Source organism: Numida meleagris, chromosome 1 (genome assembly GCF_002078875.1).
Source record: "Numida meleagris isolate 19003 breed g44 Domestic line chromosome 1, NumMel1.0, whole genome shotgun sequence".
Lineage (NCBI taxonomy): Eukaryota > Metazoa > Chordata > Aves > Galliformes > Numididae > Numida > Numida meleagris.
Genome location: NC_034409.1, coordinates 38,216,771 through 38,286,645, shown reverse-complemented (window position 1 = coordinate 38,286,645; position 69,875 = coordinate 38,216,771). Strand labels below are relative to the sequence as shown.

At 42.5% G+C, this 69,875-nt stretch overlaps 5 protein-coding genes and 1 long non-coding RNA gene across 7 annotated transcripts in view; 3 read left to right on the top strand and 3 right to left on the bottom strand.

Moving 5' to 3' along the window:
• Positions 1–12,374, top strand: part of LOC110392844 — a 66,250-nt gene extending 53,876 nt beyond the window's left edge. For both annotated transcript variants that reach the window (XR_002434647.1, XR_002434646.1), the window contains one exon: positions 12,360–12,374. This is a non-coding gene — a long non-coding RNA (uncharacterized LOC110392844). The remainder of the gene's footprint in view (positions 1–12,359) is intronic.
• KRR1 (KRR1, small subunit processome component homolog) lies at positions 25,740–31,447 on the top strand. The gene is made up of 10 exons (XM_021385209.1): positions 25,740–25,894; positions 26,196–26,374; positions 26,736–26,870; positions 27,233–27,358; positions 27,457–27,540; positions 28,266–28,322; positions 28,747–28,917; positions 29,087–29,164; positions 29,270–29,363; positions 30,806–31,447. Exons 1-10 carry the CDS (start codon positions 25,831–25,833, stop codon positions 30,946–30,948), a joined length of 1,131 nt encoding a protein of 376 aa, XP_021240884.1. The 5' UTR covers positions 25,740–25,830; the 3' UTR covers positions 30,949–31,447.
• Positions 34,804–43,449, bottom strand: LOC110392843 (glioma pathogenesis-related protein 1-like). The gene is made up of 6 exons (XM_021385210.1): positions 43,159–43,449; positions 39,779–40,024; positions 37,232–37,341; positions 36,264–36,346; positions 35,717–35,743; positions 34,804–35,634 (listed from the first exon to the last, which is right to left on the bottom strand). Exons 1-6 carry the CDS (start codon positions 43,336–43,338, stop codon positions 35,483–35,485), a joined length of 798 nt encoding a protein of 265 aa, XP_021240885.1. The 5' UTR covers positions 43,339–43,449; the 3' UTR covers positions 34,804–35,482.
• LOC110392841 (glioma pathogenesis-related protein 1-like) lies at positions 45,593–51,687 on the bottom strand. The gene is made up of 6 exons (XM_021385207.1): positions 50,886–51,687; positions 49,077–49,322; positions 48,525–48,637; positions 47,467–47,549; positions 46,552–46,578; positions 45,593–46,464 (listed from the first exon to the last, which is right to left on the bottom strand). The coding sequence occupies exons 1-6, from the start codon at positions 51,063–51,065 to the stop codon at positions 46,184–46,186; spliced, it is 930 nt and encodes a 309-aa protein (XP_021240882.1). The 5' UTR covers positions 51,066–51,687; the 3' UTR covers positions 45,593–46,183.
• On the bottom strand, positions 53,894–62,964 carry LOC110392840 (GLIPR1-like protein 2). The gene is made up of 6 exons (XM_021385206.1): positions 62,733–62,964; positions 60,635–60,880; positions 59,258–59,361; positions 56,001–56,086; positions 54,906–54,932; positions 53,894–54,810 (listed from the first exon to the last, which is right to left on the bottom strand). The coding sequence occupies exons 1-6, from the start codon at positions 62,898–62,900 to the stop codon at positions 54,656–54,658; spliced, it is 786 nt and encodes a 261-aa protein (XP_021240881.1). The 5' UTR covers positions 62,901–62,964; the 3' UTR covers positions 53,894–54,655.
• Positions 62,971–69,268, top strand: CCDC107 (coiled-coil domain containing 107). Its single transcript, XM_021385205.1, has 6 exons — positions 62,971–63,380; positions 64,636–64,841; positions 66,060–66,126; positions 67,393–67,483; positions 67,906–68,015; positions 68,610–69,268. Exons 1-6 carry the CDS (start codon positions 63,218–63,220, stop codon positions 68,879–68,881), a joined length of 909 nt encoding a protein of 302 aa, XP_021240880.1. The 5' UTR covers positions 62,971–63,217; the 3' UTR covers positions 68,882–69,268.

Here is a 69,875-nt window from a genome sequence, read left to right as displayed (position 1 = left end):
TTCAAGGCCAGGTTGGATGGGGTCCTGGGCAGCCTGATCCAGTGGGTGGCAACCCTACCCATGGTATGGGGTTGAGACTGGATAGGCTTTACGCTCCCTCCCAACCCAAACCATTCTATGATTCTATGAAGTCAAGTCTCCTTTTCACAGGTGGGAGGATGAGCCTTGACCATTTTAAACAGAAAGTCTGTGCTAGACATGGGGACAAAGCAGACCACTCAAATCTTACTGCCCTAAACATCCCTCACTTCCACAGTTCTTCTAGACAATACATTGTGAATATTTGGAAATTAACATACATGTGAAATTTTTACTTTGCCTTAACAGTGACTCGTCCTGATATGTTTGCTGTTGTTGTCATTCTTGAGTGCCTGAAAAGAGAATGTGTTGGTTATAAAATACTGCTGTTGACCCACTGGAGCAGCTTTAATTTCATGTCACGTAGAACGTGCTTGTTCTGGCCAGGAGAAGGGAATGCACAGTCTCCCAGCTGCAGAGGAGTGATTTTAAAGATTATCTTTGTGGTTACTTCAAACTGTAAGGCAAGAAGGACTGATACTGAAGTAAATTTAGTTCAAATGGACTGAGGTCTGAAGGGAAATAGTTGGGCCCTATAAAAGCAACAACTGCAAAAATGTTGTTGATTTCTCTGCAGATTTTATCAAATCTCCACAGTTAGTTCTCTTTAAAAGAGTGACCTCGAGGATGCTCTCTGCAGTGACAGTGCTTCAGCACCAAACTGCAGCAGCAAGGAGATATCAACAAGATCTCCATGTGCAGGAGCAATACCTGCATGAAAGCATCTCCACTTAATGCTTAAGTGAAGTCCTTAGAAAAATAACAAAAATACCTTATTTGACCATGGTGCTCAAATGTTAGCATCCCCATGATGTTCTTTGTGCCTTAAGTTTTACTGACAGGCATAAAAGCAGCAAACCCTTAAGTAAGCCCATCAGTGGGAGGGTCAAGTGCAGAAACAGACACTTGGTGGCCCTACACAAGGAAAATATCTTGCTGACCTGAGCAGGTTAAAGTAGTTGTGGTTTTCTCTTCCTTTCTCTCTCCTTTTACTGACTTGACTCTTACTTGTTATTAAATTGTTTCTTTTTCTAGGATGAACAGCTAAGTGAATCCACAACTACTTGCAGTGTAATTCATGTTTGTCAATCCTGGCCAAGACCGAAATTGTGAGATCATCCAAAATACCCCTGTGTTTCTTTACAGCCATATTAGGTTAGATCCTTACTGAATTACTTTCTGTTTCTTTAGGAAAGCATCTCAAGTCTGAAAATCATAAATCAACACAAAGTTCTGTGGGACAATTCCTGCACAGTTTTGAGGAGTGAACACTTAAAGTTCATTTCTTTTCTGCAGGAGTGGGAGGCACAGAAGGTGGTGTGGATTACTGCTAGTTCAAAGGCAAGGTGCTTGCTGTAGTTGCATGTTTGCAGTAAAAGAGAAGATTCTCTGCCCAGAGCACAATTTTGCCTGGGGAATTTCCCTTCCAAGCACATCCACGTGGCATTTCACCACTGCAGCAAAGGATTTTGTCATTTCGGAAAGGTGACAATGTGTAGTAACAGCTGTGTAATCAACGGACCTGATGAGCAGAGCACAAAATCCCCAAATGCTGTTTGCTGCTAATTTTGTTTCCAGTAGCAGTTCCAGGTCGGCAACCTGCAGGGAGAGCCCTTCAGTTTCCTCAGCTTGGTTCATGTAGTCGTTCACCTTCTCACTCCTCCCTGACTTCGGTGATCACAGTGGACCAGGTGCTGCTCTGGAGGCTGGATTTTCGGATGGGCAGACAGCAGGAAGGAGGCAGGAGAAATATGGCAATCAAACTGACTCTAAAAAACAAAGTAAGGCAGGACTTACCTGTCAGAACCCTGTATTATAGTTAGCAATATACATTCAGCCTCAGTTGGCCATCAGAAGCAGGACAGGAAGACTGGAAAAGAGCATGACTTTTGTTTGCACACTGAGTGAGTATTCACCAAATGTCACTGTGAGACAAGCACTGACTCCAACACTGTCCTGTTTCAACGCCTCCTTGGAGGAGCCAGAGGCTGAAATCAGCACTGAGCAGTCCCAGCACCACACCTCAGCTCTGCTCTCCCTTTGCTGGGACTTCGTCATTGTACAGTGGCAGCAGTAAGGGGATTAAATACTTCCGACATCACTTCCCAACCCACAGCAGCACAGCACTCTTAGAGAACAGCACAATGGAGAAAATACCTGCATGTCACATGCTGGTGGACCAGGTTGGTGACTGCACTGTGCCAGTGATGGGGAGGGAAGATTTGGAAAGAGGAAGAGAGGAGAGAGAAGACATGATGCTATTTTTATTTATTTGTTTATTTTAGGACCCAAGAGAAGAGTTGAAATTTGCAGTAGCAAATGGACCAGATAAATAAGATGCTGTGGAAATATACGATGAGTACAGAGAAAAAGGGAATTGGTCTTGCACGTTGCAGATAAACTTGAATAATGGGGTCACATACTGCAGGCTTTGTAGTCCAATTTAATTTCCTTCACACATCATTCCGTTGTGTAAAAGCCATCCAGTTATCTCCACCTAAATTTCCTTCTACTTGGCTGCAGCCATTGATGGCTCTTACCTCATTACCATATGCTGCCCTTGGTCAGGAGCTGTTCTTTGTGGGCAATATTACCCTGGTAACAAAACAAAACAACTGAAAAAGGAGGAGGACGTCTCGTTCAGTGGGACAGTGTCAAAGATAATGCTTGATTATTATTTTCTTGAGAACAATTTTCATTCTCTATAGTAACGAATGAGAAGGTACCCTGCAGTGGGACTTGTTACACTGCATGATTTCCAAACAAACGTTCACAGAAAAAGCTATTTTTTTTTTTAAGTACAGGAAACAAAAGCTTGACGTTCTTGATAGTTTTTACTTTCTCCCCATGCGTCTTGGTATCAAAGGAATAAAAAACCAGGACTGACAACAGTTCCTGTCACTACATAAAACAGCAATTTAAAGCCACCATTTTTTTTATTTGTTTTTAGCTCCAGAAGACCTGGTTTTATTGTGTTACAGTCTGAGGAATGTTTATATTGGTAGCAGTTTTACACTGAAGGAAAAATATTAGTTCAGTTATAGCCCAGGTAGTAAGTGAAAGCTGAGTCTGGCCCATGCTTGGCTAAGCATCAAATATCTTCCAATATGAAATAACATGTCTTCCAGTTTTAAGACAGCAAGCTTTCTAAAATATAAACGGAGGCAGTGAGTTGGCAATGTCCTTTTAAGCAACCTTCAGAACAGAGCTCAGTGTTTGTGAAAGTCCATTTAAACTGGAAGGATGTGAGAGAGAGGGAACGCAGGCAGAGGGACAGATAATAAAAATCAGTACCTGCTTTTAATAAAGGACACTAACAAAGGATGTGGGAGGAAAAAAAAAAGAAAGAAAAAAGAAAAAATGGAGAATTGTTGCAGCTCTAGCAGGATACCCATCACTTCGTTTGTCTTGTCCTGCTGCTCTCTCCGCTAATTGAGCCAAGGAGGTGTTACAGCTCTCTCCAAGGAGGGTAACTGGGCAAGAGGAAAAGAGAGGATGGAAGAAAGCAGTCTGATTTCTGTGTGTGTGTGAATTTTGTATTTTTTTTTTTAAACTGAAAAGAAATAAAACACTTCGGAGCATTTTCAGGTCGTGAGCAGAGATTTTTCAGGAGTGTCCAATACCCTCTAGCAAGTGCAGGCCAGCAGTTAAAAGTGGCCTTCTGCTCAGAGTGACACACTCATCCTGGGGGCATGAAGTGAGCAGTGTCTCCATGCGTCCCTCCCCCTGACCCTAACCAGGCAGCCCTTCTCCGGGTGCTGAGCTCAGAGCTTGTAGAGAAGGAGATGTGAACAACTGAAAAACTATATCACGAATAAAGACAAATCTGCATCATAATGCAGCTTTACAGGTATTTGAGAATAGGAGTCACTTTTAAATATTGGCCACTCTGTTGTTGGATTTGCATGGACGGCAGCAAAAAGGAATCAGAGAAGTGGAATTACACAGGCGTTAGGCATGGCTGGCAAAAAGAAGGGGAAGGCATGTGTATTTACTAGCTCAGCTCTGCAGGGAACAGGGAGTGTAAGAAGTGGTGCTTGAAAGTGAGAGACGGGCTCAGTGTGTGCGCTTGTCTCCTCTGCCCTCAGCCAGGGCTGCTCCCCACAGTGGGTGCTCAGGTGTTGTGCCCAGCCCCACCATACCTCAGGGATTGCAGCCTGCTGCATCCTGCTGAGCTCATCCTTTCTCTTTGTGTTTTGTTACAGGGTCTGAGGTGTGCTGTTGCAAATCCTGATTTAAATGCTCTCACTGCAGGCTGGCCCAGAGCAGGCAGGGCCACCAACATGAAGAAGGTGCAGGAGCTTTGGCCTCTGGTGGCCATCAGACAGAAACTGTGGTGCTGCTGGGTGTAGGCCGCTGCTTGCAGCTGAGCTCTGCTTGGATTCTGTCACTGGAAGAGGAGAGGACTGGAAGTTGTATTTATGTCACTCCAGCCTACTCCTCACCTTGAGATCAGCTGGAGTTGGCCTTAACCTGTGTGCTTCACTAGGGAAGACCTTCAGACAGCCCTGTGGATGCTATGCCACAAAGAGCAGACAGTTCTGGCCATGTAACTTGTCCCTCCATGCTGGGGCAGGACAAGGATGAGCTTTTCACTGAAGCTTGAGACCAAATATGTTATTTTTATTTTTATTTTTTCCTCCTAACAATCCATACTTTAAAATACAGAGCAAAATGGGGGGGGGGAGGGGAGGGGGAGGCAGGAAGGGTGGTCTGTGAGGACGTGGGTTGTCTGCCTGCACAGAGAAGAAAAGCCTTTGCTCCATTAGTCATCCCCTAATGAAGCACATGGCCTCCAGAGGCTTCCAGGATGCTGTGATCTCATTGGAGCAGCAAGGTGGGCTTCTCAAAAGACAACGGGATCAGCTAAAGCTTTTAAAACAGCAGCAGATGGAAAGGTCTGGCCCTAAAGCAGCTTGCCCAGCAATGCCAGTGCCATTCACACGTACCACTCAGAGGTAGGTAGGAGAGAACCAAGAGCACAGCAGCTCACCAGATCACGGTGCACCACTGCTGCCTCAGTAGTATGCTCATTGCCCCTAACACCAACCAGCCTTTCTGCTCACTGTCAGTCAGCCAAGCAGAGAAGGAAATGTCTGAACATCAGCACAGCTGCTTGGTGGGCTGATAGAGCAGCTGCAACACATGAGGCTTGCTCACTCCATGCCACAAGACTCCACTGCCTCCAGGTGGTGGGGCATCAGGCTGCAAGTCTCCAGGCATCCCCATTTTGGGGATGGGGGCTCTGGTGGCTGCTGGCATGCTGTGGAATAGAGAGGGAGGACATCGGGCTTACTGGGGCACCTCACGTGGGATTGGGCATGTCGCTGCATTTTGGCTTCAACAAGGAGATGCTGTGCAAGTCTGCAGTGAGCTGAGTTCACTCAGATGTGCACAAGTACAATCACAGCATCCAGAAGAAAATTACAGGTTTAAAACTGCTCTTCACAGTTTGGAAAGCTCAAATTATAGGGCCAGGAGAAGAGTGCCGTAAGGGTAAGAAGTAACTAGAAGAAAGTAATTATTATTAAGCTTATACATTCTCATTTGCTGCATTCACACTGTAACAATTTGTTTCTGTGAAAACTAAGTAAGCAGTAACTTCCATTGAGGAGCAAAGCAATGCAGTGATATTATGCTTTAACCTCCTGGCCAGTGATTGCTAGAAACTTCTCTGTGATTAAGCATTCTCATTAACTGGAATTGATGCTCTGCAGAACTAAACCTAATCTGGACGTAACTTGATGGGATTGCTTAATACCATTTGGTAATAGGATATAGTTCAGTGACAAGTCTGCAGTTAAACAGTAGAGAAACAAGGATAGAAAAGATCCCTGAACAAAGAGCCTGTGCTTGTGCCTGCAACAGAAAGATGATTCTTTCTTTCAGTGGAACAGGTCTTAAAGCTTTGTCATCTTCCAGAAGGTTGCCAGTGATGTACAGATTGGAGAAAAGGCAGATGAGGCATGAACAGTGCAGTGGCACACACGAGCCTGCGTTGCCTGGCGGTCTGGTTGCTGTTAAACAGTATGGGTGTACTGCAGCCAAGTTCAAATCCAGACATCCAAGGAGATGGGGCTCTGAGCCTCCTTTGGGACAAAGGCAGTCCTTCCTCCCAGGAAACTGCGGCAGATGGGAAAAGAGGTGGAGGCCCCACTGAACATGAGCAGTTAGCCCAGCCCTTCTGCCAAGTGACTAAAGGCAGGGGAATACTGAGTGGGAGTGAGCAGGATGCGTTACCTCCGCGTCTGGCCAAGTGACTCCATTTCTGGTGTCAGCAATTCAGAAAGGATATTGAGGAACTGGAGGGGATTCAAGGGAGAACTACCAGGATGAGAAAAAGATGGAAACTGTGGGGAAGACCCAAGGAGGGGAATCTGTTTATCTTATCAAAATCAGGTTAATGGAGCTTGTGGCTGCCTACAGATGAAACATAAATTTATTAGCATATAATTCTTCAGCCTAACAGAAAGACATATAGCACTATCCATCAAGGAGAGTAGGTGACACTAATACCTTAGAATAAAAATAAGGCACAAATATCTAACAATAATGTTAATCAACAATTAACCTAATTAGTGATCAGAGTAAACTGTTGTTTTTTTTTCCTGCTGAAAGAGGTGTTCTGACTCTGTCAGGAGTTTACATGGAAATCTCAGCTCCGTGCTCTGCAAAACATCAAATCAAATTATCTCGGTGATCTCTTACAGATCTGTCTTTGAATCTGGTAATTCCTTTTTACAGCCCTTCCTTCTTATAGCTCTTCCCTGGAATCTTGTAATTCCTAATTCAGTACGGGGAAAAAAAAATCATTTCAGTATCTTTCATGTCTACCAAATGCTTTTTGCATTCATCTTAGAGTGTTTTTGATTTCCTGAAATATAATTTTGGCTGATCTCTAGCTCTGTTTGCTAGCACACAGATAATGTGTGAGGAGATGTCTCGCAGTCAGGCTGCAATATGTGAAGTTTCATGGGAGCACTCCATAACATCACAGGCAACTATGGCAATAAATGATAAAGTCATGAATCGGCTTCTGCATCCTGGGGGAGTTTTAGCTGAAATCCCACCCTTTAGAAATAATAATAATAATAAAAAAGAAACCAAAATGGCCAGACCTTTTACCAAGGACTAGCAAAGCAGGGGCTGAAAAAACAAACTGTTGGGCCCTGTATATCACCCATAACCACATTTTATTTTATGCAGGACTACATCATTTAAGAAGAAAAAAAAAGTCTTTCATTGCTAGTTTGTGTGATATTTCTACTTGTTAAATCCTTTGACTCCCCCTTCTCTCAGCAACCACCTTGTTACAACACTGGAAGTGCAAGACAGACTTCAAAATCTGTGCACGATGTTGCAAGGAGCCGAAGGAAAAGGCAGCAGTAGGCTGGAATAAGGAGGGGGAGGAGCCAAAAAGAGCAAGTGGGGATGCTGTGTTGGATGCTGGTTTGCTCACTGCAGCACCAGTCCTTTTTGGAGGGATTTCCAGGTTAGACCATCCACTAGTGCTGGTATATCATTGCTACTGTTTAATTGCAGTGACATTTTATGAATATTGTTGTTGCTCCTACCCAAAGATTTTGCAATGCCATGGCACGTGGATACATCATGAATAGCATTTACATCACCGTTATTTTACAATTTGATAATATGAACATATTACAGCAATAATATAAAAGCAGCTGTCTGAGTCCATGTTTAAATAGATAGTTTCCAAATGCTGCATGCAAAATTTCTGGAAAGAACATTTTCATTAAGGTTAGTTGAAGATGCTCTCTTGGTGTGGGATGTCTGTTTGGATGTCTGATACAACTCAGTTTTTTACTCCTGACGCAGAGCAGGCAGAAGCTCTCCCAGTTTCCATTTTTAAATAGTCTGCTATGCACAGCACTCATGGCTAACCCAGGTCAGGCTGGTGAACTGGGGAGCTAAACTCAGATGAACATATTTTCTCTGTGAATTTGGCCTGTACAGGCACACTTGTTAGATCAGGCAACACTGTAATTTTGCAGCAAAAGTAGAGGAAGCAGAGAGGAGAATCCAATGCAAACAGTGAGGATTGCAGTCTGGATTTTGAGGGCACACACAAAAGGATTTGGTATTTGCAGTGTTTAGTCTCACTGTTTCAGTTCTGTCGCCTCCGCTATTAAAGTCAAACTTTGTTTTTGGATTTATCATGTACAAACACGTGGATAACACAAGCCCTCTGGGTTAAATAAGAACAGTTTTAGGCACCAGTAAACAACAGATGAATTCTACTGAAAAACCTTCAGACACATTTTCCATGCTTGCTTTAGAAATTGCCCCAAAGCCTTGGCTCAGAATGACATTTCTGTTCGTCTAAGAAGTCCAGAGCCTCATCTGATCAAAGCACGTGCTCCTCAAAATCAGGATGTGAGGAAAACTATTTCTCTTTGGTGTAGAGACACTTGGGGTCTGAATTTAAGTCTTCTGGAAAAAGACAAACCAGATCATCATTCTTAGGCCAGCAACAGGTCTATGCTTTTTGCTTCAGGTGCATACAGGTATATTTCATTTTGTTTTTTTGCTTGCACTTTTCTTATTTTCTTTATTATTGTTGTTCCTTTTTTTTTTTTTTTTTTGTAAAAGGTGTCTCATGTCTGAACGAAAGAAAAACCAAAACCATTACTGTCTTGCGAGGAAGAAAGCAATTTGGAGATCAGCCAAACTCATCTTCAGATGACTGGCCTGCTGTGAATTTTGAACACAACAGCTAAAACAAACAATTCTGTGCTCTTAGAAATTCACAAGCAAGCCAGCTCTCTAGCAAACTTTTTCTACTTCTAATTACTTAAACATTTTTTGAGTTTTTAAGACTAAATTAAGGCTAGGCTTTGGATAGGCAAGGGTACCGCACAGAATTAACTTTGCTCTTAACTACCTTTCCCTTGGAGACACTGCCACTTATTGAGAAGGTAGCCAGGGGAGGTAAGTGTTTCAGTTGCATTTATTGACCCGTTGCCTCCAAAGACTTTTAAATACTTTTAATATTTAATTTATTTGGAGCTAGATACATGATAAAGGTAGGATTATTTCATCAAGACTCCCACTCATTAAAACTTCCTCTACAATGATGTGGAAAGGGTGTTTGATGCTCCTTGGTGCTCCAGGATAATGAGAACCAAAGGAAAGACCTGGCTGAGCATCTGTGACTGCAAAGGCACAGCTAAGCTGTTACTAAGAGGGTTATGTGTGTTAAGAATGGACAGAGTTCGGAAGCACAGCTTTGCTCTGTTTTAGTGCTCATGTTGAAGGAGGCTGAGGTCATTCACAAGGAGGCTTTATTTTTCCGGTAGTGACTCAAGACAAGAAAAGATCTTTTAATTACACCCCAGTGACAGAAAAGCATGAAAGCGCAATTCATGATACCCTGGAGACTGCATGATATCTTGGTGGCAGTTGTTTGGTCCAAACAAATTTATATACGGAAAACTACTCTTTTTTCTCATCTAAATGTTTCTCTGAAGATTAACATTTACAGGGAGGATTTATATCCATGCAGATATTTACCCAAAAAACTGGACTTTAGAGTAAGAGATACAGGATCCCCCCTCAAAAACATACGCTGAGTACCTCTGTTTGCTTGGACAAACAAATATAGGTGTTGGCAGTCAGCCCTGAAATATGATTCTTAGGGATCAGGTTTTAACCAGTCCTGGCCCTGGAAAGGATGCAGGTGTGCCATAGGGGAAGGAGCCTGGAATGCCTGGGGATGTGGCTGTGCTCATTGTAGGAGGACAGCACTGGTCTTCTTTTTTTTTTTTGCAGTTGTGAGTTAGGTGGAGTTGCCTCATTCCTTTGTTTGATGGAAATTAAGATACTGTGAATGCACATAGCCAGAATGCCAGTGCTCAGAATCTCCCTGGCTGGCAAGGTGATTCAGCAGCTTACAGAGACGGGCACTTTGTCATGGGCAGTTTCAGTCAAATGCAAGGCAGGTTTTCACGTGAAAGAAAGAGTCTACAAATGCCGTGTGCCATCTGTTCTGGTCCTCACTTGGTTTCTGCCCTGCCCCTGGGGTCCTGCATCCTCAGGGATTCCGACCCCTGTTGCAGGCACAGCGCCGTGCTTCAGGGAATAGGGGCTGAGCTGTTTTGGTCATCTTCCACGCTCCAAATTTTTAGCTTTGCCAACGTGATTTGTTTCCAGAGCTGGGGGAATGGAGAGAGAAACAACTGCAGCCTTTCAAGGAAGGAAGTACAGTGGGAATTTTGGTACGTCCCCAGGTCATTCATTAATATCGGCTGATGAGTCAGAAAAATGTGGCTGTCTGCTGACATGTAGCATGCCTTAGTAAAAAAACAGGTTCCTGTTGCAGCAGTTCACCATTGCTAATGCAGAGCTAAGCCCTCCGTCAGCTTCAGATGATTCCCACATCCAAATAAAGGGCTGCATTTGCTTCCTGTTTGCTTGTCCGTTCTCTTGGTCCTCCTGCTGATACCTGCATGCGGGCTTACAGAAATAATGCTTCTACTGAGTTCTGCAGAGTGCTGTATATAAACGTGTGTGTCCATTGGGATACTAGATTGTATCGTGTTCAATATATTTAATAAAACATTGTTCTCTATTATATGGCCTTTTATCTCTCAAAGTCTCAGTTCATGCCTGCAAAGCCATGGAGGCACTTGCTGAAGGCAGTCCCTACCCCTGCGCACACCGTGCCCACAGCGACCCAGCGGCACAGGGACAGCCCACTGCAGGGCCTGGCAGCTCTGCTGCGAGGCAATCTGCTCCTTGGGGTGAGCTGTGCACGAGCAGATGGTGAAAGGGCTGACCCTGCTCTGAACAGGAGCCTGATGGCCACAGGGACCTGCCGAGGCCTCTTCCTACCTCAGTTACCTAAAATCCCCTGATCCCAGCCCCAGGTCTTTGCACCTGCTCACCTGATTCAAATATTTTTCTCCTTGGCCCTCTTCCAGCCTTGGTTTTGCATCTGTATCGACACTCAGTGATGTAAGAACTGCCCCTCTCCCATACATCTTCTGAATATGCCCAAAAAAGAAAGTGTGTTTTAAGATCACTGTAAATCCGTTCCCTTCTTCACATGGGGTGGTGATTGCCCACGGGTTATCTGGATTACTAAACAGTTCTGATCAAGCACATTTATCTGCAGATATAGGAAAAAATTGCTGGACCACCAGACTGTCTGACTAATCACTGATCAACAGTAGCTAGATAGGCTCCAGGTACCCACTAAAAGATTTTCCAGGCCTAACAGGCGTGCGAATTGTAGGTTTATGTAATGTGAAATCTTTATTCTGCTTGTCTGATCAGTCTTATTTTCCCTCTGGTGAAGTGCTTGCTAGGTGAAAACCATTAAAAAATCAGTTTAGAGGCTGTTCTGGTTATCTGTGTGAGCTCCTATCTTGCCTTTTCCCAGCTAGCTGTGTATTGTTAACCACTCCTGTCTGAGGAGCTCCGAGCTGACGCCCTAACTGACTTTTACTCTCATCCAGCGGAAACTCAAACACAGTCATTGAATCTGCTTTTGAGGAAGAAAGCTGCTCAGAATACACAGTGTCACGGTGTGTGCGCTGTTTTCCATAAATACAAGGCACATTCAGGGAGAGTGTGGGAGGGACACAAATGTTTTGAGACAAAGAGGCAAAAAAAAAAAAAAAGCATTTTTCTAACAGTTGATTTTCAAAACAGAAATCCTATGGGATTTCAAAATAGAAATCGCTTCTACATAATTAAATCTTTTGAGAGGTTCATCTGCATGCTTGTCCCTGCCTTGGGGCTGGTGTTTTGCTGCCCATAATGAGCCACAGTTGGCTGCCCCTGAAGCCCCGCAATAGGCAGGCGGTATGGTCGGAAGTTCCCATGTGTATGTAGGGGATTCGGCTGCAGCTTGAGGCAGTGATGTGCCTGGAGGTGGGGGGGATGTTGGAGAGGAATAGCTGGAATAATGAGAGAAGTTATCACATACCCCAGGGGACGGATTTTCAGGGATAAGTTCCATTTCCAGCAGTGTTGCATGTGTAGCCAGTATTGTCTGCTGAGTCCTCCAACCTGAAAACACATTATCTGAACGCAGAGAAAACGGAAATGAGGAGCTATTTTGGAGATCTGTTCCATCCTCTGCATTGAATCAGGGTGGGAAAAAAAAGCCTCCAAACATGAGTAGTCCTACACACTTAAGGATAACAGCATAGTTTCTGGGTAGACTGCTTTTGTACATGGGTGACTCCTCTTCCCTTCCGCTTCTGTTGTTAAGACACTGGCTTCACAGAGAACTGCATCCTTTTGTCTTTCAGGGTTCCTCCATGCTCAGCTGCAGGTATCTCGGCTCTGCATTCTCCCCGGCGCACCATGCTCATGTGGAAGACATCGAGCCCTGGAGCCTCCAAAACGGCCAAGGGCAAGCAGGAAGCACAGGGCGAGGAAGGAAGCCTCAAACACCAGGCGGGAGCTGCTCGAGCACCTTGTGCCAGAGCATGGCTGCCGTTCCCCGCTGCCTCCTGTGCTCTGAGAGCCTCAGAGTGACAGATGGCAGCATTTGTGGCATCACTGCAGCGCACCCTGCCAGCCCTGCATTGATCCCAGCCCGGCAGTGCCGGACAATCCCTCTCATTCATAAAACCCTGGGATTTTTATTGTTCCCTTGGCTGCCCTGAGACATTTTTTTTCCAAAGATACTGATTTAGGCTCATAAACATCGTAACGATTTTGTGAAAAATAGCAGGTGGCATAGGGTCAGGGGCAATGAGGTAAATGCATTTTTCTTTTCGCTCTGGTTCTTTCGTAAGCTGTGCACAAACTGTGTTTTGCAGTTAATGATGAAATGCTAAGACTCTCAGAACATTCTGCTTATCCAACAAGAGGAACAAAGCACATCTTTTAGCAGAAAGCAATATTTTTTGTGTCTGAAAGACCAATGGCAGTCACAAAACACGGAGGCTTTGGGGCTGGTGCTCAGGGGAAGTTAAATGCATGCGGCAGTAAAGCTCACTGACAGCTTTACAAGCAGGGACACCAAAAAGCCTTCTCAAATAGATCCACAATCTGTTCAAACTGTCCTGCATGGAGCTTTCATCTTTTCAGACACTATTTGAAAGAACAGCTCTACTAATGAGATTTGTGCCATCATGAGATAGGATTGCACTCTTGCATTTGGATGTGGAGCTTAGGAGTAGAATGACTTCAGCTGCCGTTGCTTTTTAAGCAGAAATTAAAGATGATATTAGCCACTTGTACAAAGTGTATACAAACTGTGGAAAAACATTTCAAATGTTTTTTCAGAGACTATGTGAAAGAAAAACCTCTTCCACAGTGCATTCGTCTAAGCCCTGCTTGCAGTCATGGATGTGGTTACAGCTGAGAGTAGCTGTCAGAATGAAATGTTCTTACAGCACCATCATTACACAACCCCTTATGCAGCATCACCGCAGTTGTATCCTAATGTCTGCGAGAAAAGGGACTGTAAATGTTATGACCAGAAGGGTCTGTTCAGAGAACATTGTACAATTTCTCACTGCTAAAGTTACAAATCTGCCCTGGATTTCTTAAACATATGTATTGGGACTGCCTGGCTGGGTAGTTCAGAAAGACCTGAGTCAGTTGCACTTCTCAGTGGGTACCTTGGCCTCGGATGCACCCCACAGGGATGGGGCTTGTTGCCCACTGCGGGAGGCAGGAGCCTCCCCGCCCCACCAGATGTGCATGACTCCAGATGTGGGACATCCAGGGAGGCTGCTGCCCACCACAATGGGATAAACACCTGCACTGTACTCAGGCAGCATCCTGCATGTGGGCCCTGCCCCCACAGTAACTGTGAGCCAAGCCCCGTCCTCCTCTACCCCTGAGCATGCCGGGTGCTGGATTTGGGCACCTGGCCTCAGGCAGGCATGGCAGGTGTTTTGCCCTGTAGTGCCTGCCACATAGGGGTAATTAGAATCGTTAAGTACAATGTATGATTTAAACAAATACGGCATTTAGCTGATCAAGAATTATTAAATAAATGTGATTTAGGGTTTACATATTGACAGATTCAGGTACAATTTTTACTTCATTTTTTTTTTCTTAAAATAAATAGAGAATTGAAAGTTAATTCAAAATCATAATGGCCTGCTTTCGGATTACCATAGGACAATATAGCAGCCCAAACCGGATAAACACTGATAGACAATATTCAAACAATACTTGTTTTTAAAGTCTCAAAGATATCTGTCACCACAGAACAAGGAGCAGTGAAGGTGGAGTACATCTGAAGACCAAACTTGAAGCATGAGCCACTGGCTGGGCAGGGAGGCAAAACTGGTCTTCATGAGAAGAAACGTTCTTGCTGTAGCAGAGGGCGTGCATGGCCATGGTCTTTTTTCCCAGACTGTGAGCCTGGTATGTAGGTTGCTGCATCAAGATGTTGTCCCATTGTACTGTATGCCCTGACATCACCTGTCTGAGGCAGAGATGAGAGCTGTGGTGCCCCAGGAAGGACAGGTTGAAGGGTTCTGTGAAACATCCCTGCTGCTCCTTCCTGTGCCATGGGAATTAACCTCTAAGGTTCCTCATTCCTAGCAGAGAGGTCTCAGCCCGTTTGTTACCAAACACAGCATCATAAATTATGAGAGAATTTTCCTCCTGGATGAAAGGAACATGTGTTGCACTGCGGTACTCAAAACAATGTAGGAGTTTCCCTAACACATCCATGCTGTGTTGAATGGACAGATGTTACCTCACTGAGATTTCATAAAATCCCTTTAGCAACTTGGGATCCCGTCTCCAGCTTGCATTGCTGAGCGCAGAAGCAGCCCATCCTGCTTCTTTCTTCACCAACAGACCAAGAGATGCCCAAGTACTCCGGAAACTTTCAGGGGATTGCAGAACACGGCTAGTTCTCAGGGAAGTCGTTTCACCTGCCAGTGTTTCACATGGTTTTTATCCCTTCAATTTGGCAGTTAGGGTGACTGCAGAGCCTTGTTGCACCACCCAGCGCTTGCCCTGAAACACAACATTCTCCTGCAGCTGTACACGGGCACCCAGAGCTTTGCAAACCTGTCCCAACTTTGGAATTCTCCACAGACTGAAACCAGGAGAATTTGGCCTTGCTTTGGGAAGCAGCAGGCACTTGTGACTGTTTTGGGTGAGGCTGTCTGTAGAAAGCTATGTTTCAGACAAGCTCCTGAGGAGGACTTTTAAAACTTAATTTTCCCCTTAAAAAATGGTGAGCTGAAATAGTCCTCACTTACAGTTCCTGCAGAACTTCTCCTTTGGATACAGAGTTAGCAGCAAGAGAGAAAGAGCTGGGTTCTGTCACCTAATGAGAAGCACTGTTTCTCTATGATCAGTGAATAAGGAGATCCTTAACATAATGGCAGAGCCCTAGCCCCAGCGCAGCAATACAGTACCTTATGCAACATTACTTTTATTTTTGCCTGAGCTTCATCCAGTTCTAAGTATTTTCTGATTTAAATAAGGAAGTCAAACACTTTCATATCTTTATCTCATTTCTCATTTACTCTTTGATACGAAATATTTTACACATTTCAACTATTTTTATCAGTGATGTAGAAGAGCTACTACTTAACCATTCAGCTCCAGCCATCATTTAGCCATCACCAAATTATGACCTGACTATTAAATGTCTGCAGATTAGATTTTGCTAAATGTTTGACTTGTCTAATTCAAAAAACAATCCTCTTTGCAATATTATATTTTTTTCCTTTCTTTCTTTTTTCTTCTGCTTTTTTTATACATAAATGAAGAAGCGGAGCCAACGTAAGTGCTGTGACATTTACAGCAGTTCAGCTGGGAACATGCTGCCTGTTCCTTTTATACCTAATTTGCTGATGATTTCCAACCATGCAAGAGTACAAGCAAGTGCTCTGTTTGATAGCAGCATGTGCTGGTGCCCTTGTCTTTTGTTTAACCCTTATCTAATTTTGGCAGGACCGCAGTTCCTGCTCTTAAGCGTGATAAAAGGATCAGCACACAGCCCAAACCTACAGCCAAAGGCTCTGGGGCCACGCAGGCAGGATGTCTCAATCCAGCACTTGCTGAAATGGGGTCATCTGACCCATGTGATCAGCAGTGCCCTTGGGTCCCGCTGAGCTTGCTGGGTGCCCACAGCCCTAATGCTATTTTGTTATGCTTTTGGCACTACTTGTCTTCCCTGCTGACTCCCTGTATTTCCTCCCTCCTCATTTGGAGATGGCCTCAAACACTAAATAAGAAGTGTTGCTTAACCGCAGTGATTTATGAGGACATTTTCTAGCCAGTTTGTGGTTTCCACGGTGCAAGACTTAATATGCAATGCAGGGAGAGAACTGGGAGGATCACAGATCTCATGGCAGGAAAGGACCACGAGGTATAGCGCAACTGCCTGGGAATAGACCATTACATATTGTTTGACTGTCCGTATATTGAACTAAATAGCTGGTGTCAGAGTAAAGCATATCATCCAGAAAGGCATCAAATCTTCAGCTGAAGATGAAATGGAGAAACCATTTTCATCCTGAGCATTTGAGAATTATCCTTCTTTTTACATTTCGTAAAAATTATTTATATATTTGTCACAGCACTGTTCCAACCACTTCAGCTGTATTGCTTGTACTTTTTTAATTCCCAAAAGCTACACACAGCCACTTCTTTCCAGGATCCTATTTCCCACAGGGGTCCAGCTAGCATTCCTTCTTCCCAAGTGTGTGTTTTTGCATCATCTTACATTAAAGTACTCCTTGTCTAGATGACTTGAGCTGAGTGAGTGCCCCAGCACACTCTCCATGACTGCCATATCACAGCCTATCTACTTTGCAACCTGGGCATCTTCCGTACACTGGCTTTGCATTGTTCTTACAGCTGTTTTCAGGTGCTCAGCAAAAACACTGCCTTGATCCTGTACAGACTGAACCACAAATATAGCAGTTCATTTCAGAGTTATCCTTCATTGTTAGTCAGGTAGGTCTTAATCCACTGGCTGCTTCCTTTGTGATGTGACAGGGTTTTTATTTTGTTGATATTGGTGGACCTTTTTGACATAACATCCGTGTAATCTGTTCTAGTATATATAAGTTAAGGGTCTGTCATAAGTCCATAACTGTCTTTTATCAGACAAAACTGTAAACTGGGAAAGTGAAATATATGATAAATAATGTAGGTTTGTTCTTGCAAAACACTGGTGCCAGTAATTAAATGTACATCACTGAATCTCACATCAAGCTTCTCTGTAGTTTCAACTAGAATGGAAATCAACCAGCCAGTCCACAGCTGTCAGCTAGTGACATTCTAGCTGTCCTCTTCAATTAGCACCTCATCATCTTCCTTTAAAGTTCCTGTAGTTCCCCTGGTATTTTAGAAGCTACTGAAAATTTGTTCCCTTCTCAGCCAGCTCTTCTGGAACACCTGGGAAGCACAAGATGCACTCTGCCTGTGTTACAGAAGCCAGAACCCCACACTTTCCAAAATCAAATAAAAAGTACTTTCCTGAATGTGTCTGCCTTTTCTTTGCATTATTTTAAACACTCTACTATCTCCAGCTATTGGAGGTCCACTTTCAACATCGGTTCAAACGTATTTACATTTCATAATCGTCCTTGAACATATGGTAGTTTTTCACACCTAGAAAATCCATTTTTCCTTCACTGGGCATGAGAGGTAATAGAATTACCTGGATCTGGGAAGCCCCAGAACATAGCTCATGCAACTAGGAGGTGGGACTAAGGCTGCCTTGTTTTGGGGTGGCCGGATGCAGCCGTGATGCTGTGCATGGGGAGCTGCAGAGCTGGGTAACTTTCCCCTCTGCCTTATAGCCTGGCTGTGTGCTGGAGAAAGACAGCCTGCCCGCTGTTTCTGCTTCTCACTTTCCTTTGGAAGCTGCTACAGCAACTTTGTGCTTTAAAAGCATGAGTCCATTTGAGACATTTCCAAAATGCTTGACAGCTTTTCCAACCTGCTCAGACTCGGTGTCTCCTTGTATGACAGCCTTTTGAAATGCCCACAAATATGTTTTCTCACTTCCCATTCATGTATTAAAAGCTCATCTCAATGATGCAATGCTTGCCCGGGGTCTCTCTTAATGAACAACTGTCAGATGTTCAGCACCAGTAGCCTTCACCGCTCCAAGGCACAGGCTTTCAGAGCTCCTCTCAGTCACTTCCAGTTCTGTGACTGAGAGCACAGGGCAGGGGGCAGCCGGGAAGGAAGAGGCTGTTCCTGTCAATGGGATTCCAGCTGGTTTGTATATAAAGTCTTTCCAGGACACCCAAAATGCCTCATTCACCAGTCAGTCGGACGTCATATTCTAAACAAAACCAACTGTTTGGTTGACATGACAGCCCCGCTGAGGTACGTGATAATGGCGTCCCTTGTCTGCTGAGACCAATGCGCGTGCTCCCCACGCACCGGCAGCCAAGCGGCCCTGGCCAGGCTCCGCAGTGGGCAAATGCACCACTAGGCCTCTGCCCCAGCCAGCCAAGGCCCGGAGAATACTCTGGCGTAGCTTCCTGGCATGGACCATCATTTTTATGTTGCTTTTGGGTAAACTTCAATGACTCATCTTGTATTCACGCTCATCTTCAGTCGGCTTTTTTATTTTTTCCTTCTAATGTTCTGATTTGCCAAGCTGCAAGTGGTTTGTTTAACAATGTGTGATGCCTGGAGAACAGATGGCCTCTTTTCTTCCTCCCGGTGGCATGCAAAAACAAAATTTTATCATTCAAACTTTGGTCTGCGATATTTCAACCAAAATGGTTGTTTTAGCAGCTACTTTACCACCCACCAGCTCGGTTGCTTTCCCTTCCACTTCGGATATGACTTTACAACAAACCTAGCATCCTGCATGACAGATGTGCTGTGCACAAACTCATCTCAAACCATTACCCTGTGCAAATCCATACTTGGAGAAAGCTCTGCACCCATAATCTTTACTTTGATAAGGGAAGGGGACGGCACAAAGTGCTCTGAAAGAGTCTGCTATCACTTCCTGGTGCCCCAAATTGCCTCCGGGACCGTTCCTGCTGCCCTGCAGATGTGCCTCTCCCTGCTCCACATCTTGTGTCCCTCAGGCTCCAGATTGTTGCTGTGAATCCAGGGCAGGGGAAAGTGCTGTGAAATCTGCGGGTGGAAGGATACACATATAGTAAATGACTTCATAGATTCATAAGGGGCTTGATGCTCAGTTATGAAATGAAACTCGCTAAACTCTGGGTTTTGAAACCGGTTGCTAATATTTTAGTGAAAAACAATAACCATGCAGGATTTAGCAAGTCACAGGGCAGGATACGAACAGACTTTTTGTTTGCCACTTCTCAGCTGCTATTTTGATAAATCACAGGGGAATTTCTCACTGGCTACCTCAGGGGTAAATGCAGCAAATGCAGAGTTTCATATCAGATTTTATGGGCTGTAGCTTTCAGCATACTAAGTTCCCTCTGAGTCGCATGAATGTGAACCAAGGACAAGCCGTGCCGCTGAATCACCGCTTCTATGGTGAGAAAGCTCCCCGTGGACACCAGCCTCGTGGGGATACCACTGCAGCTCAGGATTTCAGGCATGCAGAGACAGGAGGAATGGAGATGTGGGAGCGAGGGTCCTCTGGGCTTGATCCCCTGCCTGCAGCATAGGATACGGGCTTATAGCTGCTTCCAGGGTACCTACAGCTACATATAACACATTCACTGACACATACATTTAAACAGGGCAGGAGCTGAGGTCTTACCTGCTTTCTGGCACAAAAAGCATGAGTGTTTCAGGGTAAGCCCACTGACTGTCACGGTGCCCTCGGGTCAGAAGAGCTGCACCATGTTATGCTCCCAGCCTGCCTGGTGCCATCGGCAGTGGTGAGCTCACCCATGGAGCCTGCAGCTCAGGCTTTGGATCTCAAAACTAATTCATCCGTGCTTCTGCTGACACCTTCTGATTATGCTGCTATCCCAGTAAAATAAAGGATGTGCTGCAATCAGTTCCCCCCCCCCACTCCACTGCAGATACGAGACAAAAGACATATTGCTAATTAAAATCTTCTTATCTGCTGGAAAGCAGTTTGTAGGATTGATTTCAATAAAACTGATGATGCAGCCCACTCAGATCACTGGGAAATGACCTCCTTATTATAAAGTCCCAGAATAACATAGCAAAGCAATCTTGATTTCCTGAAATCTGTCAAAGGAAGAACTTTGCAGTTAGTTATGGCTTATAATATGGATACTCCTGAAATGTCCTCTGCTTAATGAACAGCTGATATTGGCTAACCTCATGGAAATAAGAGAGAATTGGTACCAGCTGCAAAATGTATTCACTGCATAGTGAAACTGGCAGTTGGTATTATGCCTGCTATAAATATTTTTAATTAAAAATTGTTTTCTGTCTCTTCAATTGGTATAAAAGCGATGATGCTTACTGGGAGTTACTGAAGATGTAATAGGATTCCCCTTCGTGTATAGCAGAGCTATTTATTCTGCTGTAATTTTGCTATAGTGGAAATCTGCATAATAATGCCTGTATTCTAGTACAAGAGAAAAATAGACTGAGGGAATATTTTATCTGCAAATTTCAGAATAATACACACCAGCACTATTGTGAATTCCTAAAAATCCGCAGTGCTCAAAGCCTGGCTGCTCAGGTACAATATTAAAAATAATTTTAGCTACATTTTTGGGGGGAAATTCAGGGAGATCTTTCCTGACCACTCTCAGCTGCACACTCCCTGTGTGTATCTCACGTCCTGGCACAATTTCTGTTGTGTGTTGTTTGCTTTCTGACAACTCCCAGATGCTCAAGTCACGAAAAAAGCCCCATCCTGTCCATCAATGCATGATGCATGATTAGACACATCCCCTGCTCCAAAGACCTTTTGATTTAAACCTGCTGCTTTGATTTCATAATGACACTGAGTTCCTTTTCCCATTTGGCTCCAGCCCTTTCTCAGTGACAGCAGTTTTATTGCAACAAGGTTTTCCCCAGACAAAGCTGTCATCTTTTCTGTCTGTTGGTTCTTTCTTCTTATTCTGGGTACTTCCTTCTGCCTGAAATTATATTTGCTATGGTTTTACAGCTAGCCCTTTCAGATGATCTTGTGTTTCGTGGCCCTCTCATGTTCCAGCTCCTTGTTCCTCTTTAGAGTATAGCATGTGCTCTCCTTTCTGCTCTCTTTCAAAGGGAAGCCCTGACTCTCCTAGAGTCAGCTAGTTCTTGGCTGAGCTGAATTTATGATGGTCGCTGTCCCCTTTCCTTATCTCTCCATGCCTAGCTTTGCAAGTGCTAGCTACATCTGAAAGCTTTGCTCTTGAATCAATGATATTCCTCTCATTTCTTGCAAAACCTTCCTCTTGGCTTTCCAGCCTTGAAGTATTAGTAGGTATCTGACTGTGTAAGCACTTGCTCTTTTTTCAGCTTTAACCCAACTAGCAGGAAGGTGTGCAGTTTTTTTCTCCACTCAGTCCTTGTGGGAAGGTGCAGATTTGCTACATGGTGAAAAGAGAGCCCAAAAGATTGAGAATTTGCTTACGATTCTGTGATGATACACTAAGTCTCCTTCTCTCTTCTGAAAGTCATGTTTTCCTCTCCTACTTCCTGCCTGCCACATGTGATGACCTCCCCCTCCTCAGGGTCTCTGCAGAGTTGGCAGCAGCACCGCGCCAGTGTGGTTTGCAGTGGGCACTGTTACTTTTATCTGTCAGCACCTCTGCAGATTGCTGCACTCAGCAGCAAATTCGAGAATAAAACAGAACCAGAAAAGTGACTTGCTCCTCTGTCAGAGAGAGAAATGAAGAAGAAAGAGAAATGGAGAGCACAGTCATGTCAGCCTTGGTTGTGTTAGCAGGATGGAGAATGAATCAAAGGGGCTTTTCTGGAGCTGTCTGGGCACGGGGACTTTCTGCTTGATTATTTTTATTCTGTCAGGCTGCCTCTGAGTGTTGAGTCACTTGGTGCCATAACTTTACTCAAATAATGAAGGACTTTTATATTAACATGAAAAGGACAACACATTTTCAACATTTTTTTTCCTGTATCATGACCAGTGAATAGGTTTTGGTAGCCAGTTGAACTATATTTTGATCACTTGGGGTATTTTGCAGGAAAGAGCTGTTAATTTAGGAACCAGTCACTCTCAGACTAGCTCTCACTTGTCCATGTGGCTGTTTCCTGCCCTGCCGTAAGCTGAAAGAATTAAGAATACCCTAAGCTAAGACAAATTTGAGATACAATTCTCCAGTCATTTGAATCAAAAGGCAGTATTGATTATTTAATTACGCAGAAAAGATCCAGATGCTGAGCATTTACTACAGATTAATGACTGTCCCAGAGCAGTTAATGGCTCTTCTCACTGCCATCAACACAAGCTGCTTATTAATCCCTGGAAAATGGCTTGCATAACAATCATAACCTGCTGTTAAAAGTTTATAAATAGATAAAAGTGTCACATGGATTTATGAGTGCTGGGGCTGAATGGGATCTGCATGGCATTTCTAGTGAATGAATGCCATGTGCATGAGCTCATCTGATGGCTTGAATTATCACAAAATCCCAAGTTGCTCTTTTGGATTTGAAAATGGCACGTAAGAAAGTGCCAAGTGGCTGGAGTCCTATCTACTGACTGGGAAACAATTACTTTGCTGCATAATAGACGCACCTTCAGCCTAACAGCAGTGCTCTGCCCTTTTTATCAAACGGCCTCAAGTGCATTCAGGGGAGGCTGTGTGGCCGTGCTGTTTCATCGTCTGCATTGCTTCTAATGGGAAAGCAGTGTGCACACATAGACACACATAGAGAACTGGCCTGGGTTTCCCCAGAGCCCAGCAACTGGTTCAGCAGATGTAGGGGTCTTGCTAGACTGTGATCTGTTTTATTCAGGCAAAAGACTTCAAAGGAGCCTTTTGCACCTAGGTCTCCCATCACACAAAGGGAATTGGTACGTGTTGCCTAATGGAGGGAAACTGCTTCAGCAGGGCCTTGGACTTGATGATCCCCAAAGGTACGATCCAACCCCTACAATTCTGTGATTCCATGAGAGCTGCTTTAAGAAAACATGTTGCCCCACCACAGCCTGCTACAGCACTGCCGGAGCTCCCTGCAGCAACCTCCATCTCCCTGTCCCCACAGCAGTCCCTGGCCCCAGACAGCTGTCCCCACCTCCCAGCCAGCCACTGCCAGACATGCTGGGGCTGGCCACTGCATCTGAGCAGTGACTGACAGAAGTGATATAAATCTGTCACTGTCTGAGCCCAAGTGGGCTGACTGGAGCAGGAGAGGGGTCTATGGAAGAACTCTGTCTGCGACAGGAATTATGGAGGTGGCTTCCTTGTATTCATCTCCTCTGCAAAATTTGAGTTAAGAGGAAAGCTGAAAAGTCACTGTCTCCATCAGAGAACCAGGCAGGATGGGACATGAGAGGCCTTCCTGACTCACAGGTTCCAAGCACAACTGCTGGTGTTGTCTCTTAGTTTTAGGCTAGATTTTCTTCCGTGTAGCATGATATTCTTTCATCCTCACATTGCACGTGGGCTGATCCCACCTGGAGATAAATTAAGGAGATTAGCTACTCTGCACCTTAATATTCCTACATCCAAAATAGCTCAGTCACATTCATGAATCTTGGTCTGGTTTTGAAAGAATTTGGAGGCCCTCCGGATGGAAGTGGGCACAGTGGGTATGGTGGGAATGGGCTGATGGTTGGACTTGGTGGTATTATTGGTCTTTTCCAACCTTAATGATTCTATAGTTCTGTGAGCGGGCATGGTAGGGTTGGGTCAGCGGTCGGGCTTGATGGTCTTGGAGGTCTTTCCCAACCTTCATGATTCTCTGGTTCTATGATTCTATGAAGGTGGTGTAGTGGATGCCAAGTTCTCTATCAACCCAGAATCATAAATTCCCTGTTTAGTCCTTGTGGTTGTAGGTGAGCAGGTTGCAAAATCAGAGTCTTTCTGCTGTGCACATATGTACTTTCCAAACAGTTTTGTTGCAATTAATTACGGTGTAATTAAAGCAGAACAACAGTGCTAGCTAAGGGTGAAACCTTGAGGAACAAACAGCATTTGAGTTGGTTTTATAATTGTTCCAGGTTCCCCAGATACAAATTACACTGTCAGGCTCCTGATTGATGGGAGAGCTGCACACACCAATAGCTCGGGGCTGGCTGCTGCATCATCTATGGTTTGGATGGCTGTGCACCATCACTGTCCTTGTGGGTGACCCCACTGGGGTGCAGAGCTTTGACAGCTGAACTTGATGATCTTAATGATCTTTTCCAACCTAAATTACTATATTGTTTTACATTTTCAGCTGGCGAGCAACAGGGATGCTCTGTTCCCCTTTCCTTGGAGACAGACGTCCCTGGAGCGAGCCTGCAAGCTGGGGAAGAACCAGGTGCGTCTCACCAGAATAAGCCGCGATTCGCCCCTGCTCACTGCCAGAGCAGCGCAGGGGGATCTGCCGCTCCTCGGGCACCGAGGCTCACTGGGGCTGCTCCTTTTGTCGCGGTGGTCAGTGCCACCCAGCGGGTAAAGGCAGCAGTGCGGCCCAGTGAAGGGTCTTTGGGTGTCAAAACTGAGTTTTCGATATTTCAGTTATGTGTAGAGTGGAAAATAGGGATAGCGGTTGGAGAGGGTCCAGAGGAAGGCCACGGGGATGATCAAAGGGCTGGAGCACCTCTTATGAAGAAATGCTGTGGGAGTTGGGCTTGTTCAGCCTGATGAAGAAAAGGCTCAGGGGAGACCTCATTGCAGCCTTCCAGTACTTGAAGGGAGCTTAAAAGCTGGAGGGGGACCTAATTTTTACAGTCTGATAGTGATAGGAAAAGGGGAACGGTAAGGCAATGGCACAGACTGCCCAGAGAAGCTGTGGATGCCCCATCCCTGGACATGTTCAAGGCCAGGCTGGATGGGGCCCTGGGCAGCCTGAGCTGGTGGGGGCAGCCCTGCCTATGGGGGAGGGGTTGGTACTGGATGATCTTCCAGGTCCCTTCCAACTTAAGGCATTCTATGATTCTAAGATTAGGATGATAATTAAACACCCCACAGTGAGGGCTTTTGTGAGCAGGCTTGATGAAGATTTGCAGGGACACTGCCCTGCCTCAGGCACTCCTGCTCCAGAGTCTCTTCCAGCTCTGCTCTTCACCAGCTTCTCAGGGTGCCCATGAAAGCAGCAAAAGAAGCTCGAGCTTACTTTCATTCTTAAGAAAATGCTGAGGTACAAGTACAGGATGAGGATCGAGGAGGAGGCAGAGTATCACCCAGGAGGCATTAAACTATGTTATTCAACCAAATAATTAGGTCTCGTCAGGAACACGTGTTCTCTTTAGTTGCAAGTACTAAAGCACTTCAAACATTTACCCAAGTGCTTTGCTTTGCATTTTGATGATGCTGTTTGTTTTTTTTTTCCCTTTGCACTGCATAACAGCAGCACATCCAGCGGCGAGGAGTGCGGATGGGAGCAACGTCTGACATGAAAGAGGAAAGAAAGCATCTGCTGCGTGCCTCTCAGCCAAGCCCATCTCTAGGGCCCCGCAGCTGCTGCCTGAGTGGAGACGCAGCACCCAAGCGGTACCCGGCCCAGCTGCCCACCGCACTTCGGTGCCAGGGAGCTCCGAGGAAAGTACGGACAGGCAGGAGGAGCACTCCCCCGAGCGTACACAGAGAAACCGCCTCCGGAGGCCCGGCAGCGCTTGCTCGGCTGCCTCAAGAGCTCACAGATACTCGAGGGAACACGTCCGCCACGGGACTCCAGCTCCCGGCATGCCGCGTGGCCCCGCCCACTTCCGGCGCCGGGCGGAAGTTGTCCTTGCGCAGCGAGAGCATGGCGGCTCCTGAGGCGGCCGAGGAGAAGGTGCGGCGCCCCGGCAAGAAGAAAGCGGCCAGAGGTGGGTGCGGGGCTCTGCGGGAGCTGTACTCGGGCGGTGGGGCTTCTTGGCGGCGGGGTCTGGCCTTGTTGCTCCGCTGTCCTTTCCCTGCGGCTCGCTGAGGCGCTGATGGGCCCTGCCGCGGGCTGGAAAAGCAGTAACTTCCATAAGGAGAAACGCAGAACGCCTCCAACAGTGTATTGAACGCGCCGTCTGCTGTGTGCCTGCTTTCAGTTATCGCAAGCTCTGTGGTTAAATGGGGAGGAGATGGAATAGTCATCGATGACAAAGGAGAAACAAACTTTTGTTTTTTAATCTACAGTGGTTGATGAGTCTGAATTGCTCACTGTGCCGGATGGATGGAAAGAGCCAGCATTTACCAGAGAAGACAATCCCAGAGGGCTGCTGGAAGAAAGCAGTTTTGCAACGTTATTCCCCAAGTACAGAGAAGCCTACCTGAAGGAGTGCTGGCCACTTGTCCAGAAAGCCCTGAGTGAGCATGTATGAGTACTTACTGTTGTGATGCTGTGCTGTGTTATTTGGGAGATGTAGGCGTTACTTTTGCATAAAAGCTTACTGCAGTGGCAGGTATTGTTGTCTGCCATCTGCCAACTTTAAAGGGGATGAGGGAGATGGTGTTTCAGGCCTTATGATACTTAGAGCCTGTCAATCTGGTGGGTTTTTTTTTTTTGTGTGTGTGTATGCGTCTGTATGTCATTAAGCTGAGAGTCATTTTCAGAGTTTTGTATAATGGATTTGCATGCAGTGTGTAGTTTTGTGTTTCTTAACTTCATGCTACCAGAAATGAAATCTTAGATTCTTATTTAGAGATTGATTTGCTGTTTATTTTCACACATTGCAGTATGTGAATGCAACGCTGGATCTAATTGAAGGAAGCATGACTGTCACTACTACTAAGAAGACTTTTGATCCATATGCAATCATCAGGGCTAGAGATTTAATAAAACTTCTAGCAAGAAGTGTTCCATTTGAACAGGTTTGCATCAAATAATATTGTAATGTTTATAAATTAGTACATTTTCAAAGTAGTTTTTCAAGTAGTGCTAGTGAAGCACTGGAACAGGTTGCCCAGAGAGGTGGTGGAAGCCCCATTCCCAGAGACATTCAAGGCCAGGCTAGACTGGGCTCTGAGCAACGTGATATAGCTGTAGATGTCCCTGTTCATTGCAAGGGAGTTGGACTAGATGACCTTTAAAGGTCCCTTCTACACGAATGATTTTATAATTCTATGAAAATGCTTACTTAAGGTAAACATATCTGCAAATGAAGTGAGTCTCTTGGCTCCTCTGAGTAATACTTCTGGATTCAGATGTTAATACCCGCTGCTTGTATTTTCAGGCAGTTCGTATCCTTCAGGATGATGTTGCGTGTGACATCATTAAAATAGGTTCTCTTGTGAGGAACAGAGAAAGTTTTGTAAAAAGAAGAGGACGACTTCTTGGGCCAAAAGGATCTACTCTGAAGGTATTTCTGATAAGTGTGGTTACCATAAAAAAATCTTAGACCCAAATTTGTGTCAGACCTTCAGCTCACGTTGACTTTATTCATTTTTGTTGTTCTAGGCCCTGGAACTGTTAACCAACTGTTATATTATGGTGCAAGGCAACACTGTTTCAGCTCTTGGACCTTTCAGTGGGCTAAAAGAGGTAAGGGAAGGCAGATGATTAGTTTATGTAGCCCACTTTTGTCCCTGGCTCTAGCATGGACTGCAAGCAGAATCTGACAGCCTCAAGAATTACTCCGCTGTCCTTACAGCTATTTGTCAGTAAGCTACTTTTATGTGAATGCCTATAGTCTTAGCTCCTGAATTTTGTTAGTCACTGAGATCTAAATGTCGTAAAAATAAAAGTGTTTTTTGTTTTTTAAGGTAATGTTTAGCAGAGATATCAAAGGGGTGCCTTCACATATTTCTGAATAATGTGTCTACTTCTGCTTCTTTGGCTTTTATTTCTGTAGCTTACAATGCAGAATTTCTGTAGTTTCAGTTAAGAGGTTTAAGTGAGTATACCACAGTGTTAATGGCATATGGCATGGATGAACATCTAATATATTTTTAGTAACTTTATAGGAAAAAATACATTGTTTTTTAGCTTTTGACATGTAACATTTATGGTAGTATGAAAGTGGTGGTTACAGGTCATGCTGGAGTGTATCAGAAGCACGACAGTATAGCTAATGATATTTTGGAAGCACTGTGCCTTCTAGTTGGCTTTCTGGCTTTTTCAGACTACAAAGGTTTTGGTTCTGGGGTGCAGCTAGGGAATAGAAATTTTCTATTTTTGAAGAAACTTAGAGTACTTGATATTCTAATTAATTAGAATATGAAATACCTGCTGAGTTTTCCGTTCATTTCGTTTTTTATTAAATACAGGTTAGGAAAGTTGTTCTGGACACAATGAAGAATATACATCCCATATATAACATTAAGGTTAGTATGGTCCGATGTGCACCTTCAAAAGCATTATGTCTTTGTATAGAGCTTTATGTTAAAAATTATGTTTCTATGTGGTAAACTCTTTTTGAGTTTATTCTCAAAATTTCTGTTATGTACTTTTTTTGTTTAAAAAAAAAAAATAGTCTGCCTTACTGGGATATGTTGTCATATCATTGACACTATCTGAGAAAATATCAAAAGAAAAGTGTTTTCTTCCCTTTGATTGTTTGCTTGATACCTGCTCATTTAAACTGCCCCCATCCTGAGACACATTCACCTTTCTGTTTCTGTTCACAATTATATCCTCAACTGTTAATATCCTGTAAGAAACTTTGATAAAACTTTTAGTTTGGAGCTCTTAGATACTACTGCAGTACTATTGTTTTATTAACTTTGTGACATTCTAAAACTACCGAAGACTTTGATGATCAAACGTGAATTATCAAAAGATCCTGAACTGAGGACACAAAATTGGGAAAGATTTTTGCCTAAGTTCAAGCGGAAGAACTTGAAAAAACGCAAGGAACCAAAGAAGAAAAATATTAAGAAGGAGTACACACCATTCCCACCTCCACAGCCAGAAAGCCAGGTCAGCTGAAACTTTATTTGGTTATGCAGGAGTGTGTCATGATTTGAAATACTGCTCTTGTTAAGATGAAGTTGACAGACCTTTTCTATCAAGTTTTTATTTCCTGATACTATGTATCTGCCTTATAGAGTATAATTTTCTAAAGCTTCTTGGAACTTTTCTTGTATAGATTGATAAAGAATTGGCAAGTGGTGAATACTTCTTGAAAGAGAGCCAGAAGAAACGAAAGCGAGTGGAAGAGATAAAGGTAAATTTGTTACAACCAGTTAAAAAGTGCTTGATTTCTGACTTTGATTTCTCTCCCTTTTGCCCTGCTCTATTCATTCTTCATGCTTGTTATTGTTAACTTTAGGCAAAGCAAGCTGATGCAGTCAAGAAAAGACAAGAAGAAAGAAATAAAGCTTTCATCCCACCAAAGGAAAAGCCAGCTGTGAAAGCAAAGAAAGGTAACGTTTATTTCTTTTCCTGTTCTAAACCTTTCTAGTGTTAACTCCTAGGCTAAGTGATTATGTGGAAATGTAGCCATAGGAAATAAGAAAGGTCATACTACATACATATTAATACACTGTATATTACAGTTTCTTGTGAACTGAAGAATTTGTTTCTCAAGCACTATATATTGTGGAGCACTAATTTGTATAAAATAGGTTTTTTTGTGTGTAACAGCAGTAAATTTTCAGTAACCCTGCTACTGACTGTGCTGTATCTCAAATGCTGTGCTCTTCCACCTGATACGTGTTCTGAGCTGAAGTCGTTCAGTCTTCCAAAAGTAAATGACAGAAATAGTTTTTATGTAGAGAAGAACTGAGTTCCAAAAAGGACACTCGATGCTGTGTAAGAATTAATTATGTGAGATAGCAGAGTTGGACCTAAGTTCATGACTCTTGGCCAAAAGACAAAATACCACAGCGTAGATGAATCATAGAATCGTAGAATGGTTTGGGTTGGAAGAGACCTTTAAGATCACCCATTTCCAAGCCCCTGCTATAGGCAGGGTCTCCTTCCTCTAGACCAGGTTGCTCACAGCCCCATCCAGCCTGGCCGTGAATGCCTCCAGGGAGGGGGCATCCGCAACCTCTCTGGGCAGCCTGTTCCAGTGTCTCACCACCCTCACAGTAAAGAATTTCTTCCTAATATCTAGTCTAAATCTACCCTCTTCCAGTTTAAAACCACTTCCCCTCATTCTGTCACTACATGCCCTTATAAAACATGTTCATAAAACATTTTAGGAACATGAAATAGTTTATTCTTATTCCTCTGTCACTTCCTGTAGAAGTCTCTTATAAAGGTTTTCATGCAGGGATCAGCCCAAAGGACTGTTTCATATCCCTTCCACTCATTCCCTCAGCCTGTTTCCAGCAGCCCTCATTAATGCACGGTCAGGGAAGGAATATAAGAAAGGTACAGGCATGTCTGTGAGCTCATCACCTTAGTTATGTGCATATATATATAAAATGCCACGAAAGCTTCCCTGGAAATAAGAAGTCAATAATTAATTTATTATTTTTATGTGAGACCAACCAAGCCAATAGACACATGTCCAGCAGAGTGTGTGTGTATTAATCTTGTTGGAGTACAGCTGTGGTCTGATAAGTGGGTGATAATAATTTTTAAGCGTGCAGTAAAGGGCATCAGTTTTCAAATAGAGTTGTGGAGGATTTTTTATGTAACTATTCTTGAATTCTGCTGAAAGAGGTTTGTGTATAATGCTAGTTTCAGTAAAAATGATTAGAATGTGTATAAAATCATTAGTGAAGATAAACTGAGTCCTAACCAATGCTACAGGATGCAGTTGATTGTGGTAATACATATGTGGTAATCTGACAGGCTGTTAAAAATTAGAAAAGTAAAATTTGTGCCTGTTTATCCTTGTGTTTTTACTGTTTAGCCTCCACTGAGAAAAAAATTGATATTGAAGCCATCAAGGCAAAAGTAAAGAATGCAAAGAAGAAGAAATTAGGAGCACTTCCTATGGAAGAAGTCAAGTTAAAAATGGCCGCAGACGAAAAGAAGAAAAAGAAAAAGAAGTAATTCACCACTCATGATGCTCACTTTTCTCCTACAGTAATGAACGTTTTCATACTCAGAAAAACTGAGACTTGGAGTAAACCACTTCTTGCTGTCAGTGTAGTGTGGACAAGAAAATATTAGGTAGAAAGATCGTTCTCTTTTCACAAGCCCATTTTAATTAATGGACCTAGAGCAGCTGTGCAAAATTGTCAAAGTTGGTGTACAAAACCTGCTCTCTCGCATTTTTTAAGGAAGTGAGAATGTATTTGGATAATACCCATCTGCCTAAAGGGAAAGTTTCATATTAGAAACATTTAGGAATTTGATGCAGAATGTGAAGCAGAAAGGATCAGAGAACTCAGTGGAGTTAAGTGGAATACTTCTGTGGAAGACTACCGAATAAATTTGTCAAGATGGGCAAGATTTATTACTTTATCATGCTTTTACTTCTGTAAAAGCTAATTTTTTTTGTGTGTCTTGTCGTGATGTTAATAAACTATTTTAATACGTTGTCCTTAAATCCTTTAATTAGTCATCTACTGCAAAACCTACATCTTCTATTCCTGGAAGCAAGCTCACAGCTTCGTGTGAGGATTAGACAACCATAATCTTAATTGAATGCCATTAATGAATTGTCATTTATTAGCATTATCTTGTGAGACAGAATGTTAAACAAAGCAAGTGCGCTGCAGGGAAAACGTAAATGTTGTTACCTTTATTGGAATGTGTTCTTAATTTATTTCTTACATAGAAATGAGAAGTTTCTTTTTACTTTATTTAGCCTCTTCCCCTTTTTTTGAAGGAAGCAGAGAGGTTTTTTAGTTTCCTAAAAGGGGAAATTTTGATGAAATAGAGTACACCAGAAAAGCAGATGTCGCTTAGTTGATGCATCTGAGGTCCAAGAAGCAAATGTAACAGTAAGTAGGTGGTCAAGCCACACCAGTTTCATGACCGTGTTTGAGTGCTTTGCCAGACTGTGGAATTATGATCACTTGCACACGTGTTAAAGACGATTATGCTAGAACACTGCAGCTCACTTTGCTGAGGTTAGTGGCCTTTTATTTGAAACTGGTCAGTGAAAACACAGCTCTTTTCTTTGTTACATGTCTAAATAAGAATTTAGAATGTAGATTGTTTAAGAACCAGTATGTGCGTGTGCATGGAGAATGATCTAGAATCCTTGCCCTCTGGTGGGGAAACAACGTTGGTATGCTTTCAGTTTCCTGGTCTTTTCTTGGAGCTTTCTTCGGGAAGAGGAAACTCAGTCCTCTGTCATTCATAAATGGCAGTTTAATTACTTACAAAATCATGTAAGAAAGTACTGCTTCAACAGGTGCTTCACTGAGAAAATAAGTAAATCATATACACCCATCTCAGAAACTGTACTAAGCTGATATGTTTAGGGAGGCCAGCCCTATGATGAGCCATGTTAGACATGTTATCTGATAAGCAGCGGTTGATGGTGCAAGGGGGAGACCTGAGTTCAGTGTCGGGTAGGTCAGACCTCTTGAAGGCCCGGGCTACCCCCAGAGGCGCTGCAATAGTTCAGTTCTCAGTGTGATCCCACAACACTTACCCTTCAACAGAGTAATCTGCAGAGCCCGAAGCCGGTAAGGCAGAGCTGAACTGGATCCAGGGGAGGTGCAGGGAAGGAGAGTCCTCAGTTAGATTTTGGACTGGATGAGGCCCCTTTCACTGTGAAGGGCCCCTGCAGCAAAGTCCTGTTTGCTAAAATTAAGTTTAGATGTTGTTCCATGATAGGAAGGGCTGTTTGGCTTTGCAGGTTGAGCTTTTATTGCAGGAACCTGGTTTGGCTAAAAGCTTCCTACAAATTAAGTGATTGTTTTCCAGCTGGGTCAGCTAAATGCGTGGTTGCCTGAGTTGCAGTGCAGGAAAATGTACTCTAGCTTGGTGGCAGGCTGACCTTAAAATACATCTGTGTACTTCCATAGAAGTGTGCGTTTTGAATTTTGGTCCCCTGGCTGAGGTATCTATGTAGATTTGGTAACAAAGCCCCAGCCACAGAAGAACTTACTCAGTTTCTGGGAGTCTTGTCCTGTTGTCGTGGGATGAAAGGTTTCATGTTATGTTTAATCTTTTTTAGTTGCTATGGCTGATGGGTTTCAAGGATTGCTGGTTAGGCGTTTATTTACTTATTTACTTAAACTGGAAAATCGAGAGAGGTCCTTCATTCATGCAGGGAAGACAAACCAAGGATTTCTCTGCTTAGAGTCTGCTTTTTAGTGATAACCATCTGCACTGGGCTTACTGCAGTGCTCTTTGCACCTGTTTTCAGAGAATGTGGCTGTACAGTTCTAATGTGTATAAAATAAAGGACAGAAAAATAAGGAGGGCAAAGTAGTTATTTTGGTACAGTCAGAAATAGCTTGAACTTTTGCAAATTATCTCCCTAGGCTGATTTTGGAGTTTACAGACTAACAAAGAAGTTCCCAGTGGCTGTTTTTGTATCCGTATTTCGCATTTATCATGTGGAAGTCATGGATGTATGCCATTAAAAAAATGCGAACAACTTGAGGAGGTTTAATCATCAGGAGTTAAAAATCTGGATTTTTGAGTGTCCTTAAAAAAAGAGATGCAGTTCTCACTTAGCTTTGACTTCTTGACTTTCTGGAGTTTTTGTTTGAAAGTTACCATGCTATAAAACTTATTGTTGGTTGGTTGGTTTGTTTTTCCCCATGAGCTCCAGTGATTTATGGATTTTTTAATGAAGCTTTCTCTATGGAATTCCCTTCAAGCTGCTAAGGTATGTAGTTCATTGACAGCCCTGTGAGTGTTTTGAACTTTAAGGGCTCTGTGTTGGTTCTGTTTACTCTCCTGGAAACCAAGTGTAGATTAAACTTAGCAGGGGAGCATTCCTGCTGAGCTCATTTTGCTCCCTGGACACACCATTGTATGTACTTTCCTCTCCTGCATTTCTCTTGGCATCAGTAGGATCTTTCTGCACATGGGGCAGATACTGGCATAAGAGCCCTTCTCTGCAAGAGGACACTGCAGAGTACATCCTGCTGCCAACACGTGCTAGTTATCATCCTTATGGCATTTCCAGATGGGACTTAGCAGTACAGGAAGTGTGAAGCTTGAGTGGTGCTCAAAGAGTGTGGCAAAAAGGCAAGAGGGAAGGAAAGTGGCTGCACTTTTCAACAGATAGACCTGTGGCCTTGATTTTGCAGTAAGGATTTTTTTATTTATTTATTTGAAGACAGAATTGTCTCTTTCCGGGTAGGCCAGCATGGGTACTGTGACACTGGTCACTGGATGGCAGAAAAGAGGATCTGGCACAAATGAAGTGTAAAGATAAGTGAAGGACAAGGAAGAGAATTAGGAATTCTATCCCTGACCATATTTACATTTTGAAGAATGATTTATTCAAGAGATGCTGAGATCATTCCAGTGCTAGCGGCTAACTGCATGGAAGAATAATGTCAGAAACTTTGGGTTCCAGTTGCACTACTTCCGGGTGAGATTATCTCCAGCAGTGTCATCAGAGCAGGAGTTATGCAGCAACGCTGACAGAAGTGAGTAAACACAGGACCACAGAACGGAAGCAGCTCGGAGATTCCCCAGGTTCCTGCACGGAACTTGTGTGCCTGTGCTCAGCAGCGTGGTGTGATATATCAGAAGGGCCCAGCTGAACCCTGCCTGCTCTGGGGGCACAGCCTCACAGAGACTGGAGCTTGGCAGCCACTGAGCCCAGGGCATGACTTTGGGCACAGCACAACTTTATTTGGAACTCTGTACTGTGCTTCCCAGCATTGTGTTTCTCGGCACTGTGCAGGCTGGAAATGAATGTATTTGTTCTGGGTTTGTGCACCAGTGGACCTTCAGATCAGGTTGCAGATAAATGATCACCATGCATGGGAGGCAGGAAATAGTGGTTTATTGTTTGAAGCAGAAGTCAAAAACCTCATGCTCAGAAAAAGAAAAAAAAAGTTTGAGGCGGTACATTTAAACGTGGGTGAAGCTCTGTGTCTTGGCAGAGATTATGCGAGTTTGAAAACAGATTCTAAGCAAAGAGAAATGCCAGTGGTTCCTGTGCACTGTGATATAGGGAAACACACTGCCTGCTGCTGGATGCACCTGCTGGAACTCACCTGTGCCCAAAAATTATGCAGAAAGAAAAGCTTTAAATGAAAAAAAAATCTCTCCAGGCTACCCAAAACCATGCTGCTGCATCTTGCTGGAGGAGTACATGTGGAGAGAATGCAATAGGCATAGAGAAGTCTGCTCTGCTGGGCTGGAGACACTCCGCTCCCTCCCTGGGAAGTATGGTGAGCAGCTGCTCCACGGCATACCCATCCCTGCCACAGTGCTCCACTTTGGAAAAATAAGCAGGTAATTTAAAACCACCTATTGATTCTGAACAATGAGAAGGCTCCTTATCAGCTCTCCCAGCTCCTCCATGAAATGGAGATGGTATTTCTTTATTTCAGAATGATCTGTGGATGCAAACATGTCCATCCATCCCAGTGCTGCCGGTGACTCAAGCACAGGGAGAGGACAAACAAACCTCTGTGCTGCCGCAGCCTCCTGTGTGTTACTTGGTGGCAGGTGCTATAGACCAGTATTTGGGTAGGATCCAGGTGGCTACAATGGTCAGAATAAGAAGTAACAGCCTTAAAACAACCACGGAGATGCAGTACTCATCGCAGGCGGGCCTGTCCCAGGTTGGGTGCCACCTGGAATCACCTGGAGGCAAAACAGATCAATTATTTCAAGCGTAACGTCACAGGGGGCTACAGACAAAAGCAGTAATATCTGTGGTACTTACTAATGACTTTGTCACGCTCAGTGTTTCCTAGAGAGACAAAAATAGTGAATGTAAGCAGCAGGCATGGACTTTGCAAATAATTTGAGTTGGAAAAAAAAAAAGAGAATTAGCTTACAACGGGCTGACAAGAAATGCAGCTGTGTTTCTTTCCAGGAAGAACCAAGGACCTGTAGACTTCCAGAGAGCAATTCTGGGGGCTTTTCTGCTGAGAGCTCAATTGACTCTTGCTGAGAGCCCTTGCCAGTGGCTGGCATGGAGAGGACTTACCCCTCAGGTACACTTCACACCATCACTTTTTTTTTGACCAGCTCCCACGCTCATGATCTACTGGTCTAGCTGACATCAAACAACCCCATAAGTCAGGGATCCCCTCTCATTCCTTGATGCTGATATTTTAACACCTTTACTATCTTTGGGCATCACTGCTCTCTTGCATTTTTTCAGACTGTATTTGAGAATAGGAGATGCTGTGCTTCCTGCCAGTATTATCTGTGTGCTCTCTCTCTTTCTACATGTGCATGCGGAGGAGGGTGGGTTGTCTACTTACGACACAGATTGTCAATGCACTGCTCGCCCTCGCATTTGCTGCATATTGCTCCCCTCTCGTATGGGTGCCGTCTGTAATTCCCTCTGTGAAGGAAAGTGACATTGCTTTGAAGCTGCCCTTATGAGGGGATGCCAATCCCTGCTGCTAATTTGCTTCTGAACTTGGGGTTTTCTCCACTTGTGTTGACAGGAAACCGTGTCCTGGTCAGCCCTGCCTGACTGCCCTGCTCCCACCTAGCCCAGGAGGTGCCCAGGCTGCTCCCTGCAGATCTGGGCAAGTTGTAAACATCTGCAGTAGAGCTTTGTGCTCCATCCTCCCTGTGACCTCAAGGGCTGTGAGCAGCTCAGGGCCTCAACCAGGACCAAGAAAGCATCCTGCCCTCACCAGCTGGAACTAAGGTTTAGGAGGCACCTTCAGAGCCTCTGTGCCTCTCTGCACCTCAGGTAGCAAATATGCTACTTACAATGCATATGAAGGTCCTCTGAATAAAATTTTGCCTTGAGCAGCCCCAACATCACATGTCCAAACTCTCATACTAAAGCTCAGCCTGCAGCCACAAGCACTGCACACTTCAATATTTTCTCAAACCATTGACCCAGAGACTTGATTCTGCAGACAAATGTGTAAATATTTTCATGCCTTTTGTCTGCACCTCGGCAACCATCTGGGGCCAAGTTGGCACTGAGGAGCAAGGGAATAGTTTTCAAATGATCACTTAGGTGTGCTTATTTCAGTATCTTATATTTTACTCTTTCTACCAGCACCACTGCTTTTTGGTTACAATATATATCTCCCATTTACTCAAACTAGGGTTGCTTGAATAGAGGAATGTATCTTCCTCTGTTTTGAGGACCATTTCTACCCACAAACACAAGAAAAAATGGTCTGATCCTATCAAATTGCACATTGTGGGAGGGAATAAGGGGCAGAACCCAAATCCTGTAAAATATTTTTCATGGAAACCTTACGCTGGCCCATAGTTGCAGACAAAGTGTGCTGCGTTGGTTCCTGGAAAGTATGTCACCGTGGGACAGAAGTGGACAGCACAGCCAACCTTGTAGCTTTGAGCCCAAACGACCTGGAAAGGCAGACACAAACATTAACAGCTGAATATTTGCTTTAACAGCTACAGTTTTAGGGAAAAGCCTTGCCCTCCTCTATATTACCCAACAGATGGGCTGCGGAGTGCTCCTTGGACTTGATTTGCAATGGCGAGCAATAGTAATGGATATCTAAATCATAGCTTGTTCTGAAAAACATATAGTCATTTTACCTAATTCATTAGATGTTGATTAATTTATTTGATGACCAGAGGGCTGGAGCACCTCCTCTACAAGGACAGGCTGAGAGAGCTGGGGCTCTTCAGCCTGGAGAAGAGAAGGCTCCAGGGGGACCTAGTAGAGGCCTTCCAGTACCTGAAGGAGGCCTACAGGAAAGCTGGGGAGGGACTTCTTATAAGGGCAGGTAGCAACAGGACAAGGGGAAATGGTTTTAAACTAGAAGAGGGTAGATTTAGACTAAATATCAGGAAGAAATTCTTTACTGTGAGGGTGGTGAGATGTTGGAACAGGTTGCCCAGAGAGGTTGTGAATGCCCCCTCCCTGGAGGCATTCAAGGCCAGGCTGGATAGGGCTTTGAGCAACCTGGTCTAGAGGGAGGATTCCCTGCTTATAGCAGGGGAGTTGGAACTAGATGATCTTAAAGGTCCCTTCCAACCCAAACCATTCTATGATTCTATGATTAAAATGTCTGAAAAAAAAAAACAAAAATGGATTGTGATAGATAGTTTTCCTTTCTTGCAAAGGAGAGGGTGAAATTTGTCTCCTTTCCTTCATGGTAATCCATGATAGTTCTGCCTTTCCTACCAGGAGATATAAAATCTGTGGGGACAAGGCAGCTTCTACAAGGGCTGACTGCATGGGCAGATGACCAAAAGGCAGGGGGCTACAAGAACAACAGGGAGAAGTAGCACATCTAGGTTGCAGTCTTGCCTTCTAGTATCATGAGCATGACTGACATAACAGAGGCAAGGGCATGAGATCTTCTTAAGATCCTCTGTCTGGCACAAGTTAGCCAGTTCTACTCAGCATCCCATACCCTATTTCCCCTTCCAAAGGGAAGCCTGACCCTTGTTGTTTGCCATGTCCTGTGAACAGGACATGCTCCTCAGGCTCCTGAGGGTGCTCTCAGCACAGCAACAACCAGAGGCTGCCCATGACACCAGCAGTGGACAACCACGTCCCTGAGGATGGTGAGAGGGAAACAGCAGGAGCTAAATCACATATAGATTCACAGAACCATAGAATATCCTAAGTTGGAAGGGACTCACAAGGATCATCGACTCCACACAGTGCCACCCAAAATCATACTCAATGTCTGAGAGCATTGTCCAAATGCTCCTTGAACTCTGGCAGCTTGGGGTCATGCCCACTGCCCTGGGCAGCCTGTTCTAGTGCCCAACCACCCTCTGGTGAAGACCCTTTCCCTAACCCCCACCTGCCTCTCTCCTGACACAGCTTCATGCCGTTCCCTCGGGCCCTGTTGCTGTCACATAGAGCAGAGCTCATTGCTGCCCTCCGCTCCCTGTGAGGAGCTGCAGCTGCCATGAGGCCTCCCCTCAGCTCCTCTGCTCTGGGCTGGACAAGCACAGGGACCTCAGCTGCTCCTTATATGCCTTGCCCTCTGAACCCTTCACCATCTTCGGAACCCTCCTTTGGTCTCTCTAATAGTTTTATGTCCTTCATATTTTGTGGCACCCAAAACTGCACACAGGTGGCCACCAGCAAGGGTGAGATGGAGATGTTTGTGGTAATAACAGTAAGTGTACCGAGGGAAAGCTATTCCACAGCTGAGAAAGAGAGGGAGAAAACAGGTATTCATCAGAAGTGCAGACCCAAGAGTGCCTGGGCAGACATACAGATTCTAGCAGTGATCACTACCACCACAGGCTACAAGTGATAATACTCCTATTTCCTCATTCACCTCTACGCAGCCATATGGACTGCTAGTCCAACCATCCACTCATCAGCACCACGTACACTAAGCCACATCCCTAAGTCCTGCATCTCCACATTTCTTGAAAACTTCCAGGGCCGGTGATGACTCTACCACTTCCTTGGGCAGCCTATTCCAATACCCCACCACTCTTTCTGGGAAGAAATTCTTCCCAATATCCAAGCTGAGCTCCCTTGTTGCAGCTTGAGACCATGACCTCTTGTCTTGTTGCTGTTACCTGGCAGAAGAGGCCAACCCCACCTCACTACAACCTCCTTTCAGGCAGTAGAGCCTGAGCCTCCTCTTCTCCAGACTGAACAATCCCAGTTCCCTCAGCTGTTCTCCATAAAACTTGTGCTCCAGACCCCTCACCAACTTTGTTGCCCTTCTCTGGACACCAGGCTTCAGGGCCTTGATATCTTTCTTGTAGTGAGGGGCCCAAAACACAGTACTCGAGGTGTGGCCTCACCAGTGCTGAGTACAACTAAACTTGATAGAGTTGGAGAAGTGCCATGCCTTACCTGTGTGTAATGGCCACATACTCCGCTACAGCTATTGCTGGTATATGTGTAGTCTCTGACCTCGTTGTACCAAGAGGTGATGGCTTCTTGCACTGAAAAAATTGAAAGCGAGCCAGTCCAGAGATTTTCTCCAACAGGGGTAAATCTGGGGTGAGCCTGCCCTGGTTCTTGGAGGTGTATGTTATGTTTGAACTCGCATCTCTTTGCCCAACCTTTCGCAGTCTTTGCCAAGTCTGGATCCCAACTCTGCAAAATAAAGACAAGTAAAAATGACTTGGCTATCTTAGCAACGCAGTAGTGCTGAATAGATTTTGGAGAAGCTGGGTCTCAGTAGTGTATATGCTGCAGGTTCATTTGTTTTTTGCTTCTGCTGAGACTTAGAGTACTGTATGGTAGACTGACTTGTATGTTCTAATGGGAATTTAGTCACTCATTAAACATGGGGAAGATTTTGCGGTGGTGGACAATTGTGTCTGACGTGTTTGTTGGACACCAAGACCAGTGGGTCAAAGTGTTTGGAGGAGAGTACACGTTTCCGGGCTGTGTCACCTATGGGAGAATGTTAATTTAACTTAAAAAAATGAATTTATAGACAGCCTGGAAGCTGAGGATTGTGCTTCCTGTCCCGGTATGACTGAAGTCTCATGCAGCCTCACAGATTAGGGCAGCTGCTTGCCGGTCAAGTCACAAGCATGCTGGGATATTTGAAACAGTCTAAACTTAACCCAGGGAATTTTGTGGCTTCAAATGTTAGCACTGAATTCATATTTGTGGAATCACTCACTCGCTTGTGATTCAGTCCTACAGAGAGCTGTTATTTAAGCCATTGAGTTATACGAATGTCTTTTGTTTGCACTGGAGGTATTGTCAGATTCTGCTGGGTTTTCTTGTGTACACAACCTGATCGAGCAAACAGTGTTGTACCTGCTGGAAAACGCAGCTCCTGTAGCTCTGCTTAAGCAGAAGTGTCATGAAAATTAAGCTGTTCAGTACTGCTGGAGAATTCTGGTTTGGGCTTTTGTAAAAAAATAAAACTTTCTTATGTATCCTTCTGGATAAATATCCTTCTTATGGATTGAAATCTCTTGGTTCCCTCTGCAAACAATGGGATCACCAGAGAAACTGTTTTGAACTGATCATCAATCACGATTGAAGAAACAGATTTGGAGGTTGTTGAATTTCATGCCTATGTTTTACGTAATATAGCTTTTTTTGTACTGAAGATGTCTAAAATGTTTTTATTTTATGTTATGAATAAATAAGGAGAAATTGCAAAGCGATATCAAAATGGATCTAGAAAGATTTGAAAATATTTTGTAACCACTGTCTTCCAATTCTCCCTATGCCAAGCATTTGGGAGAAGTGTTGTCCTACAAAACTAAAACATAAATGAGTGAGTTTGTACCCCTCTTTTCTTCTTCATCCTGCACTAGTATTAGTAATAACAACTGTATTACAAATGTAGCTGGTTAGGTTTTGTCGCTTGTGCTTAAAGGAGTTTCTGTCTTGTATTTTCTTTTAAAAAGTATTTTTTTTCCAGAAGATGGAAATGCCTCAAGTTCATATCATTCATTTTTATGCATCTGGACAGACAGTTATCAGCAGGAAACAGAAGTGTCCTGAGAAATAAAAAAGTTTTCTTGTTTTCCTCATTTTTGGAGTGCTAAGGTCAATTATAACAATGAACATATATGCTCTTTTCAATTCCAATACTTTTACTTTCTTTATTGATTTTATTATGTATTTTACTGCTATCTCCACATCAAATTCTTCCTGGGAGAGGTCATACTCAAGACTAGGGATTTTGCAGAACTTAAAAAGAAAGTTGCTGTTATCTTAGTTCTTCCCTCCTTTGTGATGACCTGTATTTGTTCATTTGCTTTTTTTTTTTGCTGGTTTCAGATCTTCAACTTTTCAAAAATAAAAATCAGGCACAGAATCACTGAAATTTTAAAAAGATGAATAGTGCTCATAGCAAGATTTTATTAGTGTAGAGCTAGTGAAGCCATTTAGAAAAAGTTTTAGAAAAAGTCTGGAGCAATGTGCAGTGGAGGTTTGGGATCAACAGTGGAAAGGCTTCTTAATGCTCCACTAAAGAAATCTGATGTGAAAAACACACCTAGAAAAGAAACTAACTTGTTTTGTGTTGTGTTACGCTTGCTAGTTTCTTCATGGGTGCTTTTTTATTGTTGTTGTTTAACATCAGAAATGTAAAGCAAGTGTTAAATTGAGGTGTTGCTAATTGTGGATGTGGTTATGTCTTCTTCAGGTGGTGGCCATGTGAGATGGCAAGAGGGGGAGCAAAAGGAGAGAGGATGGCATTAGGACAATCATTGCGGTCCTGATGGAAGATCTCTGCAGATTATCCCAAGAAGAAACTATATCTAAAGCATTACCCAACCAAAGTACAAAAGATGGTGGATGTCACAAGAGGCAGCTCCCAAGCTTATCACAGAACCATAGAATCGTTTGAGTTGGAAGGGACCTTTAAAGGTCATCCAGTCCATCTCTCCTGCAATGAACAGGGACAACCACGGCTACATCAGGTTGCTCAGAGCCCAGTCCAGCCTGACCTTGGATGTCTCCAAGGAGACATTCCAAGGAGCTTCTGGATGTTCCAAGGAGCTCCTGGAGCTGAGCAACTCCTCCCAGCACAAAGGTAGGCTTCCCAGCCTGTAAGCCAGCTCTGTGCCTGGATTTACAGCTTCCTCTTTGCTGCCTTTTCCCAGCAGCTGTGAGCCATCTTAAATCTGAGGCAGCTGCTTCCCAGGGCTGGGGTACTTTTGAATCACAACAGGCTGCCTTTTGTGTGATAGCTGCAGCCACAGATGGGCACCACGGTACAGGACCCAGTGTCTCCAGCCATCACTGCTGCTGCACTTGGTGCACTTGTTTTGGCTTCCTCTGCAGCCCAGAACCTAGCGGCCGCTGCTAACGGCTCTCTGTTGGCTCAGGCTGCCGAGAGCCTTGCAAAGAAAGCTACAAGATAGCTCTCTAAAGCCATTTGGCAACGTTTTCTGCACTTGCCAACCCAAGTATGAAAGGTTGTGCTGAGATCTGCACATAAATCACACCGCAGGATGCTAAACTACGATGCCTTCCTTGTAATGAGGAGGCTTTTCACAGCACTTTTCACAGTGCTAGGCTGAGGGCTGAAATCTTGAGTTTGGAATGAAGAAACTGAGCCAGGCAAAACTACATCCGTATCTGATCGTATAAAGCCATCCAATAATCAGAGCCTTACTGTCTGCAAAAAAAGGAACTGCAGCTATGACCCCAGCAGTTGGTTTCTCTTTCTTTTTTTTTACATTTGATTAGAAAAAACATCTTTAACAACTGTAAACACCACACTTGCACGTAAGCTGTGAAGATCCCCTTACCATGTACAGCATGTTGCTGGCTGGGGGGTTCACTCCAGACCGGAATCTGTTGTGCGTTCTCACACATTCCTTAATAAACTCTGCATCTCCAATATCAGGCAGTGTCTCCGGTTGATAGGAGCCAGAAGAAAGGCAGAAACACAATAAGGCCAGCACACAAGTGAAAAATCTGCTTATCATGTTACTTCGCCACTGGTCTTCCAGCTTGAAGAGCAGAGTAAGGCAGCTTTAGCTCTCCAGGCAGCTTGTGGGCTTGTGTTGCTTAGAAGGCTTGTGGGCTGGGCTTGTCGTAGCCATGGTAATTGACTGTGGCACATGTCACAGGAAATGAGTCATATTTCAGGAGTGTTGCTACGAGAATAAGGAAATTAAGTTCCGAATTGACATCAAAGTTGTAGAATCTTTTTCTCTCTCTTTTCTTTCACTGTAGTGGGCAAGCTTCTTGTTTCCTAGCCCTTGGGCTTCTTTGTTTTTGTAACCTCCCATCCATAGCAATCACAATGGCTTGCAAGAAAGTTTTGGATAAATTTTCTGCTTTTCATAAAAACAGCATTACTGTTAAGGCTGCTGCTCTGAGCCAAATTGCAATGAGAAATAATTGATCTGAACTCTATCTTTTACTATAGTATGAGCAGTCACTTTGGCTGTACTTGCAGTTATTGGCTGAGAGCTGTGACTTAAATGTACCGTGTATGCATACTGATGGGTTTCTTCTGTGATCACTCACTTGTGGTTTTTGTTGCTCCCAAATTTTCCTCCCAAGCTTTAGCAATTCATGGATCACTCCCCATGACCCAGCCTGCAACGGAGCTGTGTGCCACAGAGGTTGGTGCTGCCTCATGCTGGGTGCCCAGCACCCACACTGGGCTTTTCAGCCAGCAGCTGCTGTCCCAGTCACATTGTGTCACGTACCCAACACTCCCTGCCCAGACCCACCACCATCACCACCCTTTCCTCACACTGCCTGTAACTATCACCTCTCAATCAAGCTCAGGATTCTTCCTGTGACCTAACTTGGACATCTCCATGAGAATGAAGCTGGGTTTCTTCCTGCTCCATGTTTCATTTTAGCAATCTGCAACTTTGGAATCTTAGGTGTAGGTCATAGTTACCACTTCTGTGCATGCGATACCATAAATATTGAGCTTGGTCATAGCAGGTCAGGTTGTGGGCCTACAGAAGCAGCCCCACCAGCACACATGATGTGCCATGGGTTGCACACCTCAGCTTTTTGGGGGAGACTGTCTATGGGCAAAAAGGCCCTCTGAGGGAATCACATGCAGGAAACACCGTGCTCCCAGTTTCACTGCAGACCACTTCTTAGAGAAGAATAACAGGGTGGCTTGGCAGCAGCCAAGCACCCACACAGCTGCTCACTCAGTCCCCATCCACTGCAGAATGGAGGAGAAAGCAGAAGGAAAAAAATGAGAAATCTCATGAGTCAGGAGAAAGACTACTCAACAGAAGTGGAGTTGCGAAAGAAAAACAAACAAAATAGCAAGTGCTACAAAGGTAGTCACCTTCTCAGAGGGAAGAAACCTCTGTCCTTGTCTTTCTCTACTCTGGATTTCATTGCTGAGCACAATGTTACATGATGTGATGTGTCCTTTGGCCAATTCAGGTCAGCTATCCTGTCTGTTAAATGCAAACACAATAATAAATGTATGCATATATATTCTCTAAATCTTTATTTAAAGCCTTTAATTTAAATCTTTACTTATCTCGTAGTATGAAAGATGGCAGCAGACAAGAACTGACAATGGTGAAGTTAAATGTGTATTTTCTTATGTGGTGACATTTTGACAAGAGCCTGAACACTTAGGGCTCATTTTCAGTCTGTGTGATGCTACGTTCCTTCTGGGCTACACTGTGGCTCACAATTTGAGCCAGTGTTCACAAAACATTAAGTCTAAGATAAAGGAGGAGAAACAGTTTTAAATATTAATAGCAGTTATGCATGCTAATTTCAGCCAGTATCTCTTAAACTGAAGCAGGGCTTTCAGACAGGGTTTGTTTTCCTTTACTAATAGAGGTATACAGGAACAGTAGATGGTTGAGGGCCAAAAGTCTCTAAAAACAAACTGAAGCTATCAGTGGTTTGGGCTTCTTGAATGAATCTGAGATCTTCATTTCTGAACCAGAACCTGTTCTGAGCCCAGCTCATTCTCACACACCCGGTTTTCCTCCCCACTTCCCCCTTCCCTTCTCTGCCAGCTCAGGGTGAATCTTACCTACTGTGCAAGTCAGGTTTTGTCACCTTCACACATCCTACTGTTAGGTTTCTCCCACTGGCACTCCATTTTAAACTTTTCTCTATCAATCTTCCCCTGTATTTTTTGAGCTACAGAGGATAAAGATTAGCTCCGAGAGAAGAACAGAATGGTACAAAGGACAATAGAGCAACTTAAATGGAGACTAACACACATAGGCTTAGTAAAGGACAAGGTTTATTCTTTCTGTTCTTAAAAAGTAATACATAGTTAAATCTCCACTATCGAAAGAAAATGATGTTAGGGATAATTGAAATTTAATGAAAATGCGTTATTGCTTCTTTTGGATCCAGAGTTAAGTTCAACTTAAGTGCTGAAGGAGCATTTGGACAATGCTCTCAGACACAGGGTTTGGTTTTTTGGTGGTCCCGCATGCAGCCAGGAGTTGGACTGAGTGATCATTGAGGTCCCTTCCAACTTGGGATATTCTTCGATTCTATGATTCGGAAATATCTTCGTGATGCTCCAGGTTTCCAGAAGGCTTGTTAGCATACACAGCAGTACATTGCCTACATGGTCCCTCCAGCAAACTTCCCATGAGGCAGAGCTAAGAGGCTCTTACAGACATAGAAGCCATGCTAAAAAATTACAGCAACTCCATGCACAGCCCTGAATTTAAATCTTGCCCTGAATGCAGAATCATTTTACATTGGATAAACATAGCAAAGGTACAGCAGTGATGACTGACTGTTTTTCATCAAACATGCAATTCTCTGACGCAGTGGTAGAATCACTATCAGTATCTCAAATGATCATTACACATATATAAACATGTGTGGAAACCATCGCTGCGCTAAAAGAACACCTACAACACTCAGTACCAAAAACAGTGGCCTTAAAATCAAGACACTAACACAGTAGCGGTCACAGGAAGAATGCGGTTGCCCTGCTGGGGGTGTGTGGGCTGGAGGCCGAGGGGCTGGAGGCCGAGGGGCTGGAGGGCGACGGGCTGGAGGGCGAGGGGCTGGAGGCTGGGGGGGACGGCGCTGTGGTGGCTGGGGCTGAGTGTCCCAGTCTGGATACCAGTTGGCATAACCTAAAAAACAGTAAAGAAATGGCTGTTAAAGCCTGTCCAACTTAGCCATGCTCATAACAAAACAATGAAAAGCAATTGAATACATACTTATCAGTTTCTCACGTTCTGTATTTACTGTGGAGAGATCAGAAAAAAGACATCAGCGCAACACTCTTTGTCCTATAGGAGAATATGGCAAAACTGATTGTAGGATCTAGCACGGAACTCTTAGAACCTTTCTTTCTCCTCGCCTTCCCCTTTGTCTTTGTGATGCTGCTAGACTTTCTGTGGTGCATCAGCCCGTGACTTCAAAATGAGTCAGCCAGAACATCACAGAAGGAAAACGAATAGCAAATGCTCAATTATTTTTACAGCTGAAACCTTCTAGAGCTTGGCTAGTAGAGAACATCTCCAACAAAACTCTGCACAAAAGTCATATTTATGACACTGTTGCACTCCTGTTAGTCTCTGACTATTTAAAACACTGTTTCTGACTAATCTGGGACTGGGTGTGACAATTAAGGTCCACAGCTGCAAAATGCTGTAGAAAAACAAGCTCTCTTCACAGTGTTTCAGAAAATTCTAACAGTTAAAATGAAGTGTGTTTTTCAATATAGTCTTACTATTGGTTCAGAAAATATTGTTCTGGAAAATGTGTTCGGACATATTAAACAAACAGGGAAGTTAAATATACTACTTCTCCTAGAAAAAAAAAAAAAAGAATCAGATGGGAATAATTGCTGGGAATATTTTAGTTTTGACTTCCCTATCAGATAAAAGGCAAAAAGTAATCTAACTGATACATCCTTTGATTGGAAACTCTGGTTTGTACCTCCAAGAGCCTTACATTACAAAATATTCTGATTAATAACTTTGTATACTATTCTAACCACAGTTTAGTCCTGTGGTGGGCTACAGACCCACTATGTACTTAGCGCAAACTGACCCACTACTGTATTTCCACTGATAACTATGACACCTCTGTTTCTATGCAATCTCCTTAGTGAATCACTTTGATCATACCACAGAGATTGTCTATACACTGGTTGTTAATGCATCCACTGCATGGTGGTCCTGCTTTATAAGGTTGTGTTGGGTAGTTCCCCCTGCAGAGGAGAAGAACAGTATTTTGTTAGCTCAGCCTTTGGAAAAGCAATTTCAACACATGGTTTCGTCATATTGCTAGAATAATATATCTTGGGAAGATATTATTGGGCAAAAATACCCTTATCAAAAAAACGATCATTATCATTATTTGAAATTCCACTTATGTCAGACTAATACCCTCACTGACATGGGGAGGCTTCTTGTGCAGTGCTGTACTATTCGGTCCAAGTACACAGGAATCTCCTTTTAGCCCCTCATTACCCACCTGTTTTTTAAAAAAAATCTATAAAATGTATGTCTAGAAATCACAGAGCATGAGATAAACGTGAGGACTGTCTTCCTTTTAAAGTAGAATCAGATAATCATTTAGGTTGGAAAAGGCCCTTAAGATCACCAAGTCCAACCATCAGCTAACAGTACCAGGTTCAGCACTCAACCTCGTCCCTTAGTGCCATGTCCACACATCTCTTAAATACCTCCAGGGATGGGGACAACACCACCTCCCTGGTCAGCAATGCCTGATCACCGTTTCTATGACTAAATTCTTCCTAATATGTAATCTAAAGATCCCCTAGCACAACTAGAAGCTATGTCTTCACATCCTATCAATTGTCACCCTAGAAAAGAGACTGACATCTGCCTTACTGCAACCTCCTTTCAAGTAGTTGTAGAGAACAATGAGGTCTTCTCTCAGTCTCATTTTGTCCAGATAATGGATTTTATTCCACAGCTCTTGCTGATAGTGTGTGCCCTCTGCTAGGATCTGCTCACCTGCTTTTTTAGAGAGGGATTTTCTGCAGCTCAGACTGCCCAGAACCTAATGCTCTAGACGGCCAGGGGAAATACTGATAGGTGGACATAGCTTCTGAAATTTGTTATAAATGCTCCTGCCATTGGTAACATCTGATATTGAGACAGTTATAGCATATTTAAAAACAAAAAAAATGAAACCCCAAATGCCATAACTGACTTACGCTGGCCCATAGTCACAAACAAAATGTGCCACTCTGTTGAATCCTTGAAGATTGTGAATTGTAGGGCAGAAGTGAGCTGCACAGCCAACTTTGTAACTTGTTGCCCAAACGACCTGAAAGGCAAAGTGAGACACATGATGCACCTGTTCAAGGTCTATAAAAGCAGCCAGAACCAGAATTCACAGTATTGATGAAGGAATTGGTGACTGAGTGGAAAGATCTTGTGAAAGTTTAAAACAGCTATCACAGGAGCAACACTGACAACCCAAAGTGCACCTGAGACCAATGAGTGATAGGTGGTCTAGCACCTATCACCTGGCTCCCTAGGAAACAAGACATTGTCAGGGAGATAATCCCTTCCAACCATTATTGAAACAGAGCTCAGACAGCCCTGGAGATCAGAATTTATTTCCAATCTCATCCAGCACTAGTATATGGGGTAAAAACCCTGCAACAACTCATGTTCCAAAGCAGTCTGGTCCAAGCCTCCACTTTTTTGTTGTTGTTATTTTTTTTTTTAACATAATAAACTACTGGGCACATAAGTCTCACCTGGGTGTAGTGACCACACTTGTCAGTGCAGTGACGGGTGTTGAAATTGTAGCTGTTGACTTCATCAAACCAATCAGTCAGAGCTACTTGCACAGAAAAGATGGTGGCTGTGCCAGTCCAGATGTTTTCTCCGATAGACGTAAAGGTGGGGTGCATCTTCTGTGGTATTTTAAGGTAGATATTGTGCTCAAACATGCACCTCTTTGCCCATGCTTTGGCAGACTTAGCTAAAGCAGCGTCCCAGGACTGTGGGAAGGAATGAAAATACAATGTAACCTGCACTGCAGTGAATAAGTGGGATTCAAGTATTCTTATACAGAAGATTGCAATGATTTTTTTTTTCCTTTGCATTCAGCTTCATCTTGTAATTTCTACTCCCAAAGCAAAACTTTTCTTCTTTCTCCCTCAGATATTACTGGACGTGTAGCATCTCTCACTGTTCTGTAGTATCTGACTTGTTACAATACTTAGAGCTGGATTGCAGTGTTTAAGCTGCCAGGTCTGCATGGAGACTGGTCTGTGAGACTTGCAGAAAGAGTTATGCCACCAGGCAATAAAATGGCAAGAAATAAGTATGGAAAAATGTAAGTTAAGGGATGTGAGAGAAAAAGCAACATCCTCCTCTGCAGCTTTCACCTTGTGTTAAGTATGCAAATAAGCAATGATCACTTGCTCTTTCCAATACAGGCACCAGAGACTATTAAAGGAAGCTAGCAGTTAACAAAAGCAAATCAAATGCAAGGAGATATCATCATACAACTTGTAGGTAGACTGTGCAGCTCTTTGCTGCAAGTTATTAGGGATGATAAAAACTTGCAGAGGCTGAAAAAAGTTATGCAAGAAAAGTCCATTGTGAGCTTTCAAACTCAATGTGATTCCTTCGATTCAATAGGTTTCTTTATATTTGTCCTTCTCTTATTCCAGCATTGCTGGATCTTTGGTCCAAGCAGCTAAGTTTGCTCTGGTGCTCTTGCATTCTCAATTAAATATATATATATTTAACACAGTTCCAAGAAATTAAAATGAGTAGTTTGAATGTTACTTCTTTGCTGTGATCTTCCTTACACAGAAATGACTCATAGCATTTATGTGAGTATGCATTTAGCTTCCTTTTCAGCTAAGCAGCACTGCTGGAGGGCTCAAAGTAATGACATATGCTGACTGGGGTTACCTCCCACACCTATCTGCCTTCTCCTTACATACTCCATTGAGCAAGCTAAGACCGATCCACAGCCCATTCTGATATCCATTACATTTATGGGGAACTCTGTTTTCCAGCCCAGATACTAGCCCCCCTGCTCTCCAAGCACTGTTGCAGCAAATGAAGATGAGGCGTCTATATGGATGTCCAGGCAAATCTCTTTCTTTGAAACATATTCAAGATTGGAAGAAACAAGGCAAGAAGCTAGATTTCCAATAAATTCTGTGGTGCAGATTGCCTTTTGGAGCTTTTTAATACCAAACAGCTTTCTTGTAAGAAACCTGGACTAACATAAGAAGATTTCTGTCTCCCTTTGAAAAGGTAAATGAAATACTGAGAACTGAACATTATATATATTGTTTGCAGTGCAGTCCTTAGCTGTGGCTGACATTTAGAGCAACAATCTGTTCCTTTACAAGAAATCCCCTTCCAATTATTAGTACTGTGAAAATGAATAGCTTTCTATTTCCCACAAAGAATGATTATACATAGTACAGAAATCATTGACAGAAAGGGAAAGAAAAGCACAGAGCAGATGGAAGCAAAGGTGGTCAAATCAGCAGCACCATCTATATTAATTTTCAAAGAGATCACAAAAGTCCCCTTACCATGCGAAACATATTGCTGGCTGGTGGATTCACTTTGGATCTGAAGTTGTTGTGAGCTCTCACACAGTCTTCAATGAACTTTGTGTCTTCTATGTCAGGCAAGGGATATTGGTCATATGTATGACAGCAAACAAAGAGATCAAGTAAGAACAGCACAGCAAAGAAAAAGGTGATTTTCATAATTCTTCAGTGCTTTCAGTATTTTTTAAAAGTTTTTAAAAGAAGAATTTTTCAGGTGGAGACAATACTGATAAACACTTCTCAGTAGTCCTTTGCATGTTGAAACACTTGAAGGCATCTGTCAAAGCAACAGGAAGTGAAATTGCTTCCTAAGACGCAGCTCTATCTGACATCACACTGCTGGCTGTCCATGAAACAGTCATCTGCCATGCATATTGCCAAGGGGTAACATTAAAGGTATAACTCTGCCTTTTCTTTGAGTGTATTCCATTCTGGTTGACTGTCAAGCCATGCTGCAGCTGTAGGTGGCTAATCAGTGAGGTGCTGCATAATGAGTTCGCTAAAACCACTGTCAGCCATAAAAATTGTAGCTATGATAAAACACAGATCTGCTGTTCATTTGATTTTCTTACAGCATTATTTTGCAGGGCTTTTCTTCCATCTCAGAATTATTCTAGGAATAAATAGAATTAGGGAAACTGTATACATTAAATTTTGACCTCAGTAGAAGGAAAAATGTTCCTAAGCAGCAGGAACAGACCTTCTGACCTTCTGGTTTGGTGTGTAGCAAAAGCATGACTTAGAAATCCCAGCCACGAATCCCAGTGTATTTGATTCTCTTTCAGTAGCCACCTGTGCTTATCTGATAGACTGACATTACTGGAAGAGCCTTCTGTGCTCCCAGAAAGAGAGCACTATGGGACAGTATGAGAGCGCTCCTGGTGTAAAATTCCTCGCCTGACCCCTTCCTGGGGCAGTAGGATGTGCGGTGGTGGGATTTGTATTGTCTGGTCAATCCTCCCACAAACTGGTTAATTTTTTTTTCCAGAACTGTAGCCCTCCGACTCCATCACATTTATATCTGTCTGTGCTACTATTTCTCTGTGTGTGCATGTATGGATGTCAATAGTTATTGATTCTCCCCACGCTCCTTTTAGCCCTGCCATGATTTGCTGACTGATTTCATGAAGGTAGGGCCAGCTGCAGAAGGCAATGGTGTGGTGGGTACCTTCTGGGGTTTTGGATCTTCTGGGAGAGAAAAAAACAGGGGGCCTATTGTCTTTGTTGGCTATATTACACACACATACATACAGTAAAAATAAAACAATAGTAGCATACTAGAACTGCACTATCGATTTAGCAACCCGGTGATCTAGCAGTTTTATATTTGTGCAGCTGAAATGTTGTGCTTGGAAACTGAAAACCGATACTTTAATGAAGCAGGAAATCTTGGCTTATCCAGGATAGACCAGGTTGTAACATGCTTTCCTGCAGAGATGACGCTGGCTCCATCTAGTGAGTCTATCCTTAAAACAGAAGTGCAATCTGCCCACAAACATCTACAAGTGATGTTTTCACAAACCAAATTAATCACCAGCATTAATAAGCCTTTTTCATAAATCAGATGAAAATAAACCCTAGTGATTTGGTTATCCATGTAGTTTGTCTGCACGATACAAACTCTCCCTGTCCTTGCATAAATCTCAAGTGAGATTTAACACATTGAATAAGGCAATGGGCAGGAAACTGTAGAGCCCAATTATTTGGAATAAAATTCCATGTTTAGATTCCTCTTTCTCACTCTGTACCTCCTGCTTTCGTTTTAAAATGCCTGGAAACATAAGGTTTCCATTTCCTTCTTTTTTTCCCCCTAACGCATCATGTGGTTAAATAAATAAGGACTGGTGGACTACAGAGTAACAGAAGTCCAAGATGTAAAACTGCATCTATCTTTTTCCTCAAATTATCACCTTCCCCTGTGAATGTTGTTACTTATGCTGGAGAGAGAGAGAGAGAGAGAGAGAGAGACCTGTTTGTCCTTGGCTTGCTAGGTTCAGCGTAACAAGTGGGTGGATTCACTAGGCTTTCTTGGTCTGCCCACAGGACAATGCAGATGCAAGATCCCCCACCCTTCCAGGGGTGTGAATAAGCTAACATTCTGACACCCGTTGCTACTTGTATTACACAATTTCACCTCAGGGCAGATAACAGATTAAACGGAAGGATCATGTTGGTACTGGATTTCCACATGAATTCTTTTGCAATAAATTATTTTGTTACTATTTATTAAAAAGAAAGGTATCTTTGTTAATTTTGGGGGTAATAATGAAGCTATAAACAGACAGTATTATCAAGGGAGGCCATCACTACATGGTAGGACTGCAGGCAGTTTTACTGCTGTTTTGGTTAGGGGAATTGTACAGTACTGCTTATTCTAGCTATGCCTGCTAGCCTAACAGAGCGGAATGGTAACACAGTGCTTGCTGGTTTCTCTGATCAATATACTGGGATGTTGTAAGGACCAAAGTACAGGAAGTTGCTAGTTGTTCTCTCAGAGACACCAATTGATTTCTGAATATTCAGAAACAGCAGTATTTTGGATTTGGTTGGTCTGTTTTACAATAAAGGTGAAATATTGCCTAATGATAATGAACTTTTGTCAATGGTTTACGGGTGTTAGGCCCGATTTCTGTGACAAAGGGGACGGGGGACCCAAGGGCCCACGTCCCGGGAAAAGGGGAAAGGGGAAAAGGGTAGGGAGATGGCCCTGAGAGCCAAGAACAGTGGCAACAATCTGAGGAGAAACAAACTAATTTACTAAATAAAATATCGGAAACAGCTTCATTGGTATTTACTAGATAAGACAATGACACAATTAGGAAAATCTACTTTTAGTATACTGGTAACAAAAGAAGCTTCAGATTATTGTATAAATAACATTTGTATTTTAGAGAAAGTGAAATTAAAGCATACTAAGTAAAGATTTGATCTCTTGGATACAGAAGAGTGAAATCTGTGTTGAATAAAAGGGCTTCAGTAGGTTTAAAAACCAAAAAATTTATTAAAACTTCAGAACACTTACAGGACAGGAAATATTCTATGCATCAGTAACAGTACAATGTAAGGAATACAATACGAAAAGTTTACAAATGAAACACAAGATTCAGAGGAAGTTAGGAATAAAATAATAATAACAACCTGAAGAATCTGATTTTGAATGAGGAACAATAAATGCATAATGGAATAAATACCAAGTTGTACTATTTCACAAACATCAACACTTCTGAAGAACTGTCTTTCCAAAGAAATGTCTTACTTTATAGATTTTACTCAGAACATTCTGTCACTCTAGGAAAAGGGACTTCGTATGTAATATGGTGCTAGCTTCCCCTTGGCATTAAAATTAAACATTTGTCACTTTAAATATTGCCTTAGCATGAACTGTAACAGGTTTTTAAACTGATAGGTATTTTTCTCCTTGAATTTCAAGAATATATTGTGTAAATTTGGTAACTAAACAGAGTTAAATACATAAATCTGGCAATTAAAAACAATGCTTCTAAGCATCAAATGCCATCCTTAGTTTACTATTTTCTCAACATGGGTCTTACCCAGAAGTAATTTTTTTAATTTCTATAGCATGTTATTTTTCTGTAAGGAGAATATATCTGTATGTATCTATACATATCTGCAAGGAATGGTAACAAAACTGCTGTAAAAGAAAGCTGACTTTAAAATCATATCAATATGGATTTTTGCTTAATTCATTAGAGGTTATGGTCAGAACACTGCACATATTTCAAATGCAGTTATGAGGACATAAACATGTTTGTAAAGTGTTTTTTGAAAAAATAAATAGCTAGAAAACAAACAAATATCAGTGATGCTCTCAAAATTATAATAGCAATACACGCCTCATCACATACAAGTCTGAACTCCCAAGGTGGATTCCATCTTGAGTAATCTATAAATAAACATACAATTAAAAGTTTAGGTGGGAATACGTACATTTATAGTAACCAAGGAATATAAACAACAGTGTGAAATTATAATACTTACAGATAATTTTATCACGTTCTACATTTCCTGGAGAAAGGAAAAAAAAGAAACAGTTCTACCAGCCAGTCAGTATTTCTCTTTCCTTAAATCTTTCCTAGTAAGCTGAAACTTACCAGTCAAACAAGAAAATCTGACAAATCTGAGGACTTGAATTCATAAACATTACAAATACAACAGAAATGAAAATGCTTTGATAAAAATTAAACTGCAGTACTTTATAATGCCTCCCTAAAGATATTATTGCTTAAAACAGTAACACTGATGGGAAAAAGGCCCACAAGAAAATGAATCAAAGCCTTACATAACCATTTATTTTCAGTTTGAACCCTCTCTTCTTTGTGCTTCTCAAAATAATAAATACTGTTTAATATTCACAAGGTATACATGAGTTAGTACACACCACCAAGTACAGCTTTATGGTTGAGAATGGGAGACAGATTGTTTCCGAAGTGGGGTCTAAATCTTGGGATTAAGGATAACCTGGTAGTCCTATCTGTTTTTCAGAGGTGTCTCCTACTTAGAAATTAAGATCTATAAAATTGTTTATTGCTTTTAAAGCTATACTAACATATATTAAGCAAAGACAAGCAATTGTTAAACCATAACCATAACTTCCAGTTATTGAATGAAATTTAAAAACTTATGCCCTAACTTCAGCCACGTGAAGCTTCCAGCTTTTGGCTTTCCTGTGGGTAGAAACAGTATGTCTGGGACCTTCTGAAGAGAGACACCAAAATAAGACTTTTAAAAGTACACACATAGATGCTGATTTCTTTATCTGACTAATGATGCCATACTAAATACTCTGAACCTTTACAGAGTACAGTGGAAACCATAATACATTTAAAACTACAATCATGAATTATCAAATCAAATGGAGACTTCACAGTTATCACAAAGACCCTGATTCAGTAACGTGAACAACGCATCTGTTTCCAGAATATAAATGGCCTTATGGATAGTTTACAATTACTTACAAACTGGACCTGGGAAAGCATCAAGAAGGAGTAAACCACAGTTTGCAGCACTTTTTATCAAGTACTTGGTTGTATTTTTTCCTTTTATGTATTACATTTTACATTTGCTTTTACTTACTACACAGTTTCCTATCACAGAAGTCCCTCCTTGCACATTTACTGCACGGTGTTCCCTCTTTATATGGTCTTCTTGAGTAACCACCACTATAAGAGAAAAAGAAGTTTCTATCAGACAGGTTGGTCATACATAATTTTAAAGAAATCATTTGCTGAAGTAAATGCACTGAAATACAATGAACTGCTCACAGTTCATTAAAAACCTTGGAGTAATTTTGAAATCTCTCTTTTCATTTTCTTTGTTCTGTCCATGTGAAAGAAAAAACTCCTAAAAGTTATTTTTTTCTTACTGGAAAGTACTCTAGATTTTTATTCAAATTTTACACTGGCAGATAAAGGACTTCAAAACAGAATGTTCTGGGTAGAGCTTAGTTTTAACTGAGATAAAATAAGAAGACTTTCAGAGTGGAAAATTTTAAAGCTGACGCACTCCCAAATAGCTTATAACAAATCATTTAGTAAAAATAAAAAAAAATATGTGACAAAAATATATTCTGTGGGCTACTTGCTGTTGAATTACAACCTTGAAAAACACGACCTTCATTCAGCAAAATGCCTGAAAATGTCTAACAGTAAGAATGCAGTCTTAATGAAGACAGAGGGGTTATTACATGCTTAAGTACCTCATCTAAATGGAGCCTGACTGTTAAAGTATAAAGGTCAGCCTGCAGGACTTACTAGTGGCCCACTCTCATAAAATCCGCTTACACATTTAACTGGAAGATCTGACAACACAGATACCATCATTCTGGCCACCAGGTAATCAGATGCACAGTATCCTGGCTATGATGTATGGTCTGTTCAAAAAGATGAAGCAATGCTATGCTCACAGCCTAATCCTGGGAACAAAGAGACAGACTTAGCTCCTCCAAAGGACTGTGGGCTACTGTTCTCTTCATCTCAGTAGCGGACACTTTGAATAATTTTCTTCAAAGGAGATCACTTGCACCAAGACCTATGATAATTTTTTCAGGATTCCAAGTTTCTACATACGCTCTGTACTATCTGCATTTATAAACAGGAGTTACCTACCAGACAAAAAGATGTAAGAGTTGATATAACATTGCTGAAGAAGGTGCACAGAGAACCACCCCAAGACATTACCTGCAACTTAGTTGCAACTTTTCTTCTTTGAGAGGCCTTTACAGTCATTCACGTACACTGTTGGCTTGACTCGTACTGTAGCAGAAGCTAAAGTAGCCCACTTCCACCACATGCACTGCCCTGAAGTTCAGACAGTAAGAAAATGGAAGCAGAATGCCCACCCTCTTAACTCTTCTTGTCCTAAGAATCAACGACTGTTTTGAACCTGCTACAGAAGAGCAGGAGAAAGAACTCTGTGTACGTATAAATAAATAAATACATATCTATATAAAAGTTGCAGGTTAAGCGGCATAACTTCTGAGTCAACATCCATATATACGCTCATGGCATGGGTGATTTCAAACAGAAGGCAACAAGGTTAACCTGAAAAGGTTCTCAGACTCCAGAATGAGAAAGACTGAAGGACAAAGCATAGCGTCTAGAAGCTCTGACCAAAGCATAATATCAGATAAGGGTGTGAAAGGAGAGCCAGATGGTGACTGTGCATGGTTCAATTGCAGGAATGCAATACAAAGCCACAGATACTGCCTGAGCTGCAGTTCAGGAGGTCTTTCTTGGTATCAAAGGCTTCCACTGCAAACAATAGCTGTCTTGTTACTACAGAGAGTTCAAAATCCATTGTAAAATCCTCTTTGAGAAAACAGACTCTGAGCTATGTATCCAGAGAGATGGAAGGCACTGCCTCTTTCTTGAGATGCCTTGCCTTCTTATTACAAAGAAATAAATCTACCTACTACCTAGCTACAGATTGAGTAGCATCTAAGTTGTGGAGTGCTACCTCACTGAGAAGGAATAAAGAATGGGGAAAAAAAGGCACAGACTAACTTGTGGAGAGGAAAAAAAAAACAACCGTTCTCAAGGGGGGTGGAAGAGCAGCATGGTTGAGTTCAGTTGGCCATTGGGGTGAAACCACCACATACTTGTAGCAAGATGGGGCAGCTAACTTTGGGCGTGACAATGCTAATAGGAGGCGATGGGCACCTCAGACATGGATGGTACCAGCAGCATGCTGCCTGATTTCCTTTAAAAAACGTCTATAAAATGGCTACACTGCACAACTGCTATGCTGAATAAGGTAGTTTTAGCAAGGTGATCTTTTAATTGATGCATCCTCAATTCTGAGAAGAAACTGCTCTCTGGCAGGGTAACTAAGTCCTAAGGGAGCTCTTAGAAAACGGTCTTACTGTTCTAGCTCCACTTATTTTCTGTGGTGAATTAGAGATCAGGGTTCTTAGCTTCAAGCAGTTAGACCTCATCTCTTTGTCAGGGATTGCAGGGATAGAACAAGAGGTAACAGTTTTAAACTAAAAAAAGGCAGGTTTAGATTAGATAAAAGGCAAATTCTTCACTATGAGGGTGGTGAGGTGCTGGAACAGGCTGCCCAGAGAAGCTGTGGATGCTCCAGCCCTGGAGGCAATCAAGCCCAGGCTAGATGGGGCCCTGGGCAGCTTCATCTAGTGGCAAGCATCCCTGCTCATGGCATGGTGCTTGGAACTGGAAGGTCCTTTCAACCTAGACCACTATTCAGCTTAGCTATCAATCAGTTGTCAAGAATCTGCAGAATGGCATTGGATATCAACACAATTAATGGTTACAGATTAGAAAAATTAACAAAGCTTTACAGACCACTGTTGATATCAAATACTCATTATTCTCTATCTGCAACTGGAAATATTTTTATTTCAGACTTTAAAAAGAAAACAACAGCAAAACTCCACGTCCCGGTGAGTTTCAAAATAATAATGCAATTAAAAGTACAGCTAAGAAGAGATAAGGACAGAACTTAAAGGAAATATTTCATTCATAGTAACTGAACTCCGTGACAGTGGCCCAAGTTTGCTAGAATAAAAAAAGCTGCCAACTTTCCCATTTCTTCTGGCTCATATGAAAAAGAAAGAAATGAAGAGGAGCATAAACTAGAGTTTGGGATTTGCTTAAGACTGGCACAGAATGACCTTATCAGTAAAGTTAACAGATTAAAAAAAAAAAAAGAAGTACATGTTTTAATGGTATGGCTATACTGGTGACCGAATTAGACAGCCACCATTCTCTCTAACCAAGAGAGTCTATCAACAAACAAAGATCTCAATTTACTTTTAGTGAACTATTATTACAACTGCTTTTACTTTCTTAATATTTAGAAGAACAACTTACCGTGGTGCATAGTTGCAAACAAAATTTGCTGCATTTCTTATTCCTCCAACTTCATTACAAAAAACAACAGCACATCCTAGTTTATATGAATCATCCCAAATGATCTACAAAATGTTTAAAAATAAATTAAAATGGCACCCAGTGGTAACCTAGTCTAATGGCTAGCAAGTACCAAGTTATTTTAAGAGACTCTACATATTAGTTTCATTTTGCAGTATCTGATCTGTTCACTCATAAATGAACTGCTGGTAAGAAAGCTTTCTAAGACGCACTTCTAAATACTCACACCTCAAGATTAAGGGAGCTATACTGCAAGTTTCCAGAATCTTCTTTAGTAAACATCACTGACTTTATGGTTGCTGGGCAAGTTCCAAGGAACAGGAGAGAATCAGTGGCAAATACCTGACAGCTTCTTTAAGTAGGACTGCAGAAAAAGGCTTCTTACGTGTGCTAGAAATGGCCTGGCTGGTAACTACAACAAAACTAAGCCTGAAAGCTTTAGCACTGTACAATTTCAGACTAACCAGTGCTATCTGCCATACTTAAATGAAGATGGCTTTCTATTGCTTACAATTTGATTATCCACTGCTTTTTCTTGGAAGATTCTTTCTATATCCTCTGCCTATGATTAACCAAACTGTCCTGAATTCAGTTAAGAACTTTCAGCTATATACCTACAATATCTGGATGATCATGTATCCCACTTCTGGAAAACAAAGACAAAGCAGATTGCTCTCAGTATCACCCCAGTGTGAAGAGTACAGGCCTCACACTGACAAAATGTTCTGAACATTCCCAAAAGTTCCATCCTGTCCATTTTAACTGCTAGAAGTGGTTATGTTAAGTGGACATAACCTTGCTTAGAAAAGGACTTCAGTGTTTAATTTGGTACTACCTGAGTCCCAGATTAAGGACTATTTTTCTTTTCTCTTCTTACTAAATGTGTAAAGGATATAATTTATTTCAGCTGGACTTTCATTTTCTCCCGTTTTTTCCTATTAAGAAGTTCTCATAGATATTTTGCAATTGCTGTGATTATTTTCAACACCAACTCAACATTTCCAGAATTCAGAACAGTGGGGGTACACAGCTGGAGAACTTGGAGCGACTATTTAGTAGAGTTCACATAGTACTGATAGAATTAAATGAGTAGTGAGGCTAATATTGTAGGCAATAATGGATTATTATTACACATGATTTTACAAAACAAGAAGGTGAACCAGGTAACTTGCAGTACTGCTTGAGATTAGAAAAGACAAAAAGCTGATGGTCACTGCAAACCACATTTGCAATTCTGTATTAGTGACAGACCCTGATGCATCTGGTAGGCACTACACCATTAACTATACAGAACATTTTACTGAAGATGATTCTTACCTGAGTGTAATGACTGCAAACTTTACTACATGTCTGCAATGAGTAATTGTAGAATCTGACTTCATCATACCACGCTTTAATGGCATATTTAACATCAAATATTTGATGACTTCCAATCCATACGTTCTCTCCAACACTTATAAAATGAGGATGGCAATAATATCTCACGTTTAAATATGTGTTATGTCCAAAAATGCATTTATTTGCCCATGCCCTGGCAGTCCTTGCCAAAGCTGCATCCCAACTCTGTAAAACATTAAAGTTGAAAAAAGTTGTGCCATGTCAAGTTACAGGAGTCCCCACCAGTCAGACAAAACCAGCCAGGTGATAAAATAGACAGATACAGATCATTACATATTAATAACAGGTAGATTTTATATATTGGAGCTACATAAATAAATGCTTTTCCTTATTTAAGGCAAGTGCTCATGTTTTATTTTGACTTTTCCATGGCAGCACAGAAACATGAACTTAAGAGAATTTTCCTCCCTTCACTGTTGAAAATTAACTTTGTAAGGGCACACACTAGCAACTAAAAAAAACGTTTGGAATGCACTTTTATCTTCAAATAAATTAGTCATTAATTAAGCGTGAAACTTCTGGAGGATTTTTTCTTATTGAACAGATTGTTAAGGATTTCTATTACATAAAAATTAATTCAGAGTATAAAATACACAGCTTCTGTAGATTAAGATGTATAAATATTTTATGCATTTTTAGGAGATTCTCCACAAACACTTACTCATCCATCCTGCAGTAATGCTTTAAATACACAAGAGCATATTTACAAACAGGGCTTCATAAAATATGTTTGTTTGGTGAATAATTAATTCTGCTATTTATTATTTCTCTGCAGTCAATAGCTATAACGTAACTTCTGATTATGTAACAAATGTCTCTTGTATTTGTGTTCCAGTCATGAGTGCCTTTCAGCAAGTTTCTTATATCTTTAACTTCCTAGTTTTATGTCTTATAGAAAATATCCTAGATTTTAATGCCTAGGCTTAGCATTGTACAGACAATTTGGTTCACTCTTTGTATGGACCGAAATAGCTGCCAACACTGTTTTCTCACCAAGGCCTGTTGTTTTTTTCTAACAACCTTTCTAAATTCATATTTCCTTTTTTTTTCATCATCTTTTTCTGGTTTTCCAACTCCTGAACACTAAACCCAGGCACAGCACCTTTAACAAGGTGCTTCAGCCTGAAGGTTATATCCTTCCCATTCGCCATTCTGGGTTCAAACCTACGCACACAAAGCTGTTTTGTTCCCACAGCATCTGAGTATGTGACTATTCTCAAGCCTTCTGAATAGCAAGCTGTGGTGTCTTTTTTTTTTTTTTCAGCATATTCTTCAGTTTTGTTTAACCCTTTTCACCAAAGTTTTCAGTGCAGTTTGTGTCAGTACCAGATTCAAAGACTCTTCCTTGCCACCACAGATCTCTAGCCCATACTCTTGCTTTTGAAAGAAAACAGAACTGTCTTCTGGATCACTTCTGGTGCTGGACAACTCTTCTGGAGGAGGCTCAGGGGAGACCTCATTGCTCTCTACAACTCCCTGAAAGGAGGTTATAGCAGGGTAGGGGTCAGCCTCTTTTCCCAGGTATCAGTGATAGGATGAGAGATAAGGGCCTAGAGCTGCACCAGGGGAGGTTCAGGTTGGATATTAGGAAGAATTTATTCTCAGAAAGAGTGGTGAGTCATGGGAATGGGCTGCCCAGGGAAGTGGTGGTCACCATCCCTGGAGGTGTTAAACAATGTAGAGATGTAGCACTGAGGGATGTGGCTCAGTGGGCATAGTGGTGATGGGCTGATGATTGGACTAGATGATCTCAGAGGTCTTTTCCAACCTTAATGGTTCCATGATTCTTCCCCACCAGAAATTCCTTGGGGCTAACGGAACCTCTTCAGTTTGCCCATTCTATCACATCCTCAAGCTGCACGCACAGCTGTTTCTATTTCACCTGTCTATAACCATCCCAACTTTCTAAGATATTTCTTATCGAGTAAGCGTGATGTTATCTGAACGCGCAGCAGTGCTTCTGCCCCAGCCACCTCACTGGGCCACCCTGAGCGCGCAGCCGCAGGCCGCTGCCTACCATGTACCGCATGTTGCTGGCGGTGGGCTCGACGTTCCTGCGGTACACGTTGTGGGCGCGCACGCAGTCCCTGATGAAAACCTTATCAGAGATGGGCGGCAGGGCACGGAACTGCCCGGCCACCGCCCCCAGGGCCGCCACTACCACCGCCACCGCCCACAGCCTCATGGCGCCGCGCCGCCACCACCGCTCGGCCACGCGCCAGGCGGCGATGCCGCTTCCAGAGCATTCGACGTGCCGGAATATGACGTGTGGTGCACAACGCACGCGATCCCTTAGAGCCACACCGAGCGAAGCACCGCCCCGTCCCGTCGGTCTCGGCCGCTTGGCGCTCCGGGCCGTGAGGGAGCCTTGAAAGAGCCGCGACGGGGGGCGTGCTGCCGGCACAGAGCCCGCCCCGCCCGGGCGCCTCTCCTCCTCCGCGCCGCTCCTCCTCCGCGCCGCAACTGCGCGGCCGCCGGGCGGGAGTTGGTCCGGCGGCGGCCATGGTGCTGTCGGTGCCGCAGCAGGCCGTGGTGTCGGTGGTGCTGGTGCTCTGCCTGCTCGTCGTCATGCCCAGGATGTTCGGGGGAGGCGGCGGCAGGGCCGGGCGGGCTCCGCGGGGCGGCAGGGCCGGGCCCAGCCATTTCGAGCCGCAGCAGCACAGAGGTACGGGCCCGCGCTGCCAGAGGGGCCGCTCGGAGCCGGGTCTGTAAGGGCGGGCCCGGGGAGAGCCCCTGGGCACGGAGGAGACCCTGAGGGAGGTGCTGGGAGTTCCCACGGCCACCTGAGCGAGCGGGGCCTGGTGCCCCAGCAGCAGCTTACGTGTGTGCTTTAAACCTCCTGCGCCTTTATGGCCCTGCTGCTTGCTGTCTGTTTGTCTTTAGAAAATTACTTACAGAGTGCAGGTAAAACCGTGTCGTTTGAAGTGTATGATGGCGGTCAGTGTAACGAGCGGGTTGGCTGTGGGAATGAAAACCCTTCTCCCCTTGCCATCCAGCCTGTTCAGCTTGCAGATATCAGTGCTGGTATCTGCAGTACCTCTGATGCTGCCGTGGCCCAGGCTGTGCAGGGCTGACCCTGGGCTGTGCTGGGGGGGGCTCCGCTTTGTGCCCCATTTCTGCCAGGCCAGTTTTTGCTTCCTATAGTCCTGCAGCCTTCTCATTGAGAACAGACACACATCTGTGGGAGAAAGGAAGCAAAGGAGGGAAACATTTAAATTTCAGGCAGTATTTTTTGGCTGTAAATGGGAAGCTGCTGTGGCTGCAGCACATAAATAGTCCATTTATTATTTATCTACTTAACATTTCAAGCAGCCTGAGCTGCCTGGCAGGGTACATCCTGGCTCAGACCCTCAGGGACAGCTTTGGGGTAAATGGCTTTCTGTGCTGGCCGTAAGCATCTCTGACCTTGTCCTCTTGGTGTGAGGGTGGATGGCCTTTTCTAAAAGGGAGGGCCACCAATACCCCTCACATTTAATATAACTGCTGCCTTGCTCCAGAAATTGCTGTGGCCTCAGCAGGGACTTATTGGGCAGAAAAGAGCACAGTGCAAGCTGTGATTATATTTACTCTTGAAAGAACCAAAGCAGTAACACAGCATTTAAGTGTTTTCTTTGTATGTCTGTCTTTTCTGTGGTTTGCCTCTGCGTTAGGCAACATGCCTATGAAGGGAAAAACACAAAACTTGTATCTTAAAGGAGCATGGAAACTTAATTTGAGAATCTTTTCTGCTCAGATTTAGCTTTATGTTTACGACAGATTGATTATTGGTAACTTTATTTGGACGTAGAGCTGACAGCATCATCTGCTGGAGTGAAGAGCAAAGATGATCACAAGAAGGAAAGAAGTTAATTCTGGTTGTGAAACTGCACCTTAGATTTCATTTTTTACTTTGTCTTATTTCTTTCAATTTAATTTTTAAGGTAGTCCTCAGACAGTTCATCAAATTCGCCCAAATCCAGGAAATCCTGAAGGCAGCGTTCACCAGAGTATTCAGCAGATGAGAAATGCAGTGGCAAAAGAGATAAAGAGTGACAGGACAAGAGGAAATGGCAGAGACTTAGCATTCACACTCATGCCCTTGTATGCTCTTGGAGTGGGAGTGTTTGCAGCATACAAATTCCTTAAGGTGAGACATAAGAAAATTATTCGGTTATTGAAATTGGAAGGAAACTTTTTTTTTCTCCCCAATTCTGAGCCCATGTATATGGTTGTCTGAATGACATTTGATCTGTCTTCTGACATCAACTCCATAGTTAAAATAGTAGTGTATGTGATTCTTCCTAAAGAAGGCTTTGGTCTTATCTTTTTTAGATAGTTAAATGAGAATCTTATGCTTCCTCTCCCAATCTCATAAAAGAGTCTGAGAATATGAACTGTGCTGTTACCTGAAGCTGTAATTTAAGTTTCATCAGTATTTTTCATTCTTCAGAATGAGCTGGAGTATGGGAACGAAGTGATTCCTGCAAAATAGTAGCCTTGGGCTAGCAGCTGAATAGAATAGTGAGCAATAATAATGAGCAGTCTAGAACTTCTCCCCACCCTGACCCCTCTCATTTGATCAGGCAGCTGTAACGAAGACTGCTAGCCATGAAATGCAATATCTTTTGTACCATTAGTGAATTAAGAAAGGAGAATGCATGATCGATTTGTTCATATTTGTTTTACTATCACACTTGTTAGGTATTATGTACAGTAAGATATTAAAGCATTTGCAAGGCTGAGAGTGCACCTGGAATATTGATGCTTGCCTTCAGGGGCAGAAAATAAAAAAGATAAGTCAACTTAAACCTGAACAGCAGTATAGACAGTCTCTTCACATCTATAGTCAGTTTCATATCATCGTCTATATAAGAAGAATGCAACTCTGCAAGATGAAGGTAGAAGTTGAACAGTTTGGGTCTAAAAATAAATGTAATACTAAAAGTAATTAGGTTGTAAGTAAGATTTAGTATCATAAAAACTGTGTTTTCGATGTTATGACTTGTGCTTGCGAGACTGAAACATAAGTACTCCTATAGTAACATAATATTTTTATAACTTTTTTATTAGTTTTAGAAAAAGTTTTATCTCCTAATTAATAGTAATCTAGAAAGTTCCTTCTGTTAATTTTGGAAAACTGATGATGAAGCAGCAGTCACTTTATAACTTTTCTCAGTCATATTGTCATTGCTTTGAAGAGAGGCGTTATGTTAATATTGCAAGAAGGCGAAGCAGAAATAAAATTTCATTAATGGAGCACAAATGTTTATAGTTGCTGTTTACTTTCAGTGAATTTCTGAATGTATTTTTATTTTTAATATAAAGATAGTTATGTAATCTTTTAACACAATTTTCTTTATTAAAGATGAAGGCGCATGAAGAAAATCTCTCTGAGAAGGAAAAAAATACAGAACAGAAGGCAAAAGAAACTGGTAAGATTCCCATTCAGAATGCATACATTCACCAAGTACATGTATTTCCTACTGAAACAAAGCTGCCTATTTTCATGAATGCATTCTAGCTCAACAAGAACATTCTTTTCAGTTACTTGAAACAGAAAACATTTTGTTATTCTTTATATTCCAAACACTTGTTAGATTTGGTTGAAAACTCCAGATGGTAGTATTCTTTAAAATAGCTACAGTAATACAAGGCAGAGAAGCGTTGTATAGTCGTTTCAGTTTTCTCATTGTGTAGTGATTCTCTGCCTTGTAATGTGTAATGCTTTGTCACTTGATGCCTGGTGAATGGTTTCATAAGATTAGGGTGTTAAAGTAGGATATAATAGCCTTTAGAATTAACAGGATGTTGAAGGAGAATATAACAATATTATGGATGTAACAGTTACACAGATTGCTGTATTTCTGGGCCAAATTAGAGATCTGTCAAAATCATGATACGTTTATAGAGGAGAGAAAGTATGTGATGCCATCTTCATGATGCAAAAGTACCTTTGACTGCCCGATTCAGTGTATTTTGCACACACCAAGAAGTGAGCTTTTCTTTGGAGAAAAAGTTAAGGGACACCGAAGTTCTACTGTCCTCGTACCTTTTCTTGCCCCTTATATAGGCACGCTTCTAGTTAGCTAAACAACTAGCAGCCTCTTTTGGTGTCCCTGTATACCAGGTCTGTAATTGGTTTTGGTAGTGATTTGTTATGCTGCTTACTCACCATCCTTGTGTATTGTATTTTCTTTTCTTCAGAGTTTCACAGTATTTTAGGAGGAGTTATTCCTCCTAATGCTAGTGCCTTATGCACTAGTTGAATGCAACTACTTGATCGTAGTTGCAAGGTATGAGTAAAAATAAAAAAAAAAATGTGTGTGAGTGTGTGGCGTGTGTTTTCTGTGTTTTTGTCTGGGGGGGTTTTACCTGTGTAGTTTTAGAGGTTGGGAAAGTGGCAGTCACGTTCTCAGATCCTACCAAGATCTGCTTGTGTTGGGTACTATTAGAGACAGGTTACTGGATGAGAGGGATTTCTGGACATGCATTATAAAACTTCTGTTCTTAACCCACCCACCTCCTTTTCACATTCTAGAGTTTTACAGAGAAAAAACATTTCTGAATTTTGAATCTGTCCAACGGAAAGTATAACGTAATATCCTTTTGGCATTGTAATCACATTTTTTTTTTAATGCAGCATTCTCTCTTTCTCCCTCCTCCTTCCCTCTTTTTATATTTGTTTTTCTGTTTGCTAGAACATCAGCTTTTAGAATTGGAACAGCACCTAGCGCAGACAGAGAAAATGTTAAATTCTTTGTTGACTCAGTTGGATCCATTATCAAACTGGTGAGTGGTTCAAAAATGTTTTAGTTTCCATCTTCTGTTAATTGAAATTCTGCAAAATGTTCATAACATTCCCAAAAAGTTTCTGAGATATAGGTCGAAAATATTGCCTAGGAACCTTCCTTAATTACTATTTATGTAGCGTTTTGCAGGTAATACCCATCATGCCTCATCCCCAGTCTGTTCACCAACATAAATGCTAAAGCTCAGATTTATGATCAGATAACTGTGTCTTAACAAGTTAAATTGTAATGTGGACTGAGGAGAAAAATACTGAAAAAATACTTAAGCTCAGCAGTGTTTGAAAACCCTTGTGGGAATTACATTTCTAGTAGCAAAATGAATTTCTCCATTTCTTATGCATTGCTATTGAGTAGTCATTTCTAAGGTGATCTTTCAGCTGTTGATAATGTCTCTTTTTCTAGTGTTAATGCTTTAGCTTGTGAACAGAAGGATGAAATAATGACGCAGATCCAATCAATTAGACGACTGATGAAAGAAAGTGGATTGGATAAATCAGAAAACAAGATGACAGGTACTTCCAATTTTCAATGGTATAGCTATCCAATTAGTTTACATTTTAAAAGTCAGCATCTTTCTGTGATAATGTTCAGCTCCTGCATCTTAGGTGAAATGAGTGTAGAATTAATTTTATTCTGCAGTTGTACTATTCTTCCTGTTTGGGTGGAATCTAGCATCAAGTTTTTTGATACGCTGTGATTTTTTTTTTTTAAGAATAAATGCTAAAATACATTGAACTGTCATGTTAAGTGTTCAAGAAGCAAGCTTCTTGAATGAGAGTCCTTAAGCAGTCTCTTAGTATTGATCTAACTTTAGTCTGAGGATACCCAAATGGGGACCTTGGAGGTTGTGGTTAATACTTGCACAGCTGTCCTGAACAGCAAATTGTATATTAGTTTCCTCTGGAATCTTCCAAAAGGTGAATAGTAGTCTAAGAGAAATCTTAAATGTTAGGAACAGTTGTTAGAAGCTTGGCAATTTCTGCATTAGTTGGATTTTTTTTTTTAAAAGAGAGGAAGCAGAAACAAACATTCTACTTCTGAACTGCCTCTGAACTTGGAATCTGTCCAGTAATTTAAACTAACTTCTTTTTTTGGTAAATTGTAAGATGTCAGCCACGTTTGTAATGAGAAACTTGAAGATCTCCTTCAGTCATTTGCTGAACATTCTCAAGAGAAAGAAATGAATGACAGAGAAGATGACAGTAATGAAGATTTGCATGAAGATGTTGATGATGATTACAGAATAGAAGAACATGAATTATGTGATGAATGTGAAGTACATCAGTTTGAGACAGATGTAGTAGAAGACCAAGAAATGATAAACAAGAATGTAATAGAATCAGAGATGGGATTGAGGAGACGTAATAAATATGAATGAAATCTGCATGTGTAAAACTTAAAAAAGTGTATGAATTTTTTTCACAACGTATGCACTTTAAACTGTTCTGAATGAAGTTATGAAGTTATGTGCACTGCTGTATGCTTAAAAAGAGGGGTTAAAACTGTATGTGGTTGCTCTGCAACTGGTTTCAATGGCAGCAGAGTTTCACTGGGGATGTTTACGTGTTTATTTATTTTTCCTATAAAAATATTTCTGTACTGTGTATATATAATACACTGTAATCTTATGCTTCACTAAAATACTGAAATATCTTGTAATTTAGACTGTAAAGAATAGGTGCTTCATGTTTTGTAACTAGTAAGCACAGTACCACTTGAAGTGTGATTTTTTGAGTTCATTAAAGAGCATGCACTGATGAATTCAGTTCTGTGTGGAAGTCTTTGGAGGGAGGGAAAATAAGAAACAGTACAGGTTAGGCTGTACGGATGTTCATAGAGAAGTTTCTTGATTTGGACAAATTTAGCCACAAACGCTGTTGAAATAATTCTCATTTGTCTGTCTTCTCAGGAATAGTGTATAGTTTTAATGTCAGTGTAAACCTTAATGCATTACGCTGGGTAACTTTGTTTTTTTCCACAGCTGTCACTGGTTAAACTTGGCAGCAGCCTAATCATTGACTGATACCCATAGTACTTGTGTCCTTGCTTCATATGAACACTATAGAACCTGGCCTAATTGTAATGTGCTGTTATTTTAAGCCAGTATTAGCAGATGTGCTAATACATCTCATTCAATAACTGTAGGGCTTGGGTGTTTCTTGCTATGTATTGTGACAACTTGATTGTGGCTTTCTATGTCAATGTTTAAAAAAGCTTTTTTTTTTTCCTCCTTTGCCATAATCATTTCTATTCAGACCTTATTATTTTTTATTATTTTTCTCTTACTTTTTTGTTCATGTGCATGCCTATGACGCTGCCATGCTTCAGTGGCAGAGATCACTTAAGAGGTCGGTTTGCCTGAAGAATGCTGT

Coding starts and splice junctions, on each gene's coding strand:
- KRR1 (XM_021385209.1), top strand. CDS start 25,831: ATGGCGGCTCCTGAGGCGGCCGAGGAGAAGGTGCGGCGCCCCGGCAAG. Junction 28,323..28,746: donor ATCCCATATATAACATTAAG/GTTAGTATGGTC, acceptor AAACTACCGAAG/ACTTTGATGATCAAACGTGA. Junction 28,918..29,086: donor CTCCACAGCCAGAAAGCCAG/GTCAGCTGAAAC, acceptor TTTCTTGTATAG/ATTGATAAAGAATTGGCAAG.
- LOC110392843 (XM_021385210.1), bottom strand. CDS start 43,338: ATGATAAGCAGATTTTTCACTTGTGTGCTGGCCTTATTGTGTTTCTGC. Junction 40,025..43,158: donor CCAGCAACATGCTGTACATG/GTAAGGGGATCT, acceptor TTTATTTTGCAG/AGTTGGGATCCAGACTTGGC. Junction 37,342..39,778: donor TATGTGGCCATTACACACAG/GTAAGGCATGGC, acceptor CTGCCTTTCCAG/GTCGTTTGGGCTCAAAGCTA.
- LOC110392841 (XM_021385207.1), bottom strand. CDS start 51,065: ATGAAAATCACCTTTTTCTTTGCTGTGCTGTTCTTACTTGATCTCTTT. Junction 48,638..49,076: donor AGTGTGGTCACTACACCCAG/GTGAGACTTATG, acceptor TTTGCCTTTCAG/GTCGTTTGGGCAACAAGTTA. Junction 46,465..46,551: donor AGAACGTGAGAAACTGATAA/GTATGTATTCAA, acceptor ACTGTTTTTTAG/GTTATGCCAACTGGTATCCA.
- LOC110392840 (XM_021385206.1), bottom strand. CDS start 62,900: ATGAGGCTGTGGGCGGTGGCGGTGGTAGTGGCGGCCCTGGGGGCGGTG. Junction 56,087..59,257: donor GTTTGCAACTATGCACCACG/GTAAGTTGTTCT, acceptor TTTCTCTTATAG/TGGTGGTTACTCAAGAAGAC. Junction 54,811..54,905: donor AGAACGTGATAAAATTATCT/GTAAGTATTATA, acceptor GTTTATTTATAG/ATTACTCAAGATGGAATCCA.
- CCDC107 (XM_021385205.1), top strand. CDS start 63,218: ATGGTGCTGTCGGTGCCGCAGCAGGCCGTGGTGTCGGTGGTGCTGGTG. Junction 63,381..64,635: donor CGAGCCGCAGCAGCACAGAG/GTACGGGCCCGC, acceptor TTAATTTTTAAG/GTAGTCCTCAGACAGTTCAT. Junction 68,016..68,609: donor ATCAGAAAACAAGATGACAG/GTACTTCCAATT, acceptor GTAAATTGTAAG/ATGTCAGCCACGTTTGTAAT.